Genomic DNA, 72,089 nt, shown 5'->3' on the forward strand with positions numbered 1-72,089 from the left:
CCTAGAATCTTTCCCTTCATAATTATAACTTAAACCATCTATTTATCATTTTATCATGTTCTATCTTGTGCTTACCTTCTCATGTAATAATATTGCTACCTTAGATGAATATGGTATTTACTATTTATAAAATATTTTCCAATGTTAATTTGTCTGATCCTAAAGTAATTATAAGGTCGTAGGCAAGGCAAGCACTGTTATGCTTCTAAGATTCTTCTAAGAAGAAGAAACCTTCTTCTAAGGTTTCTAAGATTAAGAAAACCAAAAACAAAACCTGAGGCTCAGAGAAGGAAAGTGACTTCTTAATTCCATATTTTTAGTAGCTGAAGAGGCTGAGAGTTCAGATCTTCAACCAGAGTGCTTGTCGTCTGTCTATTATATACACAGAGGAATCTGTCCATGATTAATTTTAAGGAGGTCAATTGCTAAAAGAAAAGTTTGGAAACCATGAGGGTAAACTGTATCTGAACTTCTTTGATGACTAGCACTCAGAGCTTCTGCTGCCAAGGCCAGTTTTGCTGAGGTCTTGAGTTTGGAGTTAAAAGCTATCCTATCCTGTCCTGCAATTCTATCCCTAAAATTAATAATATCTCCCAAGTACAATATCAGAGGCAATCAGGAAATTACATAACAATGTATCATTATTTTCTGATCCTCCAGGCATTTGTTTTATGTGCTGACACAGGAACATTTGATTACTCTCTTAGCTGTCTAATGGGGAATGGCTATAAATGCTAATATGCATCAGGGAATTACCTGGCCTTGCTATAACCGTGGAAAGAAGTTTCATGAAATCATGGCCTGTGAGCGTGCATTTTGTGTCACTGAAAGGCACCAGATCGATGATGGTCACACTGCCAGGTCTTAGTCTCAGGAAGAAACTGGGGTTAAAATTCATGAGTTGGTGTGTCCTCAGAATCACAGTTTACTCCCAAAAATGCATGATTAAATTTCCTGGCAGATGAAGACAACACTAAATATTTTTCTTACAAGAGGAAAAACATTCCAGAAAAAAAAATCTTAAAATTTAATGGTGGAGAGGCCAAGGGAAATCGTGCAGTGAACCCTCCTGTGATGATAAACTTGGGTCCCCTAAGCTTGTCATGGCAGAAGCAGAGTCATGCTGAGTAAGGTCTTTGCTTGGCAAAGCCTCCTGAGACTTGATTATTCAACAAGTGTTTACTGAGTACCTACTTGCCTTGTGACTGGCCCTGTGCTAGATATTTTGTACAAATGATCTGGAGATCTTCACAAGTACCCTATGATACAGTTACTCTGGGTGGCTCAGGTGGGTTCTTCTGATACAGGAAAAAGAATGTGGGGCACCGGAGGATGGCCTTGTCCCAGGTCCCAGGCGAGTCCCTGGGATGTGCCCCTCCAAGAGAGGGTCCTTGGCTTCGTACAGGGAAGAATTCAAGAGTGAGCCATAGCTGAGTAAAAGTGGATTTATTTAGAGGGTTGTACACAGGGAAGGGCGGGGGATGGTGGTTAAAGTAGAGGTAGATACACACTCCATAGACAGTCTCAGAAGGCAAGAGAGAGAGCGAGACTGGTAGGTGAGGTGTTGCTGGTTTTTATATGCTAACAAGTTGGAGGATTATCCCAACTACTTCGGGGAAAGGGTCGGGATTCCCAGGAATTGGGCCACCACCCTCTCCTTGACCTTTCATGTTAGGCTCTGGTCACTGACTGTGGTAATACATTACAATGTGTATAATGAAGCTCCAGGTCCACTGGAGGTCAAATCTCCTGTCGTCTTGGGCCTCAGGGTCTATTGCTAATTGCTGTGTCATTCCTTTAATGGCTGTGTCCTGCCCCCTTCCTTCCTGTCTCACTTTCACAACTGCTCTAAGACATCACATTTTCCCTTGTTTATTGATTTATTTATCAAATATTACTCTCTCTCCAAAATGCAAAACAAATTTGAAGTCAGCACAGCATCATGAGAAGAGTTCACGCCGAACACACTGTTGGCCCCTCTCTTGCCGTCTATTTCTGGTAGAAGAAGTCACCACTCACCAATGCTGAGACCACTGCCTATTATACTGCTAAGAGTTTCTCCTCAGGTGCTTCTGTCCTGTCCTGCAATAGTGAACTTAGCTTATGGTGTTTATTTTTTTCAATTTTGTTCCTACTACCTGCAGATTTTCAATGAAATGAGGTATTTGGGACTCTAAAGTCATCCATCTGAAAATGTTTTTGTGTGATCTGAGACCATTTCATCATTGATTTGCTTATTCAGCTATCTGTTGTCAGATAAGTAAATCTGAGCACCAACATCTGTGGAGTATGTGTTGGGCAACAGCGATAAGGCACTGAGAGAGGCACAGCCTAGACCTTAGAGACCTTACAGTTTACAAGGGGTGACAGGTAAACAAAGAGGCAATTAACACATAGTGCAGTAAGTGCTTTGATGGGGTAAGTGTGGGGTTCTTTGTGAGTGCCTTATCAGGACTTAGGGGGATGCCTCAGGGTGGTCATCCAACAGCAATTTTCCTAAACACTCTATACTGTACTTAATATATGCAGGGAAGTTTGTATCAGAAACACTTGGATTTTTTTTTTTAAATAGAGATTCTGGGGTTAGGACTGAGTAATCTATATTTTAACAAAGTACTCCAGGTGATTCTTACATCCAATGAAGTATGAGAACCACCCACTTAGATCAATTGACTGATTAAATGCTTGTTCCTTCTCCAACGTCGATGAAATAACCAGAAAGTCAATGTAACAGCGAGAGTGTTGTCATAATCTTGGCTCAAATGTAAATCATTGGCTCTTTGTAAAAGCATTGTCAGTCATGTGAACGAAAAATACTGCAAACCGTATCAGTAAACAAAGAATGCTGAAGCCATCAAGTCATCAGCTACTGCTGCCACTCCTACAGTGAAGCCCGGCCTCTGCAGCCACTCACAATGGTGCATTCTGAGGGGACTCAGAATAATAAAGGACAGGATACTGGCCCTAGATAGCTAGATGCTTGTCAAAGGAATGTATTCAATGAGCCCAAATGTTTGCTTCCTTCCACACATAGAAAAGCACTAAATTCTTTAACTTGAGATGCCAGGTTTTCTTTAGACAGCAAGTAACCTTTTATTGTTCCAACTACCTGGTCTTTGTTGTAAAGCTCCTATATATCCTAGCTCCTCCCCTACCTCTTCGGAGCAGTCCCTCAGAGCCAATCTGAGAGGCTGTCATCCTGGCTGAAGTCCTCCCGCCAAATGAAACATAACTCTATAAACTTTAAGGCTACACACTTATTTTAGTTGGCAGTCATAAATTACTTGCAACTCCCACCTATTAACTGATCATCAAATAGGAGGTTGTATATTCTAGTGGATGAAGTTCAGGCTCTGGGGCAGGGGCTCTGTTCCTTACCAGCTGTGTGGCTTTGAGCAAGTTATATGTACCTTAGTTTCTTCGTTTTAAAAACAGGCTGATGATAAGACTCCTATCATACAGGGTTGCTAGGAGAACTAAATAAATTCATATGCATAAAGTATTTAGAATACTGATATATACTCTCAACATCTAATCTGGACTCAGCCACTATTCTAGATCAGTTCCCATCAGTTCCCATCCCTTTCCTCGCAGATAGCTGCCTTCTTGTCTTTTCTGGGGCAGAGGCGGTGGTGGGAGGTGTGGAAACGTACTGAATCAAGAATTTTGTCCTAAAAAATTACATGAGATGGAGGAAATCATCTTTGTCCAAGGAAGTCCCCTGTGAGCAATTTATTTCCTGGAGTGTTGTCTCATCTTTGCTTTATATAGTGTAGTAGGCAGAATAATGGCCCTCAAAGATGTCCCTGCCCTGATCTTCAGAACCTATGAATGTTACCTTGTATGGCAAATGGGATTTCTCCAGATTAAGTTAAGGACCTAGAGATGGGGAGGGTATCCTGGAATATCCCAGAGAGCCCAGTGTAATCACATGAGTCCTTATAAGTGAACCTTTCCAAGCTGAGGTCAGAAGGAGATGTACCACTGTTAGGTTTGAAGATGGAGGGAGGGGCTGTAAACCAAGGAATGTGGGCAGCCGATAGCAGCTGGAAAAGGCAAGGAAATGGATGGGCTCATGGTAATTTGTTACAGTGGCAATAGAAAGCTGATGGATATAATCGTTAGACATCTACTTTTCCCTTAGAATAATATGTGTCTGACCTCTCATTTTTATCTTTTATACCCAGAAAATAATTCCTTCCCATGTTAGAGGCACACCTCCCAGTCCTTCAAAATGAAGTTGTTGGAAGTGAATAATTTCAGCAGATCATCCATCCGGCAGGGTACGTATAAATCAGAATTTCTTCTACTTCTCCACATCACACTCCCCAACTTCCTTATATTTAATTATATTTCTCTTCCCTTAACCTTTAGAAATTTGTATTTATGGAATTTTCATCAGGTGATTTCTTGAAGACTTTTATTCTTGTTAAACTCCCTGTTATTTCATAGATTCTTCTGATAATGTGCCTGGAAATAGGGCCTGGGTAATTGGCAATCACATCATATGCCCCACCACTCTAAAACTCCATAAAATTATAGTGCAACTAAATGAACCTAAAAGAAATAATGCAAGTGGACTATTTAAAGAACCTGACTAAGAGATTTTTGCATGTATTTAAAAAATATGCCCTTACTTTAAACTTTGGTTACTTAGTGAAGATAATTTTTAAAGCTACGATTAAAAATATATTTAAATTAAAATGTTAGTTAAGAGGTAGAACAGAACCACTTATAAAATCTCTTCTGTCTCGAAAACCCCAGTGGAAGTAAATGTCTTCTGCACACTTAGATATGGTTTATGACATCTCTATTGTGCAGGAGGAACAATAACAAAGTTTGCAGCTCAGCGAGAGCACCAAAATTGATTTAAGCTTCTTTTCATTGGAGCATACATTTATGACAGTCACCATCAGCAAGAAAGAGCTAATTTTCTAACTTAGTTAAGCATTCACAAAGCTGTTTGCCTTCTCCTCCAAAGAGACTTCCCAGTAGTTTGTACTGACCACAACATATTTTTCCTTGGGAAACTTTGAAGCAACTGGAAATTGTTTATCTGGGGATGGAAGGGCTGAGGATTATTTCAGGTGAAAGAAAATAAGTCCCTAATGAAATTTTCAGTGTGATGTGGTCATCAGAAATGTTGATGGGATCTTAAAAAGAATTAACTGCATTCTCTTGTTTTATTCTTTGGTGCTATTCTAATCACATCTGGAGTATTCATTTCAGGCCACCCTAGATGAAGGGCTGAGATGTGTCAAAGTGTACTCAGAGGACAGGACAGGGATATCTCTGTTCTATCCATGTAAGGAACAGTTGGAGACATTAAGGCTACTTCACCTCAGGAAGAAATACCTGGTGGAATAGGATGGCTGGATTCAAATACCTGAAGAAGAACATGCAGAGAAGGAATCTGACTTACTTCTTTCTCAAAAGGGTAGAAGTGGAGCCAGTGGATAGGAATTACATTGAGGTTGATCTAAATTCTTTATGAAGATGACATTTCCTGGGATCAGAACTCCCTGAAGATGAAGATGATGAGCTCTCCGTCCCTATAGTTGCTCAGAATCAGCCAAGAAACTTGTAACTGTGTCAGGATCCCTAATTTACTCTGCTCCCCACTGTACCCTCTCTGCCAGATGGAGTGAGATGGGGCATCTACTGCTGCTGAGAAGGAGTTCAGGTCTGTATCCTCAGAGCCTGATACCCTAAAGGTACATAGGACAATTAGGTGGCTCGAGGCCAGAAATGGCAACTCTATGCCATCATGCTCTCCTTCTGCCCATGGAAGATGTTCTAAATCTTCTGTTCCTTCTGTAGGACCCTCTTCTGCTGCATAACTATACCTCAAAATCCTTCTCAACACAATATGCTACCATTATGAGAACCAGTGCACAGATGAAATCTATTTGTCATCTCTGCTTTAGGACAAAGTTGGTGTGCCATTTTTTACTCCCTTGGTTCCAAACAGCTCTCCGTGTTCTTCTCTGTGATACTTGTGCTGGGATTCTGCAAGTTATGTTTCTATCTTGCCAGCTGGACACTGCAAGGCTGGAAGAAGGAGGGACTTTCTTTTCCTCTGTGTTTTCTGTGGCTTCCTGCCGCCTTTCTGCAGTAGCAGCTGAATCCAGTTTGCAGTTTTTTCCCAATACTCTCAGAAACAGCCTTCTGGTTTCCTCTTCAGGAGCAAGAGCATCTTCCAGTCCAGCGCACCTCCTTGGAGGTCTGAATTTCAACTGCTTGAGCCCCTCCTCCCGCTTCTAAGCATTAACTATTCCAACTCTTTTCCTCTTACTCCCCATACTAGGGGTGGTATCCCTTTCTACTGTGGCCACTTTTGTGATATTTGTCTCTGACTTTTTAGTTACCTTCAAATTTATATCTAACTAAAAATTCTTTAATTTCCCTGTTCAAATACCTGATACGATTTTTGTTCCTTGACTGGCCCCTTTTGCTACCTCCTATCAACCCTATTGTCCTGGCATTCTCCTCTTCCCTTCCCTCACTGGCAACCCTGAGACCCTGCTAAGTCCTGTCTCCATGATAGCTGATAAATGGGGTTTAGTACAGGCCACCACACGTGGTTGTGTATGGTGTGCACTGAAAAAGCTCTAGGGGGCGCCATTTACATTGTAATCAACACTGATCTATACATATTGAGAATTTTCTAGCAGTCCAGGAATAGAATGCATTTTAAAATTTACATTACACTAGTGATGTTTTAGCCTTTCATGGATTAAGGGGGTAACTGTGTTTAATTTTTTATTAGATTATAGACAACTCGAGCAGTAAAGGACTTTTACATCATCCAGACCAATTCCCTCTTTTTTTTTTTAAATTATAGTTGATTTACGGTATTATTAGTTTCAGGTATACAGTATAGTGATTCTAAAAAATAATACAAGTGAATGTACATGCAAAACAGAAACAGACTCACAGATCTAGAAAACAAACTTGTGGTTATCAAAGGGGAGAGAGAGGTGGGGAGGGACAAATTAGGGATTAACAGATACAAACTAATACATGCGTGTGTGTATACATATACAATAGATAAGCAACAATTATAGTAGTTCCTTTATTTTAAAGACAGGAAACTTAAGTCTCAGCAATAATGGAGGAGCTGACACTGGGCCTTCTAGTGACTTGGGAGTTCAAGTTAGAACTCAAGGCTTCAGACTCAGATAGCAAAGCCACAAGAGAGAAATAATAGAACAGAAATTCTCCCTTTAACATAAGAGGCCAGTCCTGAGGGAGTCCCAACAAAGTACTGTGGCTCTGTAATCTCTGTGTCCTCTCTTGCCTCCTTTGGCTAGAAAGGTTAATAATGAGTCCAGACTTGGTAGGAGACAGAGAGAGACAGACAGCTATCTTAGAAAGAAGGTTCCAGAAGACACTGTGGGTTTGCTGACAGAATGGGACTTAAGAACACCTAGGTCATTAAAATGCCCTTTTGAAGATACATGCACCCCAATATGCATAGCAGCGCTGTTTACAATAGCCAAGACATGGAAGCAACCTAAATGTCCATAGACAGATGACTGGTTAAAAAAGTTGTGGTATATTTATACAATGGAACACTACTCAGCCATAAAAAAGAATAAAGTAACATGATTTGCAGCAATATGGATCGACCTGGAGAATGTCACTCAAAGTGAAGTAAGCCAGAAAGAGAATGAAAATACCATATGATATCACTTACTTGTGGAATCTTAAAAAAAGACAAACTTATTTACAAAACAGAGACAGACTCACAGACATAGAAAACAAACCTATGGTTACTAAGGGGCAAAAAGGGTGGGGAGGGATAAATTGGGAGTTCAGGATTTGTAGATACTAACTACTATATGTAAGATAGATAAAAAACAAGGTCCTACTGTACAGCACAGGGAATTGTATTCAATAACTTGCAGTAACTTATAAAGAAAAAGAATATGAAAAGGAATATATATGTATAACTGAATCACTATGCTGTACACCAGAAATTAACACAATGTTGTTAATTGACTATACTTTAATAAAAAAAATTGGAGAGACACTAAAAATGCCCTTTTGAGAGTGTTAGAAAGATAAGAAAAATAATAGAGAGAGTTAGGCTCCTACAGGCCAGATATAGAACATGTATGTTCATGACTTGAGTTTAATGGTGAATAAAGTTGTTAATGGCTGAATGTGCTATCAATGTCCTATTACAGTATAATACAGTAAAATGCAGTGTGAAAGTTAATGCAGAAATTATAAAGTGACTATCATTAAATTTCAGCAAGAAACTTTATGGACGAAAAAATTCTGAAGAAAATGAGATGCAAAATTCAGCAATGGAAATGTTGAGGAATAACCAAAAGCATCACAAATCAAGACATTTGTGAAAATGAGGTAGAGAATGAGTCTCTAGCTCACCGCCAGGAGCAAGTGACTCTGTCCCTGATGTAGAAAAGACCTAATGGAAGACAAGAAAACAGAGGGTTAAAATCACACCGGATGGGATCCCAGTATTTATCCAATTGGGATTATCTGAATTCTGAGCTTCATGTGGGTAAAATTTAATTATTTATTTTAAATAATGGCTATCACTTCTTGGACCAGATATTTTACTAGGCACTTTGTATCCATTATCCATTTCTTACTTAACCCTCTTAACAATTCATTTTTCTCATTATAGAGATTAGAAGGCTGAGGCTCCCAGAGGTTGAGTAATCATCCAAGGTTTCAGCAGGCCGTGATCTGAAACCTTGCCACTTTGATGTCAAAGCCTGTGATCTTCCCACCACCTCCTGCAGCCTTGCCTGCTTCTCTTATTCAGTCCTCATTTTTAGGAGGTGTATTTAGTAGACAGCCTATGGATTTAAATTAAGCTATTGATTCCAGTGAAGACCCACAGACAGGGCCTTCAACTACCTCCCTCTCTGTAGATGGAGCCCTGGGGGAGGAGGACAGGGTGCAGTGGGGCTGGGGCTGGAAGTGGGTGATGAAGCAGTCTGTGGGTGGGACAGGAACAGCTGACTCTGCCTGCACCTTGACTAACTGACCCTTCTCTCCTGTCATCTTGCATAAAAAGGGAACACACCTCTGTGGCTAATGGTCTTCTGTCCAGCTGTCAACCTCTGAGTTGGTTCCTTAAAAAAGAGCAGCTTCCTTCATCAGAGTAGCCATTGTGAGAAACCATTAGCCTTTTAAATGCACACAAAGGCCACTGACAGGACTTTTTATGGTTCTTGCTTTTGTTTTTCAATAAAAGAAAGCCTTTCAGGTTTGCATCTAGTGCACAAGGTAAGTCTAAAAACTCCGAAGGGTCACGCCAGTGAAAAGAGGTCCTGCCACTGCTGCGCTGTGGCTTTCTCAGCCCCAGAAGGTGGTCCTGAGATGGGAGAACCTGTGGGAGGGGCCACCCTGAATCGAGTCCTGCCCCCTCCAGCTTGTACACAGAAAGAGGAGTGGAAGGAAGAGGAGACCCAGGGTGGGAAGGGGCCTAGGAATGGAATATGAGAGCACCGAGGAGAGCAAGGAGGAAACTCCAGGCAAGTCAACATCTGGATTCAGACCTGACCTGGCCCCGCAGGGGAGGGCTTGGCTCGTCAGGACAGATGTCCTACTTGGTCAGTGTGGAGACAGAACTCCACATTCCACAGAACACGAGCGGTTAATGAGCAAGAGAGAAGCGCCCTCCTTGAGGGCTTCAGACCTTTGGGTCAACCACATCACAATAAATGTTCCTCTACTAGGGTCCATCTGTGAGTTAGAATAGCAGAAAGTTCATCGGAGAAGTGAATAAAGGTCATAAACATGCAAAGGACTAGTTGTATTGATTGTCACCGAACCGACTGAGAACCATTGGATACAGAATAGTAAGACCAACCAGATAGAAAGCAAAAGAGACAGTGACAACAGACTTCTGTCACCTCCCTTTGCATGGGAGATGACATAAGAAAGTATTAGCAGAGCCTCTGGCCACTGAATACCATTTTCTGTCTGAAGTGAACTTATTCAGTTTGTTTCTGAATACATTTCTATCTGGTCACAATAAATTTATCACAATATAGTAGTTTCCATGCATTGCTATTTGGAGTTTATTTTCTCAAAATTGTCAAAATTTACTGTCTCAAAATTGCACTCTGTAAAAGTAAACTTACACAATCCAGGATTTATCTTTAGAATTCACAGAATTTATCTTTAGAGTTCATTTCTCCTTCTTTATGGCTTCAGAGCACTTGGGCTGAATGATACTATTATTTTTCTTGTGTATGTGTGTGTGGTGTACACAGAAGCATACAGTAATTAGGCTCATGAGCATGGGATAAGGCAGCCCTGTGTTTGAATCTGGAGAGTGATATTCAGCAAATTACTGAATTTCTCTGGATCTCATCTTTCATAGAATGGGATTTAAAAAGCTACTTTATAGGATTATTATGAGGATTAAGAAGAATACACTTTGAGCACTTCTTACAAAATGGTCCCTCAGTAAATAGTAGGTCTCTTTACCTTCAATTAGAAATGTTCTTCAGACTCAGCTTTGATGCAGTTTTTAGCAGAAGATGGGGAGAGGGTGGAGGAGGGGTTCTTATGAACACAGCGCATCCATAGCGAATATATGTTGAATTGAATCCCTTGGCTCAATTTCTGTGTAAGGAACCCTTCAATATTCCCCAAATCAAGTAATTCCAGTTGGTTTTCAAATTACTGATAAATATAGAAAACATGCCCCCAACTCAAGACCACTTCTTTCCAGAACACACTCAAATCCAATGTCCCACACTGACATTTCATTTTTCATATCTTTTCCTGGGGAGAAGACATTCCAATTATTTGAACAGCACCGATCCAATTTCAGCATTTAGACTTCATTTTCACAATTAATGACAGAATTAGAGTATGACAAAAATGTTAACAATAAAACCAGCGTCTGCCTTAATTTTATGATTATACAAGGTTACATACATTCATTCTATGACTTCAAAACATTACCATTCTTAAAATTTAAAAAAAAGTATCCAATTTTGACTCAGTATAAGATTTGAAGCATATTAATCTGTCTTCATTAATTAAGATGGACACCTTCTGTAACATAGCTATTTGTTTTCCAGACCCGAGTCTAACACATCCTCATTGCATGTCTGAGGTGTGGAGCTGCTGGCAAGACACAGCCCAGCCACTGGGAGGGATGCTCAGGCACCTAGAAGAGAACAACTCACTTCCACATCCCACTGCTTTGCCTTTCACCCTGACCACGCAGTCAGAAAAGAAAATTGTCTTTTGCCTTGAAAAGCTATTAATCTAATAATCCCAACTGTGTGTCCCAAAAGGTGCCCCATGGCTTCTAGGGGATTCATAGAAAGATACCAGATGGATAATAGGGACAGGGGAGTGACACAAATGAGGAAATTTAAAAAAGACACACATTCTTCCACAAACTGAACATCTGCTCATAGTAATACATGATAAACTGGTCTGTCATTTTTAAAGACAGATTTCATACACAGCAACTGGTGTCATGGTGCCGTTTTTGAACTAAATTGAAGGAAGATAAGTTTTTCATTATAGCGTATTCTTGAAGATTTAAGCATATTGCAAAACTGTATTTAGATTCATGCCAAGAAGGAAAATAGCTACTATTTTCCAGCCAATCTTGGAGAATCACGAATACAATCTGCAAGGAATGATTTTTAAGCAGAAAGGTAAATAAACCAGAACTCAAAGCTATAATTTGAGTAAGTAACTAATATTGCTTTAATGTATTTTTTAGCTCTCTGTGCTTCGGCGGAGAGAGCCAAGAAGGAGAAGTAGTGCTTACCAGCGTGTCTATCTTACCTATGGGCCACCTTGACAGCTATCCACAGGAAAGGCACTGCCTGACTCAACGTGGGGCTGCAGCGTCACTGACCTTGGTCCTGATAGCATTTATTTTAAAATGAGGAAGGAGAACTGGGCTAGAATTACCCAATACCTATTAACTCCCAGGCTTGTGCTTTTTCCAACAATTATGTCTAAAACAGTACAGGGGAGTAGTTAACATCTTGAGCTTTGAGGACAGGAGGACTTAGGTGATACCGACAGCTCTGCCCTTCACTGGCAGTGTAACCTTGAACAAGGAACTTAATTTTTCTGAGCCTCAGTCTCTTCATCTATCAAATGTGAATAAAAACAGAACCTGCCTTGCAGGGCAGTTGTAAAACAAAATCTACAGGGCACAGAATTTGGTAAATGTCACAAATATTTGGAGCAAAAGGTAGGTGCTCACAAATATTTGTCATTACTAGTGCCAGGACCCCCATTTCAAGGACACATGGGTGGCTTTTTGGGGCCAGCAAGACAAATAGAACCTCATAAGGCTTTACTGAGATCAAGATGCCCTGTATAAATGCATGGAGTCAGGCTGCCTAGGTTCATCCTCCTTTACCACTTACTAGCTGTGTGACTTTAGCCAAGTCACTCGCCCTTTCTGTGCTTTGGTTTCTGTAACTTTAAAATGTGGACTATAACCCTGTTCTTTTTATAGGACTGCACTCAGGATTAAATGAGTTTATATTTGTAAAATGCTTAGAATAATATCTAGCATGTATTAAGTCTTAGATGACTGTAGTTGTTACTATTTGCATTTGTTATGGAAACCAGGTTGCTATCTTCAGTCTAGTTCCAGAATAGACTTTCTGAATATGGTAAGAAAGAGGAAATGAAAGAGATCTGCACTTCTATACAATCACTCTTTTTAATCCTCTCTAGTCTTTACAAGTATTCACATTATGTATTAAGAGAGAATTAACTCAGCGACATCTTTCCTGAAAGGCTTCCTTCTCAGTTCTTCCTGGAGCTCTTAGTACTTTGTGACCCATAAGACCATAGGATTTGGGCCCTATCAGGCACATTGGTATTTAGGTCTTTCCTTCATGTCCATCAGTCTTTGACTGGAAGATTAACCCATTCTGACATATCCATACCTCCACTAGACCAATGCAAAACATTTGAAGAAAAAGAATGCAGGCAAATGGCTCATTTTAAGGGATGAGGAAATAACAAGAAAGTTTTGTGATAGGAGAAACTAGGGACTTTAAACCCTGTAAATTAAGTGGGGAACCTAGAATATATCCCCAGTCTTGAGTTAAGCCACACTGCCATAGTTCCTGCCCTTCCTCTCTTTCCCCTTCAGTTTGGCTGAATATTCACCATGACCAAATTTCTCTCTATACTGGTCAGTGGGACACTAGCTAGTGTGTTTTCTCCAAGCCCTTCTCTTCCTAAAGGTCAGTCTGGCTGAGAGCAAGCAATCTCCTATGACCAAAGTCAGGCTTAGAAGCCACAGAGAGAGCATATCATCCAGGGTGGAGCAGGTAAGTTTCCTTCTGACACTACCAACATTTTCTATCCAGCTGTAAGATTTTCTATATTCAGGTCAATTTCAAGTAACAGTCAAGTTTCTCTAGATTTTCAGTATTTTAAATGTATAATTAGCTAGATAATATATTCTTCTTAGACTTTAGTAAGATTTAAAATATATATAAAAAATTATGTTCTTTGATTCAGAATGTCTAGTTCTAAGAACATATAAAAGGAAATAATTGGACAAGTGTAAAGAGAAATATACATTCAGAGATGTTTATTGCAGTGTTGTTCACAATATCAAGAAGGAAAGGAAAATAACTTTCACAATATTTAGAAGAAGTAAAGTACATCTATTTAGATGGACCAGAAAGTTATCCATGATAATCTTAGCAAAAGCTAACTTCTGTTGACTGCATACTGCTGCCAGGTACTGTGCGAAGCTCTTTATAGGTCAACACACTTAATCCTCACAACTGTTCTATCAAGTAGGCATTATCATTTTATTGTTATCAATTTACAGAAGAATATACTGAGGTTCAGAAAGATGATCTGTTCAAAACAAAAATGGTTCAAAGTGGGGAGGCCAAGATTTGAACCCTGATCACCCTACCCCCAGAGACAGAGCTGCCAACTTCCCCACAACAGCTTTTGAAAAAGTCCCTTGCCACTTCAAAATAGTCTCCACTGCCCCAGAAACAACTGCCTCCAGTGCAGAAGCACTGGTGAACCTTATTTTAAAAGAATCAAAGAGCAACCAAGTGTGGGGAAGAAATACATGGGCCTGACATAGCCATTCCTCTGATGGATGCTGAGATCACTGATCAGAAAACGAACACTGGGAGCATATTGTTGGCAAAGGAAGCAGTAATTAAGAATGGAAACATATGAGAGAAGGGCACAGTGTTTCTAAGCTTGAAACAAAGTAGAATGCCCTTCACACAAAATGGAACTTGAGCACTTATGATTGCAGAGACTGGTCCCTCTCTTTCAGACACTGTGCTCTACAGAGATGGTGCAGTCATCCCAGAAGTTCCAAAACAGGGCCCACTGTCATACATCCAGAGAAAACTCTAATTGAAAAGATATATGCAACCCAATGTTCACAGAAATACTACTTACAATAGCCAAGACATGGAAGTAACATAAATGTCCATTGACAGATGACTGGATAAAGAAGTTATGGTATATTTATACAACGGAATACCACACAGCCATAAAAAAGAATGAAATAATGCCATTTGCAACAACATGGATGGACCTAGAGATTATCATACTAAATGAAGTAAGTCAGATAAAGACAAATATCATATGATATCACTTATATGTGGAATTGACAAAAATGACACATAAACTTATTTACAAAACAGAAACAGACTCACAGATAGAGGAAACAAACTTATGGTTACCAAAGGGGAAAGGGCAGGGAGGGATAAATTAGGAGTTTGGGATTAGCAGGTACAAAATACTACATATCAAATAGTTAAACAACAAGGACCCACTGTATAGCACAGGGAACTATATTCAGTATCTTGTAATAATGAAATGAAATATGAAAAGGAAATGAAATAGGAATATGAAATAGCATATAATGAAAAGGAATATGAAATAGCATATGTGTGTGTGTATATATATACACACACATATATATACATATATATACACACACATATATATATATGCATGCTGTACACCAGAAACTAACACAACATTGTGAATCAACTACACTTCAACAAAAAAGAAGTGGGGTCTCTGGTCTCTGGGTAACATCTATTTAGCTACTGAATTGAACCAACCCCTAACTTAATAAACTGCTAGAAGTCCAAAAAAAAAAAAAAGGGCCCATTGTGTGAGTGTACACTTTTCAATTAAAATGGTTCAATAAAAAGCATATTGTGAAGAAACATCATTACTAAGAACTCTACCTATTTTTGTTTTTAGTAGTTGGTAAGCCTTTATACATAGATACACTAACAATTAGAAGAATATTCTCTGTCTTAGCTCAGGCTGCTATAACAAAATACCATAGGCTGAGGGACATATACTTTAGATGACAGACATATATTTCTCACAGTTCTGGAGGCTGGGCAGTCCAAGGTCAAGGTGCCAGCCAATTCAGTTCCTGATGAGAGCTTTCTCTCTGGCTTGCAGACAGCTACATTCTATGTTCTTAAATGGCACAGAGAGAGAAAGAGAGCTGGCAAGCTCTCTGGTCTCTTCTTAGGAGAGCACTAGTTCTATCATGAAGACGCCATCCTCATGATTTTATCTAAACCTAATTATCTCCTGAAGGCCCCATCTGCTAATATAACCACACTGGGGTTTAGGACTTCAACATATGAATTCTGAGGGACAAACATATTCAGTCCATAACATCTTCCATCTTTAGTTGGAAGATAAAGCTTTGTAACTTCGTGACTTGGGTTTGTCAACTTTCTTATTTAAAGAGTTTAGGATTTTCTAAATCACTGAACATCTGCCATTAAAATTCACTCAGCTTTTCAAACACATTACCTGATAGAAACTCTGACTTCCTAATCATAATCATAATCATAGACATAAACATAATCATCATAGTAATACTTAGACTTTATTTGGAAATGTTTGCTTGGCTCTATGATAGTCACTTTCTATATATTGTCAAGCAGTGCTCAGATAACCTTAGGAATTGGCCAATTTATTTCTCCTTTCTGGAACAGAAAACTTGCTTAGAGAAGTTAAACTGCACAATGAAATGAGCTATTGAAAATTTGAGCAGAGACTCAAACCCTGGTCTGTCTGACCCTGGAGCCCCTGCTCTAATCACTCCCCTGTGCTTCCTTCTCATGCTGCTCAAAGGACAAGGAGACATTCGTAAATATATTATGGTAATATTAACTAAGAACAAGTGCCAAAGGAAAGCTGGAGGATGTTCCATTATTTCTTCTAGGGTTTGGGTCTCTTATTTTGAACGAGGAATTACAGATATTGTCAAGTTATGATCTGTCGTCTAGGAAGCAGTACAGAGCATGAGGTTTAGGTCTAGCCTCTGAAAAAAAACAGATAGATCCTGGAAGATGACAGTGGACCACAGCAAACCAAACCAGGCAGAAATGCCAGTTGCAGCTCTTGTGATATCTTTGCTACAGCAAACTAACAGAGCCTTAGTGACATGTTAGTACATGGCCATTAATTTAGAGAATGCATTTGTTTGCATAGATATTAGGTAGGAACATATTTCTCAGGACTTTAAGGAGAGTGTTAATCTCTGCCATTCCTTCCATGAAGAGATAGATTTTGATGTACTGTTTTGGCTCAAGCAGGAGTGGAGTTTTAGAGGTTTCTACTTAGTCTTTCTCACTATCTGGAGCCCTGCTACTATTATAATTAAGTCCCATGCCTGATCTTTTGTTCTTTCTGCCCTCTGGCTGTCAGAGATGAGAGTTTCTTGATGTGTTGCCAAGAAGACCCTTTGGCTTTTACACTTTCCCATCTTGTTTTTATAGTTGTTTTCCTCTCGAATTTATTTATGGTCCCCATCAATAGCTCTACAGATCCAAAGTTCTTATAATTACTATTTCCTAGGAAACTTTAAAATGTGTGAGACATTCTCGTCAAGTGTGCTTAACAATTACTGCACCTGCATGCCAGGGGCTTTCATTGCTCTGCCCGCCACCAGTGAGGGTGTCCTCATTGCTATCCTGCTGTTTGGTTTGTAAATCAGCAGCAACATTCCATTTTAGAATCTGCCCACTTGGATCATTTCTGGTTTCAATTGCTGCAGGTTGGGTAATCCAGGATATAAATGTTAACATTCTCAGATTTGCATGCAATCACATTATTGAGGAATGCTTTCAGGAACAACACCTGGAAGAGAAGAGGGAAGCAAGACTGGACAGAGGGAGAAATTGTATTGCACAATGCAATCATAGAGAGTACTGATTCCATAAGGATCTCTAAAACTGGGTTGTCCTTTCAGAGCTGCATGTCTTTGAAGCAAGGGGGCTGGCTTTTGTACCCCAATATTAAATAGTCGTTGGATAAGGGTTGTCTCTGGGGAGGGAACATCACCTTGGTGAGGCAGCGCACTTTGGCCAAGATCAATTACTGGGGAGTCATCAGCTGCCAACCCCCGGTCCTGGCCACTGGGGAATCAGGGTCGTGGACCACAGTATCCAGCATGAAATTAAATGAAATGATTCATGCAAAATGCTCGGATGACAGTAAATGCTGAAAATTATGATGATCACTATCCTTTTGCTTGACAATCTGCCCAGTCCTGACATGAAATTTGCCAGGTAATTGGGTGAGTATGGCCTGGGTAGTGAGCAGTATAGATTCTGGGTATGAAGAAAGGTCAGGGAGCACTGAGTTCCTGCAGGAACAGGGCTGAAATAATTGCAACTATGTCTGACCTGCCTTAGTTGCTTTTGCAATTACAGACGAGAATTCCACGGGAGGCTTGACTCTCCTGATCTCTCCTCCATAGCATGGAGTGCCCTCCTCTTTCCTCCAAGAGTTCAACACTCCGAGGGCTTGAAGTGGCTTCTACCTAACTACAGGAGAATGCTGTGCCCGATCAGTAAAATATTCAGTGAAATGGCAAAAGTGAATTTATTAAATGTATCTTTGCTTTGTTTGGAATTAAATGAACAACCCATGGCTTTCTGCTCTTGTGGACAGGTTGCTGATACAGAATTTGGGCTAAAATCAGTCATCTTCATAGTTAATCATGGTAATTATGGTCTTGACTTATTCTCAGGGAGGGATGTCATTAATGTCTCAGGTCAGAACAAATTCAAGTGCAAGCAGATGGCACATCTGTCCCCCCAAAAACAAAATGTTTCCAATGCAGAGCCAATAAATTCTACTTAGAAACGAGATTTTAAAGCTATTTCAATAGACAGTTTGGCAAAACCTTTCATTCCCAGGTGGACCAGGGCAATTATGGTACTCTAAAGATTTATAAAATATAATGGCTTCTTTGCAAAGAACTCCTGGAGCAAAGTTCTCAAGATTCTGATGTTAGGATTTTTATTTGGTCTTTTCTAAAGGGAGGCCTGCTGGGCTTTTTAATGAATTAGTGCATGTAAACTCCTTGCTGATTTTCTAGTCTCTACCCTGTAAAAGTAAGTTTGAATCAACTTAGGGACATATTTACATGGAGCCTGAAAAGTTGAATATTGCAAAAGCCAACTTCCACAAACCCCATAGGCTTTTCTTTCCCTATGAACAATATTGAAGTGAAGGAGAGCATTTGGAGCAAAACAGATTAAACGCTCTTTCATGTTGGAAGCCCAGGAAGGTTTATAAGCATATGTCTGAGCTTCTCTGTGGACACATTATGATTTAATGTTTCATATTTTGCTTTTCTGATAGACTTCTTTGAATTTTTCATTGGGATGGGTGAACACAGCACATTTACTGATGGGATTTTAAGGGGATTAAAATTGGCCTCAAGGAGGCCAAGGAGATGTGGCTTTGGAACTGTACAGCATCATGCAGACGCTAGTTTGTTAGCTTTTTTTTTTTTAAGGCAATGTCTGATGCCTTTATGAAGGTTATAATTAAGAAGACAGAACAAACATATCCCAATAGGAGAAATATATACACACATAACATTAGGCAATTTAGGATGTATCTGAAAAAAGGTACCATGATGTATTCTCTAAGAAATAAGACAGCCACAATTTCTGCGAAGTGAGGTATTTAGGGGACTCTGTGGAACAAGTGTACCTTGAAGAACAAGTAGGATTCAAATTGACAGAGAGGAGGCTGCCTGTGTTTTGCTGTGAAGTTCCTGGGTACCGCATTTACAGCACACCTGGTCTACAGTCTCAAATGGTGTCCTGCCCAGTTTATATGCAGTGATGAGGGTAAAGGACTGCTGGAAGTGAAAAATATGAACAGGACTCCTTTCAGAAAATGCCAGTTATCTGTATCATTAAGGAAGCTAAAATGCAGTTGAGACCTTTTGGGTGAGGATGTGGAGATGAGGGAGCTGGAGAAATGGAGCCCTGAAATGGAACCAAGATTGTCCTCCGGGCACCAACCCCTGCACTTTGACTCTAAAGAGTTCTCCTCCCCACCTACACTTTCACTTAAAGACTGACTCTTGACTATGTGGACTCAACAGGGTGCGTCTGCAGTACAGTGACTCTGCTCTCCCTGTCTCTCTCAAGAGTGCTCCGACTCATTCCTAACAGTAATGGATTTGCCGACCAATGTAGCTAGGTGTTTGCATGCACATAGCAAGTCAAAGCTGCCTCAACAGAGCCGTTAGTGTTAAAGTGAGTTTCTCTACTACCAAACATAATAAAAACAAATTAGGGGCTGGAATCAGGCTCCATGACCAAGAACTGAACGTGATTTTTGTTAGGTGGTTTTACAGAAAACGCGGAGTTCCTCTTAGTCTGCAGCAAATGACTGAATCACATGAAGATTGCATCCAAATTCCTCCAGTTCACCATCCTTCAATTACAGACACAAAGGTATTGCTAGTTTATTGGCATGACATTGCAATCTTTCATTTAGAAAACTCACATTCTGTATACCTAACAAGCATATCCAAAACACCTTGGATTGTTTTCCACTGTCAGTAATGTTCTTCCCTGCAGAGGCCTTCGCCTTGCAATCACCTGCCCAGAGACCTGAATAAATGAATAAAAATTTAAAGAGAATCAATGTCTCAAAGAAAAACTGCAAACTAAATCACTACTTGGAAATAGTTAGGATCATATGTCACAAATTTGTGCCTTTCTCTTCTTGACTGAATTCAATAAAATAGGCATAAAATTCACCAAAAAGTTAGTTTTAAACTCAAGGAAAACGGACTTCTCAGGGACTGAGAGCCCAGAACTTGCTCAGGTGGTACTTCTGAGAATCTTACAAGTAAGCAGCCATTCTCTGTGCACATTGATTGGCAAGAAACAAAGGTGTTATCTGTGCATGACATAATCAGAGATGGAGACTGAAGTGACTAATTTTCCTGGGTGCCCCTTGTATGCAAACCAACTCTTTTCCCAGAATTCCTCATCTGTGTCTAGAAAACCCATACTTATAACCAAATTATATATCCCAAGCACCTAACTGAAGGTGTGTGAGAAAAATAATGTGAACAAAATGTTAGAAAGAGCCTTTTGACTATTGATATCTAGGTAGGTGGCTTTGAAAACATGCCCTCCCTTAGAAAACACATAATGATAATAAGACAAGCCACAGATTGAGAGAAAATATTTGCAAAAGACATCTGATGAAGGACTGTTATTCAAAATATATAACTGTTAAGTCTAGAAAGTTACAATAAGAAAACAAATGACTGATTAAAAAATGGGCCAAAGACCTTAACAGACAACTCCTCAAAGAAGACATACAGATGGCAAATAAGCATATGAAAAGATGCTCCACATCATATGTCATCAAATGTCATCAAGGGAATGCAAATTAAAGTGAGATACCTCTACACACTTACTAGACTGGCCAAAGACAGAAATACTGACAACACCAAGGGCTGGTGAGGAAGTGGAGCAACAGGAATTCTCCTCATTCATTACTGATGGGAATGCAAAATAGTGTTGGAATACAGTCTGGTGATTTCTTACAAAACTAAACATACTCTTACCATATGATCCAGGAATCATGCTCCTTGGTATTTACTCCCAAAGGCTGAAAACTTAGATCCACACAAAAATCTGCACATGGATGTTTACAGCAGCTTTATTCACAATTGCCAAAACTTGGAAGCAACCAAGATACCCTTTGCTAGGTGAGTGGGTAAATAAACTGTGGTACATCAAGACAACAGAGTATTATTCAGGGCTAAAAAATGAGCTATCAAACTATGAAAAGACATGGAAACAACTTAATGCATATTACTAAGTTAAAAAGCCAGTCTGAAAAAAGGTTATACACTGTATTATCTCAATTATATGATACTCTGGAAAAAGTAAAACTATGGTGACACTAAAATGGTCAGCTGTTGTCAAGGGTTAGAGCACAGGGGATTTCTAGGGCTATGAAAATACTCTGTGTAATATCATACTGTTGGGTATGTGTCATTATACATTTGTCCAAACCCACTGAATGTACAACACCAGGAGTGAACTGTAATGTAAACTACAGACATTGTGTGATTATGACATGTCACTGCACATCATCAATTGTAACAAATGTACCACTCTGGTGGGGGATATTGATAATGGGGGATGCTGCGTACACGTGGGGGCAGAGGGCATTTGGGAGATCTCTGTATCTTCCCCTCAATTTTTCTATGATTCTAAAACTGCTTTAAAATATAAAGTTTTAATAAAAACCAATTAATTAATAAAGAAAAAGCGCATGTAAAATTCCATGGCTTGCAGGAGTCCAAAGCCTGTCTCGCCATTCCTGAGATTACCTAGGGGACTGATACTCTTGTGGCCTCTTCTACCTCTTTGGCTCCAGATTTGTCATTTGAGATTCCTGTTCTTCACACTGACTCAGACTTAAAATTCAGTCCCTTCATTGATTTCTCATCAACCTCCCACCCACACTCACAACTCACATCAAACATGCATGACTTCACAGAGTGGGTGTCACATCCACGTCCACATCACAGTCCATATCACAGAGTAAGCAAAGTGGCTTATTTCTCCTCTCCAAAGAACTTTTTGGCAACCTCATCACACAGGACCCAGCCCCAAATCCATTCCCCCCTCTAATTTCTTCTCTTCATCCTTTTTCTGCCAGTGTCTAAGCAGAGGCACAGGGGCCTTTTCTTTGAAATTCTTGGTGCCACCTGATTCCCAGGTCCTTGAGTCCCACTTTGCACCAAACACTTGATTTTCCATGTATTTATTTCCCTCCCTAAATGGAATCCGGGTGCCTGGTGTTAAGATAAAACATGCTCCCCATATTTTTACACAGCACTGCTGCAGAGAGGAGATTAGGAGCCACCTCACAGCCCCTGTGATAATTCCAAACTGGATTTGCCACGCTGCTTCAGCCCCGACTGAGGGAAGGACTTGCCACAGCAGAGACAAAGCAAGTCCCTGGCTGTGCTATCATCTTGTCACATGCCAGCAGGGACCTGATCTTAGTCCAGGATGAATCACAACTTCAGAGTATCAGAAATCAATGGCAGTGCCTCCTTTCCATTCAAAGAGCCACCAGTACTACTTGTGGTAGATGGTCACACACTGCATTAGCTGATTTTCTTCCAATACAGAGAGACAACAGGGATGTGAGAAAACAGCCCACACACAGATGAGTAGTGCACACATTCCTGGTGCAGACACAAATGAGCAGAAAGGCATATTAGATCTGTTTGAATCCAGGGTTTTGAGCACTCAAATATCTTAACAAGGTCTGAGGTCTAGGTCCAATTGGTTACTGACTTGCTAGGTGACTTCAGGTAAATGGCGGAACTACCTTTGCTTAATTGTGCAATAAGGCCAACGTCACCTACGTGGAACGAATGTTTCATGTATACTGAAAGGTACTTAACACTGTGCTTAGCATAGTAGGTGCTCCCAAAATGGTGGCTTTCACAAAGAGAATTCACATGGAGAAGCCAGCGCAAAGCTGAGCCCCTGATTTTGCTACAGTACCAGAAGTGGATGTTCCTTTTGTACAGCCTTTCCCTTCATGCACAACAACCCATCCTTAATCTCATTTTACAGCAAAGAGAGTTTTAGTCCAGTACCTCAAAACCTATCATTCTGTTATACTCACTCTCTTTCTTGAATTCTTCTTTGAAGCATATTGAAAGCAAAATAAAATAGGCTCAGATTTTCTATTCCTGATTTGGTATCTGCAGCCAGTGCTGTTTCTTTCCTTTATATTTTGCTTACAGACAGTATCCTCTTCTTTCTGGACTCTTCACAAGATGGCCAACCTGAAGCCTGCTGAAAAGGGAACATGGCGACCACAACATCAACACGTCCCAACCGGAAATCTGGGATTGGGAGTGTTGGTACAGGAAGCTCCCTGCCTACAGCAGACTGCCAATTGTCCTAAAAAATCACAGAACAGTTCCCAAGTTTCAATATGCTGGTGTCCAAATCATAGCCCATAGATTGCCTCTTATTCCTAGAAATAACTCCAAAATCCTTTTCACATCATGGGTCCTTATGCCTGGTGTGGAGAACACTGCCACTAAATTTACCCATCACTTAGTCCTACCAACACCATCTCATAGAAGCCTGGGCCCCCATAAAACAATAATTTATATCTGTGTAGCCCTCTCACCACACTACTGAGGAAATCAAGGGCACTGAACTCATGCCTTATTGGAGAAATGTGCACCACAGACATGCCAGTCCTTTTCCCACACACAAATCATGAGTACAAATGGCCTGCTCTAAGGAAACCTTTTGTCTCAAACCACCAAGACTATGGCCCTCAGAAAACAGTGTATTCAGATGATACAACATTTCTTCTCTCTACAAAAGAATTTGATGCTTTTCCCTCAAAATAAAATTTCCTTGTCTTTATTAAAGATCATAACAATATGCATTAGAACTATTTGTGTCTATAGCCACGTATCGTTGATACGATATACAGATAACATATTTAGACATTTTATATGCTAAACTTCTTGGTAAGTGCTTTGCAGGGAGTGTTTCATTTACTATCCCAAACCCATGAGATAGGGACTCATTATCAGCCTTATATTTCAGATGTATTCCTGGCATAGTTTAGATAAATTGTTCAAAACCAGACAGGTAAAGATCTGGCATTTGAACTTAGATCTGTCTGAGGCCAGAATCCAAGCCTTAAGCAGTGCATACAATTCCACTTACTTTGGATTTGTCAAGGGCAGAGCTTTTGAATAAAGGAAGCCACTGGACAGATAGTGAAGGATACAGTAGCCACAGACATATGGAGGGTGTGGAGTGGACACCTGAGATATAGAGATGCTGTTTAGAAAGCAAGTAGCACTGTCCTCTTTATGAATACTTGTTAGCATGTCATACTTAAAGCTAGGGCAAATTTCTAAGATTTAGCTGAGAAAATAGTTGGCAATAATAAACGTATGCTATTTGATGAGTTGATTCAGTGTGTTCCCCACCTCCCTTCACCCCTTGCCACTTCAGCAGGGGGAACCTATTAGGATATATGATAGTCCAGCTATTTTCTTGAGAATAAAGACCTCTCTTATAAGTCAGTGGATGAAGATATTCAAAATTTAAACACACTCGAGGAAAAAAAAATTTAAACACACTCACCTACACACATGAGCACAAAAACACTGGGGAAATTGGAAAAAGATTAGTCAATAAATAATTGAATAGAATGGATGTTAATATGCTGGTTGTGATATTATGCTACAGTTTTGCACATCACCACTGGAGATGCTAGGCAAAGTATCCAAGAATCTCTGTACTATTTTAAGATGGTTACATGTGCATCTACAATTATTTCAATAAAAGTTTCAGTTAAAAAATTTCTAATGACAGCACTGAAGGTTGGCTCATCTCTCTCCCTCAGCTCTATGGCACTGCAAGATTGCACAGAGAATCTAAAATAGGTGTAGTTATGCTGTGCACCAGAAACTGACACATTGTAACTCACTATACTTCAATAAAAAAAAAAGTAAAATGGGTGTAGTAAACTTTATTATACATCAGCATCCTGGATGATAGTTTGTCATACATATTTGTTGCTGGGAAACACCCAGATTACTAAGCCTGACTTTTATCTATCTGAAAAAGAAAACTTCCCAACCATAAATCGCCCCTATCTAAAGGCAACTGACCACCCTCTGCTGTGCCCACCTCCTGGCACCTACAGCCTCCACCCACATAGGCCTACCCTGGTTGGGCCAACATTCTTCCCTCCTGGGGTTCAATTCAGGGTATATATGTTGTGGGTGGACTGTTTTTAATTTTGTTTTGGTTGTTATAAAGTGCTGTCCTAGTGAAATAATGCATTATTTATTATAAGAAACACAGCTGGACAGATGGATGGCTTGCAGATTTTTGTACCCAATGTGTCACCTGCAATTGAAAAATAATTAGATGATCCATCTGCTTCCTGCCACACACACCTCAATTTTTTTGCTATCCATGATATTTAAGAATAATCGGCATTTTTGGTACAAATTACTCACTAAGAGAAACACTGTAGAGAAACTGATTGGCCTTGCAGTATAATTTTGCCAACACTTAACATAATGTCTTCTTTTTAATATATTTAAGTCTGACTGTGATGAACTTTCTTCTTATTAATGATTTTCATCTTTTCATGCCAATACAATGAAGATTTCTCTTTATTATATAGACACTGCTGAAAATAATTTATCATATAACAGGTGGAACAATAATCTATTATCCCTACAGTAATCCTTGCTAAGAAGACAAAAAGTTCACAGAGGTTACATCTGTCTGCTAATTCTACTCAGAGGTAAAGGTTGAAATAGACAATAACCTTTGGAACAAATTAAATATAATTGTACCAATTTCTCTCCATGACTTGTAATTATCCCACCATGAGATAACACATCTCATTGCAGAGAAAAGCTTATATTTTTATTTTTCAAAAATTTTAATTTTTAATTCTTTCCTGCTCAGAAACATTTGACTTTTCTTCAGTCACTCGATCCAGGACAATATTTGCAGCACTTTGGGAGGGGCACAGAATCTAGAGACAGAGAAGAGCAAAAGAAAACCCTGAATTCAGAGCTCTACTTTACTAACAGGAGGTAAAAGACAAGTTAGTATTATGGAAGTTAAATAATAGTTTAGTTCCATCTACCTTCTCTCTTTATTTATTTATTTATTTATTTATTTATTTATTTACTTACTTACTTACTTACTTACTTACTTACTTATTTATTTATTTATTGTGAGAAGTAGGTAGTTAGGTTTACTTATTTATTTTTAGAAGAGGCACTGGGGCTTGAACCCAGGACCTTATGTATGCTAAACATGTGCTCTACCACTGGAGCTATAACCTCCCCACTGCCTTCTCTATTAAAGGTCAAGATAGATGCCACAGTGGAGCTTCATATATAACACAGGAAAAATAAAACATAACAAATGAGAAGACAAGACCTCAAATAGAAGATTCCACAGATGCCTGAGCCAGAGGGATGCCAACTCAATGAGATGTTTATGAAATACGTAATAGCTGAAAGGAATTCAAACTCTCACAAAGAAGTGTATTTGTCATCCAAACACATGACTCTCCCAAGTTCCTTCTCTGCTTCCAGATTTGAGAATCTGTTCAGGGCACACATACAGAAAAAAAAAAAAAATCACCACGTTAAGAGGGTAATTTGGAAGGCATTCCAGGGAACAGCTTCAGCTGTATAATTGAAGAGCTGCCTCTCATACAGCCACATGGGGCCTATGAACTTCTTAGTGCAAGTCACTGCCAATTTCTGAGATGAGCCTGGTAATATTTCAAAGCAAAAGCTAGGATGCATTTTTCACCATAGAAGTGAAGTGGGGTTATATTTTCCTCTCACTCCTGCATTTTCCCTTCTTTCTACTTTTCTGCTCCCTGGAAGCACATTACTCAGTCAGGCAATGCACATATGTTGCATGAGGACCTACTGTGCACACAATGCTGCTATTGTGTGAGTATCAGTCTGCTATTATGTGAGTATCAGTCTAGCAGGTCACACCTCAGGTCTCTGGGGAGACATTTCCTTGAGGGCATTAATGATGTTCTGAATCTTACTCTATCGCTGCAAAGTCTTCACAGAAAACTGTGCAAACTTTAAAACCAGTCAAGGGCTGACCAGGTGATCGATGTGCTCCCTTAGCTTAGGTCAGACTAAAACTCTGTGCTGCACTTTGTTCCAGGAAAAGGTTTTTTCCCTCAGTGTCTATGATCTCTTAGAAGGGCTTGGAATTAGGGCTGCTTTGGGCTGCAAAAAATTGCCTAGCTTTAACAATAAGCATATTTATACGTTACATAATGTGAATGAAAAATGTTGTCTGCTATATCAGTAAACAAAGGATGCTGTGGCCATCAAGTCATCAGCCAGTCATCAGCTACTACTGCCACCCCCGACAGTGAGCGGAGGGAAATCAGAATGGAGACAGGTAGGCAGCCTGGCCTCTGCTGCCACCCCCAGTGGTGCCCCTTGAGGGAACTCAGGATATGAAAAACAGGATACTGGCCCTAGACAGCTAAGATGCATATCAAAGGAATGATTTCAATGAGCCCAGACTTTTGCATCTTCCAATACATAGAAAAGCGCTAAATTCCTTAACTTGAGATATCTGGCTTTTAAAAATTAATGGTAATCTTTTAATGTTCTGAATACTTGGCCTTTGTTGCAAAAACTCCTATATATCCTGGCTCCTCCCTTGCCTTTTTGGAGCATTCCCCTTAGGGCCATCTGTGAGGTCACCTCCCAGGCTCAAGTCCTCAGAAAGTCCACCGAATAAAACATAACTCTTAACTTTTAGGTTGCGCACTTTATTTCAGTCGACAATAGCAAGAAGTGCAGAGGTGGCTGGATCTAGGGTCCCTAATCACAGCTGCATCCCACCATCCCAACTGGATACTTCCATGCTCTCTACTGCTGGACACATTGATCCTGTCCATAAGGCTAATCTTATTATTACACACCGATATGACAGCATCTTTCCAAAGAAGTCAGATTGTCATGTATTTCTTTTTAATAGCAGACACTTTTCTCAGGAGACTGCCCTCATGCCTCTTCGATCCTTTGATGCATACTAAACCAGTCTCTGGAAAGGATTCTGGCTATGGTGTTTGGCTGAAGCTAACCAGTATGAGCTCCCCAAATCACGTGTGGAGGGAATGAGCACTCAGGACTTGGGTTGGCAGACAAGCATGTTGATGACTCTTTGGGGGCTCAGTTTTCTTACTTTTTCAAATGAGGCATAATACCTTTTCTCTAAATATGGGGTGGTTGGGAAATTTAATTCAACAATTTACTATGCCTTCTGGTTATTTAGCACTGTGCTAGATGCCATTAGGTGTTAAGAGATGACTAAGACACTCTCTTAGTCCTTAGGTTACTTACAATCTCATGGGAAGAACAAAATAATTCATAGTATATAGGACAAGGCATATTATAATAAAAGCCATGTGAAAGTTTAAACTACTCTAGGCACTAGACTGACTCAAGATTTAAATGTGCTCTTCCTGGACTGGCCCTTTAAGTAGATCCCTGCTTCTCAGGGCAAATTTAAATCTGGGCCATAACTGAGGGCCTGGAACTGGGATTAAGATAAAGGGCTTAGCTGACAATTGGTCTGGCCATGGGCTTTCACCAGTGCATTATTATAGGGCAACTGTGTGCTGAAGATGCAGCAAGCAGAGCTCCAAGGAGGGATGTGAACCAGAATTTACTGAGACCCAGTTATAGGCCAGATTTTTTTCATATGCTTTACTGCATGTAATAAAATTCAAGAGCATCCAACAAGCCTTGAGGTAGTTATTATTTTCATCATTGCAAATTAGGTAGTTGACATTCAGAAAAGTTAAGTAGCTCCCTGAATTGACATGAAACCATATGAAACTAGCTGTAGCCAAGATCAGAATCTCTCTTTTGGGGACCTTGAGTTTTCTAGCTATTACAGACAGAGGGTAATCCAGGCCCTTACCAGGGTCATAGAAGTCTACAGGCAAGAAGCATATTGGTGATTAGAAGGAATGTCCTAAAATAATTAGTCAGAGTGCTAGAAAGAACAGAGTGCATATGCTGATGACTGAGGATTCGAATCATTCTGTCTTAGGACAACTCCTGGACCCCAAGAAATAGATGTGGGGTTGGAGAAAGGGGTTCTAGTGTGCTCCTATTTCTCTGCAGAGTTTATTCTCTAGTTTTTACATTAAACTACTACAATCTTTACACATTTTAGTGCTCCATTCCCTCAAAGAACTTACATTCTAGCTGTGATTTCAGGGCAAATAATAAAAAGAAAGTGTAATAAGAGGGTAAGGCTATGTTGAGGCATATACACATCCTGGAGGAGACAGTGGGAGCATCTGACCTAATTTAGGAGGTGGCCAAGGAGGTTTCTTAGAAGGGAAAAAGCACATTCCTCACATCCTTCCCTGGAGAGGCCAAGGAAAGAGCCAAGGAAACAAAGGTGAAAAGGGAAGGAGGGAGCCCTTGGAGAACATCATCACTAAAGAATCCCCTTTATCTGTCTCCGCTTTCCTTGCCTGTGGAGGCTGGATGCCAAACCTGAGAATCTGAAAGACTGCAGAATCCAGGACAGAGATGTTCACACTCAGGGGGCAGGAAGGCAGAGTGGTATTGCAGACACAAAAGAGAAGCCTAGTTAGCCCTTGGAAAAACAACTTCTGAATCAACCACTCCGTTCCCTATTCATTCCCCATCTATTCTGGATTATGGACTTTTGTTGTCTGTAAATTGTGCTTTTCACTTTAACATTTATTGTAAGCACAGAGTCATTACTGAAAATAGGATCATGAAAAAAAGAGAAAGAAAATAAAATGAAAACAAGGAGTGATATCCAAGTTAGAAGTACTGGAAAAAACTACAAAGACTTGGTTTTGTAAAATTTTAAATCTTATTCCATTTAATTTGAAGGCAGACTGGGAAAACTATTTCCAGTAAGTATGTCAAAAGATTATCATACTTTTATTACAAGAGCTCATCCAAACAAATAATAACTAAGATATTGATAAATAATATGATTAAAAAATTAAAAAGAGGATATTATATTATAATATAACCATGTGAAAGAATGTTCAATTCTTTAGAAATATTAGTTAAAGCAATCAGGAGATACCACTTTCAGCTGTCAAATTGGCCAAGATTTTTAAAAAGATGAAAATGGCCAGTGCTGGCAAGGATGAAGTTGGCACTCACACATTTCTGTGGGTGTACCCCTCTTCAAGGATGCTCTTAGACAACTTGAATCCAAGTGTTAAACGTGTCCACAGCCTTTAACTTGATAGTATGCTAATTAAGACATCTGTTCTAAAAAAAGCCCTGAGTGTAGGATAGTCTTTAAGCCTAAAGATATTTTTGGCCCAAATTTTTAAATATAGAAATTAAAGTAGAGGATACATAACAAATAATTTAAAAGATGTTCTTATGGTGCATGTGTTCTTTTTATAATGTCAAAACAATAACTAAGTGCAAGTGGCATACAAATATAAGCTGTCATGCCAAGACACTGCCTTGTCTTTAAGGAGCTTGCCAACCAACTAACTGGGACAAACACATGGGAACATAACATTGAGAATAACAGAAAAGCAAAAGATCACTGGGGGTGGTGTGACAGAGTGAAAACACATCACCTATGGGGATACAGAAGGGAGGGGAATTGGAATAACTGGGATTAATCATGACTCTTCTTTTTCTCTTTTATTTATATTTTTAATTTAGAAAACAAATGCAAGTTTGTTGCAGAAAAATTGGAAAATACAGAGAAAGTAAAAATTACTTGTAATTCTACAGATGACAATTAACCTTTAAGCAAGTTTCCTTCTTTTTTTCCTTCAGCAAAGATGTCTAGGATTGGGAAGAATGAGATCTGAGAAAGAACTGCTGGATATTCATGGATTCATGGGAGTAAAAGCAAGCAGGTCTTTTAAAAGCATGACACACTTTTAGACATTGTACTAGTGAAATCCAAGGCCCAGTTTTCTCATCAGTGAAAGCAGATGATAATAATGCCTGTCCTCACCACACGGTCATTGTGGGGATTAAACGACACAGTAACTCAGGTTAATTTGCTAGGACATAATAAAATGCCAGACTGCGTGGCTTGAACAATAGAAATTTATTTTTTCACAGTTATGGAAGCAAGAAGTCCAAGACTAAGGTGTTGACAGGCTTGGTTTCTTCGAGGCCTCTCTCCTTGACTTGTAAATGTTTACCATCTTGCTCTGTCCTCACATGGTCATCCCTTGCCTGTGTTGTCTGTGACTTAATCTCCTCTCTTTAGAAGGACATCAGTCATATTGGATTAGGATCCACTTCATTTTATCTTAATTACCTCTTTAAAGGCTTTTTCTCCAAATACAGTCACATTCTGAAGTACTGGGGCTGAGGACTTCAACATATGAGTTTTGCAGTAACATGATTAAGTTTGTAACAGTTGTATATGCATTTAGCTCACTGCCTGGCTTACAATAGGGATTTTAATTGGCTATAATTTTTATTAGACAGAACTGTGTTTTTCAACCATATGGCATTTTATACAACATGTAGAGGTATATTTTCCTTTTCATAAGCATCAAAATTCCTGCTGCATGAACATCCTTTACCTTTGGGAGACTTCAGATTGAACATACTCATTTAATGCTGGAAACTACTTTTCAATTAACATCTATTAATTAATGTCTAAAGAATTTATATATGGCAGAAAACTCTCAAGAAGTGCTGACCTGTACTAGTAATACAGATTGCAAACTTTAGATTGAAAAAAATACATCTGTATTTAGTTATGATAAATGTTTAATTTCAACTTGGTTGTTACTAGAGAAATTACACTCTAATAGAAAGAGGGAAAACATTTGCCTGCCCTGTTCCACTCTACTACCACAGTTCATCCACTTCCTCCCTCCCCTTCCGCTGTAAGGAGCTGACCATCTATAAAATAGATGTTAAATGCACTCCCTAAAGAAGAGTTAGCATCTCTCTCTAAATCTATATATACATATACACATACATATATACATACCTTTCTCGCAGTAGTCAAGCATAATACCCTTCATTTTAATACCCTTCCTCGATAGTCCCCACTGATTGAAAGATTCTATTTCAGGGATGTGGGAGAGGAGATTACTTATCAGATTATCTGAAAATAACAATAACATTTAGAAATCCAGCTCATCTAATAGACAAACAATAGGAATTACTGAATCTATCCCTTCACCTAATGCCCTCAGTATCTGTTTATTTAGATAAAGAAAGTGGAAACTTGATATTGTTTCTCTTTCAATATACAAGTAGTATCAGGGACCTAAATTAATCATAGGCTGGGTTTATTTAATCATTATAAATTGTTCTAAGCTCAGTATTTTGTTGGTTTGAGGTTAAGTCTATTCTTTTTCTTTTTTTCCCCTATTGTTTTGGGCCATGTTAATTAGTTTGTGTTTGTCTTGGCATTAGCTATCTAAAATTGGTTCGAGTCAGGTAGGAATATAACAGGCACAAACTCTGTGACTTTGCAGGACCCTCGGATGCCAGTGTGGTGTGCACGCTGGTCTACATGGGGTGGTATCCATTCTGACGACACCGGATCTCATGGCAGAGTAACTTGTGTTTACAGGGTTTGAGTGGCTGCCTGTTGCTTCAGTGAACGTGTTGACATTCGTTCACTCTCTGTAATGACTGATAAAAGAAATATAACCACTGCTCTTGTCCCTAGCACTCCCCACCTTAAAGAGCAGTTCAGTACTTGAAGCAGACATGACCTTACTCTTGTTTATAAACACAGCTACTTTAAATCACAACTGAAGAGTGGTGTCTCTCGTACCACCATTATCTCTCATCCTAGGTAAAGGCTTTCTGCTTACTTCAGTAAAGACAAGCATCTCTTAACGTTACAGCTGGCAGCCACCCTACATTAAAAACCAGTTGTAATGAGTTCCTTGTGGCTGATAAACTAGTGGGGTAAGTCATTTTAGATGCTGAAATATTACACTGAAATTTATAAAAAGAGAGAGAGACTGCCTGCCTGATGTCATTTGGGTTCCATGTGTAGCACAGTCCGAGGGAAGATATAAGCCACCCCCACCAGACATGGCTGCTGGACTGAGTTGGGCAGAGGCTGTGCCTAGAGTTGGTGGGATCTGTGGGCCACGGGAGGACAGAGCACTTGCAACATCAAAGCAATTTCATGCCCCAAACATTTGACGCTATGAATTACTGACCCTCACTTCATTCATTCAGTGAATATAATTCAGTATCTACATTGTGGTGGTGTTGGGATGGAGCAGGGAGTCAGCCAGACAAGAATGCTGCTGCTATAAAGCTGAGGTTCCAGGAGGGGCCAGAAAGAGGGGCGGGGGGAGGGGGGAGAGAGAGAGAGAGAGAGAGAGTGCGAGCAAGAGGGAGAGAGTGCAAATAGACACAAGGTAGACTAAACCTGAGGATCTCAAATCAAAGGAGGCTGAAGTATTTCAGGGGGATGGGGATCCCCAGAAATGAGCCACAAAATTTTACTAGCTTGGGCAATGCTACACCTTCCCCATACCTTGGAGAGGAAGTCTTTCCCAGAATTCTTAATTGTCTCCATAACCCCAAAGAGCTTACAAAAAAATCAATGCACTAGCTTTTAGTCACTGAGTTATGATATTGAGCAAGTTGCTCGATTATTTAGCACCTCAGTTTTTCCATCTGTCAAATCAGAACAATTTAGTTCCTGTCTGGTATACCTTCGGAAGGATGAGGATTAGATGAGATTAAGTCTGGGGACTCCCTCCCCCTCTTTTTCTCCCTTCCGAGACAGCTTGTGCAATTTAACCTGCAGGTTCATGGACCAGCTCCATTCCCCTGTGTCATCAGCTCTTCTCTTCTGCTGCCTTATATGTTTCCTCCTTCTCAAATACTTAGTATTCTACACTCCCTGCTTCCTGCAAATTGTTATTTCTGTTTGCTCCCCCAAACCAATAAAATTTTAAATTAAGAATAAATGAAAACAGTAAATATTGCATTTCTGCCAAACAACATAAGGATGGGAGATGAGGGGAGCAAGTGAACACCCGAAATGATACACAATCACTTCCAGGTAGATTAGGAAACTGCTGAGTTTAAATCAGTCGCTTTCAGAGAGACAGACAATCCAGGGTGGCTGATCTGAGCATGCCTTCCAACATGAAAATATTTCTACTTCTTAGAAATTCCAAATGTATGATTCTGTCCCTCAAAGAGAAAGAGCTGGGAACCCAGGAGGCACTGAGGTACCTGTTATCTTTCTTGCTTTATCCTGATTCTGCTGATTCATTCGAAGAGCATCACATACACACATTATGGGAACATCTCGAGGTCAGACAGTGCTCAGGAGTAGCATACAAGGAGTGTTCAGTAACGTGACTACTGACTGTGGCGCAATTTCCCTGGTGGGTTTCCTGAAGAAGCCTCACAATTAGTATCATGTAGGAAGAACATTTACCTCCCAGAGAGTGAGGGTTCTCTCACTGGCCTCAGTAATCTGCACCTTCTGAAATCCAGGTAGCAGGGGAAAGTTTAGTCGAGAAGGCGGCAATCCAATGATGGGAATAAAGGAGAGGGCCACAAGGTTTCCCTGAAACATGACAAGGACTTAGGAAAAAGCGGGCAGCTCCCTATCCTCACCATGAGCCATGGAATTACATCTTTTGTCCTTGAGGAATGTTCTGTGGATGGGGAGAAAGATTTCCCTAAAAACTGTTAAAAGGCACAGTTACACAGAGGAAAAACAGCTATTTTAAGTGAATTGAATCTCAGAAGCTCAGAATTAAATCAGGCACTATTTAGCCCAACCCCCTCCCTCATACTCAGATTTCTGCTTGAATCCCACACGTGTCAGCAGTGCTGGAACATCTCTGGTGCCAGGGAGCTCACTGCTTCCATGACTGGACAGGTCTAACCATTATGTAGTTACGCTCCTACTCAAACATTTACTAAAACATGTTTTATTAGGCAGTGGGAACACAGCAGTGGGTAAAAAAAAAAAATGTGATCCCAACTTTGCAGACCTTAGAAATGAGTGGAAGATGAACCAAAGCCAGCAACTACAATATTGTATCCTTCCGTATTGAACTCTCATTCCTGCAGAGACTGTTTAAGCACGCGTGAGAAGTCTACTCCATCTCCTATAGGACGAATCCAGCCAGTATTGGAAGACTATGATCATATTTCCTTTTAAGAACTAAAAGTACTCATCGTCCTTCCACCCCTCCTAAGGTGAATTAAGTAAACCTCATAAACCAGGATGAATACCAAACTATACCCTTCAATGTATGCTTGGTCAGGATACTATAGATTATATAATAAAGGCAAGCCAGCCAATAGTTGGTTACCCCTTTTGCCTTCTGAAAGTAAAACAAAACTTAATCTATGAAGAAAAGAGGCTGAAGTTACTTTTGTTTAAAGGTTTCTCACCCCACCCAGTCTTACTGGAGCATCTGGCTCCCTCTTCCACATCTCCCCTCAATCATTCATTATACTTTTCATATCCTCAAACTTTTCAATAAAAAACATAAAACTTAACAAAGAAACCTAAACAAATTAAATGGGACCTATTTTTTTCCATATGCAAAATGGATTTCAGTTTTGCCTTTCGAAAGTCTTATGCTTCATTATTATGAAAAATGTCATGAATATTTTGCCTGCTGGGAGCGCAGATTTTCTTCCAATTTTTCAATCTTCCTCAAAATCCCTCATCGCATATTTTATGAGTTATGGCAGCTCTAAGTTGTTGCTTTTGTAAAATTACAAACTCCAAAGCTTATGCTGGCATTCTGCTAACAGTCTTTGCACATGCAGTGTTTTTGAGTGTTTACAGAGAGAGAGGCAATAAGAGAATCATTTGGGGGATGAACATATACTTGTGTGACTTTTATAGACGGAAATAGGGCTATGTTGAGAGAGCAAGATGAGTTTCTCCACCTATTAATTTCAATGAGAACTTCTTCCAACTTGGGTGGCTTAGATCATAGGCTAATCTACCATCTTCTCACTTCTGGGAAATCTATAATTAGGGCCATGTACAGAGCTGAAAGCTGGGTTAGGTGCCTCGAGGTCTCCTGTTTCCTCTTTGCCTTATCTGCTAGGGAACTGTGAGCTTCTTGAACTCAGATGGTGTATCCGCAGTGTGAACTGTTCCCGTTGCAGTTGGGAAGAATTAAGGGTGTTCATGGAAAATGGAGCAAAATAGTTGTGAGAAGTAGTTGAGTTGGGGAGCATTGAGATCTCAGGAGTGAATTTTCAAAGGTTTTTTTTGGTTTTTTTTTGTTTTCTTTCCAAAAGGCATTTCCAGAAAGACTAGAGGGAGATTATGACAATTAAAGGGTAGAAGGCATAGAAAGTGCTTAGCACAGGACCTGGCACCTGAGAAGTGCTCAATAAATGTTTATTATTATTAATTACTATGTTGCAGGCACATTAATCTTGCATATGACTTACTGTAAAATCCTCAAAGAGCTTTGGGAAACTTTTTAAAGGGGGCTTTAATTGCATCAGGAAACGTGCAGAAAAGAATATCTTATATGACCTGCATCTAGGATCTAGGACCAATAACAAAGTCCAAGAATAATAGTGGCCCAAGGTTAGCTGGTGATGCTGTAGGCAGTAAAAGGGATGTGCATTCCATGAGGATTTGACCACTCCCTGTCCTCTGTATCTTGAGACAGTCCTGCTCAAAAGTAAACTCTGGAGGCCAATAAGCCCCATGACCTCTCCAAATCAATTTTAGTTTTGGCCTCCCCTACACAGATCACCATAGGGAAACTGATGTATCTCTCTGGGAGTCAGAGTAGTGGGCCTTCAGGGTCAAGAGGGAGAGCCACAACTTAGTTCAACAATGTCTGTATCTTCTTTTTTCCTTACCCTTCAGGACCACATCCTGATGCCATGATCACCTTGGGCCACTATTATTCTTGGACTTAGTTATTGGTCCCAAATCCTTTCTGAGGAAAGGGGTTCACTCTCTTACCATCCTCACGCCCACCCACACACACACAGCAAATGTTGCATTAACATAGTGCTGCATCATGTGTATCCTGGCTCGTTCTAGCACAGCTGGACTGGAGCTAGTATTTCTTTTACTTCCATCCTTCACTCCTTCCATTGCCCTCGTCATTTCCCCTGTTGCTACTTTTTGAGACCTTAACCCTTTTTTTTTTCACTTTGGCCTGGACACCCTACTAGGGAGAGCCACTTGGGAAACCCAACTCAACTTTTGCCTATTTTATTTCTTTCAGGAAAATCCCTCAGCCAAGACGCTGTTGCCTCAAATTCTGGAATTGAAGGTGATTTTTTTAATACAAATATATTAATAACAATAACTGTAAAAGCAAATATTCAGTGAGCACTTATTGTATACTGAACATGGTTCTAGATGTTTTTTATATGTTCATCTCATTTAATTCTCAAACAAACCCTACTATTTATTTAATATAAATATATTTAATAAATACAAATATTACTATTTAATACAATAATTATGTAACATTCCACCTCATTGCAGGAAGGACTGACACAAAGCTACTCCTACTAAGGAGAGGTGGAATACAATTTTTAGCTTTCTTCCAGCTAGTGCAAAGAGATCCTGAGCCAAGTGCCCATCAACAGATGATTGGAAGGTATAATAGAATATTACTCAGCCATTTAAAAGAACAAAATATCGCCATTTGCAGCAACATGAATAGATCTAGAGAGTCTTATGCTTAGTGAAATAAATCAGACAGGAAAAGACAAATACCGTATGATATCACTTATATGTGGAGTCTAAAAAATAATACAAATAAATCTACATACAGAACAGAAACAAACTCACAGACACAGAAAACAAACTTACGGTTACCAAAGGGTGGGGAGGGACAAATGAGGTGTATGGGATTAAAAGATAGAAACTACTATACATAAAATAGATAAATAGGCAACAAGGATTTAATGTATGGCACAGGGAACTATACTCAATATCTTGTATGAACCTATAATGGAATATAATCTGCAAAAAACCTGAATCACTATGTTGGATACCTAAAACTAACACAATATTGTACATCAACAATATTGTACTTCAATAAAAAAAAGAGGTACTAAACTACTTCCTAGTCTAGGATACTGAACTATTGTGATGTTTGCTCTCTCTAATTTTTTTTTTTTCTGAAATGCCTATAGTCCATCAGAATGGATTGTGGTTACTTGACTCACTGCATTTCTATCTAAACAGATGAGGTGAGCAGCAGGCAAAAGAGAAGCAACACCTTAAAGACATCCTTTTGCCTATAATATGAGACCAAGCTGGAGACAAGTGGTAAATCAGAGCAATAATCAGGCCAATACAATGTGAAAGTAAGAGGTATGGGGCAGCTGAGTCTGCACATGTGTTTTGGGCCCACCGGGAGTCTAAATGTCAAAGCTGGTTACAACAAAGCCTCTTTAGCAGCAGCTCTGGCCACAGAGAATGATATGAAAAGATCAGGTGAACACCCACCAGACATCACAGCTACATCTGCTCACACAGATGGTAACGCCCTCAGTAGCATCAGCCTCAAACAGGAAGGCCAGAGACAGTGCATCACAAATGAGTATCAGAAGAAGAGACCAATGGCTCTTTTATAAATCCAGAGCACAGAGAAATGAGCAAATTCACTAGTCACACTTCTGTTGGTCAAAATCAATCCCTTTTAATCAATCTACGATTAAATTAATTAAAGCTGCAAGTGTCTGTTATTGAATTAAAATGTGTGCGTGTTCCCACATTTGTGTATTAACCTTATACACTGTCATTTCACAGAAGGAGCTCACTTAGGTTATATTTCTATAATTAACCCAAACACAAGATGAATGAATCACCCTTCACAGCAGAAGTCAAAGCAGACCTCTTATTCATAAATTTACTTAATGTTTTCTCTTCCTCGGTTTATCAGTTTACTGAATGTTCTACCCTTAGATATTAATCACTGTTTCATCTTTAGCTACAACATTTTTGGCAGCCCCAGAACAACATTGAACAGGATAATCTATCTTTTTCTTTTGTGCAAACAATAAAAGTTTCTTTGAGAACACACACACAAAAAAAGGATAATCTACCTTTGAATCAAACTGTTGAAAGTAATTCAAATTGTCCAGTCCTAGAGTATAAAAACAAAGTGAATCTGAAGGAGACGCTTAGGTCTATCCTATGTCCTTACTAAGTAGCATTTAAAGTGCTTCTGGGGAGGGTATAGCTCAGTGGTAGAGAGTATGCTTAGCATGCACAAGGTCCTGGGTTCAAGACCCAGTACCTCCATTAAAAAAAACTAACTAAATAAATAAACCTAATTACACCCCCTCCCCACCAAATAAAGTGCTTCCGGCATGTTCACACCCAAGCCCACGGGTGCTTCTCTTTGTATGGTATTTTCAAAAGCTGAGGCTCCTGTTGTATTGCTGGCTGGAACTCCTCTGAAGCACAAACAGTGCATTCACCATCTCCTGCATAGCTGCTGTGGTCTCTGCTCTTCGTGGAGATATATTTCTTTTCAGAGGCAAAGACAAGTGCATCTTCTTATTGAGTATTAGCAGTAATCCAAGTGCAGAGGGTCACAGAGATCTTGACAATCACAGAGTTTGTTCCTGAGGACCCTGTAGACTGGGCCCTTACCAGCCTTTTCCTACTGGCATTGTTTTCATGTCTTCTGTGAGTGAAGCTTCTCATCTGCCTTCATTCCCATCAGCCAAATATCATCCAGGTGCAGTGCTGATGACTGAGTTCTGGCTTATACGGAAACACAAGGGGTCAACGTCATTGGAGAGCGAGGCTGTGTTGAGGTTAACTTCCACCATCATTCTCAATATCTCTCTCCTTCCTCCCTCACTGAGTTTACCACAAGCAGGAATCCAATTGCTTTTCGTGTAAATATATAACACTATTTCTGTGAGACAGAAATCTCAGAAAGATATGATGTAATTTCTGCCTGTCTATAAACTTTTCCACTGAATGGCATAAAAATGTGCAAAATTCTATTTCTATTTCCTCACCTTTCCATTTTAGGGGTGAAATTTATATTCAACGTTGGAGAGACAAGAAAAACTTCCAGAACAAAAAAATGCCTTTTTTCTTCTTTTTCCTTTGTGTATCTTCATGGTATGTATGAAAATGAAGCCCTAGGTTATAATACAGCTTCCTGGCTTTCACGGTCCTTTTAATTTTTTCAGAATTTACACTTCTTAATATTCGAAGATACTAGTACTATCCTCTGATGGATACCAACCTAGCATATGAAACCACTGAGATGTTTGTTCTCCCTTTAATTTTCTAAAATGCCTATAGTTCATTTTCATGGCCATAATCTTATAATGTGCTCTTTGTTCAAATAGCTATCTTCCAAGATCACATTTTCAAGGTAACAGCATTACTCACAAGAGTTATTTGATTAGGGTACAGGCAGTATCTCAACTTCTGAAGCTCTTTCTGTGAAGTTTCCTCATGTTTTGCTTCCAACTAGGGAGATACATTCTGAAAGTTCACCATGAGCTGAGCAAGAATTGAGCCAAGGTGGGCCAGAATGTGGAACTTATCTGTGTTAGAAAACTTGCCATGTTGTGCAACCAACATCACAAACTAGTTTTAGAACATCTTCATCACCCCAGTAAGATTGCTAATTTGCATCTACTATTAATCCCCACTCCCACACGCCCTCCCTGGGCAGCCACTCATCTATGTTCTGTTTCTCATAGCTTTGCCTTTTCTGGATAATTCATATAAATGGAATTGTACAACCTGTATTCTGTTGTGTCTTACTTCTTCACTGAGCATAATGTTTCTGAGGTTCATTCATGCACAACGTATTTGTAGTTCTTTTAATTGCTGAGTAGTATTCCATTGGATGGACATACGACATTTTGTCTGTCTATTTACTAACTGATGGACATTTTGGTTGTTTCCAACATTTGGTGATTATGAATAATGCTAAGAACATTTGTTTACAAGTCTTGTGTGGATGTAGGTTTCCATTTTTCTTGGGTAGATTGTACCAGTTTAAAAAAAAGAGCTTTACTGCATTATAACTGACATACAATAAACTGAATACGATTATACAATTTAATCTGTTTTGACATATGTAAACACCTGGAAAATCAACACCACAGTTAAGGGTAATGAACATATCCATATCCCAGAACAATGCCTCATGTTGATTTGTAATCCTCCTGTTTCTCCTTCCCCACCAACCCCAGTCCTCCAACAACCACTGACTTGCTTTCTGTCACTTCAGATTAGTTTCCATTTTCTAGGTTTTACATGAGTGGAATTATAAAACATGTACTATTTTTTTTTGTCTTGCTTCATTCACTCAGCGTAATTATTTTACAATTTATCCATGTTGCAGTGTATATATCAATAGCTCATTCCTTTTTCTAAATTGCTGAGTAATAGTTTATCTGCATATACCTCAGTTTATCACTCATCTGTTGATGGGTATCTGGATTGTTTCCATTTTTTGTCTATTACAAACAAAGCTGCTTTAAACATTTACATTAGTATGAACATATATTTTCTTCTCTTTTGGGTAAATTCTCAGGAATAGAATAGACTGCATTATATTGTAGACATCTATTTAACTTTGTAGGAAGTTGCCAAATCATTTTCCAAAGTGGTTGTCTCATTTTACATTCCCACTAGGAGTACATTGAGAATTTCTGTTCCTCCGGATTCTTGCCACCTTGATATGGTCAGTTTTCTTAATTTTAGTTATTCTAATGTGTGAAGTGAGACTGCATTGTGGTTTTAATTTGCATTTCCCTAATGACTAATGAGGCTGAATATCTTTTCATGTGCATATTTGCCATCTGTGTGTCTTCTGTGGTGAAGTATCTGTTCAAAACTTCTTCTCATTTAAAAAAATTAGGTTGTTTGCTTTCTGAATATTGAATTTTGAGAGCTCTTTATAAATTCTAGATACAAGTCCTTTATCAAACATGTGCTTTGAAAATATCTTCTTCCAGTTTGTGGCTTGTCACTCCATGAATCAAAAGAAAGTTGGAGCATCTACATTAATATCAGACAAAACAGATTTCATAGCAAAGAATATTACCAGGGATAAAGAAGTTCATTTCATAATGGTAATAGGGTCAATTTATCAAGAGGACATAGCAATTCTAAACATTTATCCAGCTAATAACAGAGATTCCAAATACATAAAGCAAAAACTATTAGAATGGCAAGGAGAAATAGGCACAGTGATATTTGGAGATTTTAATACCACTTTCTCAGTAATTCATAGAAAAAACTGGCAGAAAATCATGAAGGATATATAGACAACTGACAGTATTAACCTACTTCACCTGATTGATATTTATAGACACTTCACTAAACAATGTGTAGCATAGTACACATCTTTTTTTTCCAGGGTGCATGGAACATTTGCCAAGATGGACCATATTCTGTCCCATAAAAATGTCAATAGATTTCAAAGAATTTGAATTATACAATATATTTTTCTTTGCCCTCACAATGCTGTACACCCATATAGCATGACAGAGACTAATTACCAACTCTCAGAGCTTGCACCCTTTGTGAACCTGGTTTACATAGTCTCCTATGTGCCCAGCTCACAGGTGAATCATAGGGATGTAGCCTCATATTCCCAGAGCACCCAGATGACATCCAGCTTAAACTACTCTCCACAAATAATCACACTCAGAACTTTCATGGCCCTAAGAGGTTCTGGGATTCCAGTTAATAGAATGATGCTTCTCAGAAGTTGAGAGAAGCCTGGTTTACATCTTTTTTCCCTGTGTGTACCAGTATATGAAAAAATAAGGAGACATTATCAAGAGGAGTTAGAAAGTTATGGCATATTTTAAGCATTTATATTTCAAAAGTTAATGCTTTTAACATAGATGGTTAATAAAAATAATATTTAATAGTGTACTATGTGCCATGTGGTTGATAAGTGTAAAAGTATTTACCAAACACCTTCTTTCATTTGATTTCAAGGCATCTTTATAACAATTTGCATCATCTCATTATGATTTTGCATTAAAAATGAATTTGAACTCTTCAGAAGCTCTCTCCCTGGATCATTCTTTCTGATTTTTTGATGAAACTTCTGTTAATATTATGAACAATTGTTGCCCCAGCACATTTTCATATCCCCAACTAATTCTGTCTTAACTCTTTATTGATGTGATTGATATATAAATGTCAACATTCTCTGCTCTACTACTGAGCCAATATGCTCATTACAAACCACTCATACCATTTTCAAAAAGCAGGTCTGATCAATGTGCAAAACAGTAGTGTTTTGCATGGAAAAACTGGACCATCTCACTGCTCCCATGATGAAATTCTGGCATATAGATTCTGTGTTGCACCAGAAAAGCCTGAATTCTCATTATGACCAAAAAGATCATTATTAGAAAGCAATCCTTTTTTCTCCAAACTAAGGTATATTAGTGATGGAGGAAACATGGTATGGAATAAAGGATGTGGGCTCTAAGGTGACTTGATCAAGTATGAGCTCTGACAATTTTTAGGAAAAGGCCTTGAGCCAGTCATTAAGCCTCTCAGCACCTGAGCTTTCTCATTTTGAAATAAAAATTAGTAACCCCTGAATCATGGTTTTGCTCTAAGACTTGTGCAGTATAGCATAAAGAGCCAGCACAGAACACAGTATGCACTCAGTAATTTATTCTTCCCACCACCTTCCCTCCCCCAGTAACCATAAGTTTGTTTTCTATGTCTGTGAGTATGTTTCTGTTTTATAAGTAAGTTCATCTCTCTCTCTCTCTCTTTTTAGATTCCACATATCAGTGATATCATATGGTATTTTTCTTTCTCTTTCTGGCTTCCTTCACTTAGAATGACGATCTCTAGGTCCATCCATGTTGCTGCAAATGGCATTATTTTATTCTTTTTTATGGCTGTGTAGTATTCATAGTATCCCATTGTATAAGTATACCACAACTTCTTTATTCAGTCATCCGTCGATGGACATTCAGGTTGCTTTCATGTTTTGGCTACTGTAAATAGTGCTTCTGTGAACATTGGGCTGCGTGTATTTTTGAATTAGAGTTCCCTCTGGATATATGCCCAGGAGTGAGATTGTTGGATGCCCAGGAGTGGGATTGTTGGATCATATGGTAAGTCTAGTTTTAGGCTTTTGAGGAATCTCCATACTGCTTCCTATAATGGCTGCATCATTTTTGGTAAAACATTTAAGGTAAGTTCTTAATTTACAGATTAATAGGTATCACTCATTTGAAAATTTGATCACTTAGCCCCCTGAATCGACTGCTTACATTAGCACATGCAGGCTGTTTTGCTCTTGGGAGAGAGTGTGTTAATAGAAATCATATAGTCTAATACTTAAACTGGGAGACACAGAAACTAAAGTTTTAGACATTGGATACTGATGACAGTGTGATGTCGTTTGAGAAGAGGAAGGAAACGACTGAGGGAGTGGGGGAGGGGAGGTACTCACTGACAAAACCAGGTGGTCCCATGGCTGGCTCTGCTGGTTACTCAGTAAAGCCAGGGTCCTCTCCTTCCTGGGCTCACAGCTAGACTTCATTTCTAGCCTCCTGGGTGGTTAGGCGTGGTTATGTGACTGAGGTTTTGACCATGGAATCTGAGCAGAACATATGTGTCTCAACAGTAGCTTGGCCTCCGAAAGTCCTCCAGCATGTGCTTTCCATTTTCTTTTCCTCTTAAATGTTGGGTCACAATGAGACTCTGGTGGGTGGTAGAACCACAGGGTGGAAGGGGCTTGAGCCCTGAGTCATCCCAGAGAGGAGAGTCACCCACGAACCCAGAATATAGTCCCCGGGTTGTTACTTAAGCAAGAAATACTCAGTTCCTGTGTTTGACCATTTAGACGTTGGGGTTTAATTATTTCAGCAGGTGTACTGAACTACTACAGCCTAGTATTGTCTTTGGTTACTTGGTCTGCCTAGTAGGTCATGTGCAATGCTAAGACAAGTTGTTCTGTAACAGATAAATGTTATTTTTCTAAATGTCAGTCACAATCATAACTAGACACATTCGCTTTAAATCCATTCTGTAATATATTTTCACAGTTTTGTTCTAGTTATATTTTGTGTTTATCCATGACCTCCTATCCAGGCTCATCCCCCATTAATTGAGAATTATCTGATTTAGAATTTTTGAGGAATTCTTATATAGATGGCTGCACTGCTATCACTTAAAGGATCCACGGCTCTTCCCAAATCCATCCATCCTTCAAGGACCAGCTCAATTCTACCCTTCCTCTAGGAAGCCTTCCCGATGCTGATACCTAAAGGTCTCTCCATTCTATGAACCTCTACAACACTGAAAAAGCCTGGACTATCTTTTAAGCTCTAAGGCCATTTTTTATAGTTATCTTTTAAATGTGTGTGACTTATCTGCTTCTTTTTTATCATTCATTCAACACATATTCAGACACTTATGTTGTTTTTGGGATTGTGTAGGGCACCACATTTACAGAGATGAACACAGTGTGGGACCCTGAATTCATGCAGATTGGTGTTTCTGTAGAAACAGACAGGTGGCCAAGTAATACTCTAACACTCAATAAATATTACAATAATGGCATGTAAAAAGAGCTTTGGGAGCCCAGAGAAAAGATCAGGGTTACAAATGCAGTTACGCTCATTGTGGTCCTTACAGACCCATTGCTAAGTCACTGTGCTCATCTTATAAGATGCTGTGGGGGCACTGTCTTAGGCTGTTCAGGCTGCTGTAACAAAGTACCACAGACTGGGTGGTTTATAAACAACAGAAATTTATTTTCCGTAGTTCTGGAGGCTAGGCAGTCCAAGATCAGATATGGCGTCTGGTGAGGGCCTGCTTGCTGGTTCGTAGGTGGTATTTTTTTGCTGTGTCTTTACATGGCTGAAGGGGTGGGGAGTCTCTGGAGCACCCCCCGACCTCGTTTTTAACATAAGAACCATAATCCCATTTATGAGGGTTCTACACTCACAACCTAATCATCTCCAAAGCCCCATCTCCCAATCTCATCATCCTGGGGGTTAGGTTTCAATGTATGTATTTTGGGAGAACACATTCAGACCATAGCAGGCATTAAGCTCATTTTACAGGTGAGGAAACTAAGGCACAGAAAAATAGCTTAGTTTTCCTACAATCACCTAGTGGATGAGCATCGGGGCTAAGATGAAAACTCTGGCCACTAATTTCTCAAGACTTCTAAACACTAGACTCTTACGGCCTCCTTTAAACAATCAGCAGCTGATAATCGAGTGCAGAGAAGATGAGTTACAGAGGGAACAGCATGGGCGGGGCTCAGAGGAATGAAAATATGTGATAAGTTGAGGAAACAAAGTTCTGAGGGCCTGATGAGATGGCCGAAGGTGAGGGGGAGGAGGAGGCTGAAGCCTGATTTTGAAATGTTTTGGCATCACAGTCAGGAATTCAGACTGAACGTGTGAAGCACTGGGAGGCCACTGGAATGGGTCAGCCTGAGGAATGACTTCATAACAATGTTCAGTAATTACTGAGTGTGCACCAGGTGCCAGGCACTGTTCTACCTGCCTATTTACCTGCCTATACTACCTGCCTCTACTACCCTGACCCTAGGAGAGGACTTGTGCTTCTATTTTCCAAGCAAGCCCACTCCTCCCCTCCCCGTGACTCCAAATGCCTCTTGCAGACCTACATAAATAAAATACATCCCTCCATGCCTGGGCTGACCTCTGAATTATATTTATCTTCTGGAAAGGCTTATAAAGGTTTATAAAGATGAGCAATTATTTATGCTGAGGTTCCTCTCCACCATCACTCTTCCTGGGTTGACATTTTCTGGTCATCTGCAGTGAGTTACAATTATCCTGTTTTGTGCCTCCAGAAGCCTACGCCTGGCCTTGGGGAGGCATCATCTATTTGTAGAAACCTTGAAGCACCACCAGACCTGCCCAAGCATAACTTTCACTGCTGTTGGATTTTGACTGCATTATGACTTCCTCAGTGTTCACGATATCATGTGTAAATACCAATTTGTAGCATCCCTGGGAACATTATTTGGTGTCCAAGCATAGTGTGATTAAAAAATGTATTCATAATTCAGTCCCCAACTTATCTTTTTCTGCTTCGATGATTCCAAAGTTGCAGACTAGAGATAAACAGGCACCTTGCTATTCTTTGCACATACTATTTCACTTCTACAAAGATCACCGCATCCAGTATTACCCCACTCCACAAACGTTCTCTTCTTTGTGGGTTATTATAGGGGTCACAAGAGACAGCTTTTCTTGGTGAGCACCCAGGATGCTCTGGCAGTGACAAAGACACAGCAATATTATGATGTTTGGGAAACAGAAGGAAAGTGTTAAAAGTAGGGCTCATGCCTTGGATGGAGAATCCAGGGTGTCTGTAGGATTCTCACGGTACACCTGTGCATATTTACTGTAAAATGCACTTACTAGGGGTTCAAATCCAGCCTTTTTCCTTTTATCAGTACCTGAGACCATGTGGCTGTATCAGGCTAGAATAGGAGAATTTCCTGACTTGCAAAAAGGCACCCATAGGTTAACCAAGGTCTTAGAAACCTGAGCCTAAGGGACAGAATGGACTGAAATCATGTGTCTTTTCTAGATTTATATATTGAAGCCCTAAACTCCAATATGGTGATATTTGAAGGGGGGGAACTTTGGGAGGCAATTAGGTTTACATGAGGTCATGAGAATAGGGCCTCCCCCCATAATGGGGTCAATTTTGTTATAAAAAAAGGAAGAGAAATTAGTGCTCCCTCTCTCTCTTTGCCATGTGAGGACACAGTGAGAAGGCAGCTGTCTTGTCAGCAAGCCAGGAAGAGGGTTCTCACCACAAACTGAATTCAGGCACCTTGATCTTGGTCTCCCCAGATTCCAGAATGGTGAGAAATAGAAGTCTGTAATATTTTGTTATAGTATATTAAGCTATAACAATAGCAGACTAAGACAGTCTAATTCACAATTCAGTTGTGAATCTGCTAAAGTATAACAATGACTCTTTTGGTTACAAGTGGGCATAAAAAGCCTTGAATTATCTTAAGCAGAAAGGGAAATTTATTTAAAGAAAACACTAGGTATACAGATAGGGACTTAAGTTGTACAGATGTATGCATTTGCCGAAACTCACTGAATGCTACACTTAAAATCTGTGCATCTGACTGTGTAAATTTTACCTCAGTAAGCAACTAATAATTGAACTCTGCTTAATGACAGGTGTTCTAAAATATTTAGGGTTTTAGTGAAGTGATATTTGCAACGTAAGCTAAAATGCATGAAAAATAAGATGATTTTATGGATAAGGGATGAATAGATAGATTTGTGACAAGGCAAATCAAATAGACCAAAATGTTAATTGTTGAATCTAGGTGGTGAATATGAGCGTTCACTGTAAAATTATTTCAACATTTATATTTGTTAACATTGGCATCAAAAAACTTTGGATCAAGAACCCAAGAACTAGTCTACGGGTGGACCTCCATAATAATAGGGCCATCGGGATGTTCTCCCTCTTTCTTGTTTATTTCCCTCGATGTGTCATGTCAGCCTCCTTTCTCTCTACTGCAAAGTAGCTTTCTCTATGTAGCCAAAAACATGACTACCAAGATCTCCACAGGTTTACATCTTACAGATTCAATACCAGAGAGAGACTGGCCAAATATTCCTTTTGCTTCCAAATCCAAATATCCAGGAGGAAAGACTCATTGACCCAGCTTGGGTCAGGCACCCACTTTTGGATCAAACAATTGTGGCCAGGAGGACAGGGCGATATGAAAAAAAGGCATCTGTTTAGAAAACATGAGATAAATAACTAAGTTGAAGGGGTGTGGAGAGAGAAGGGCTTCAAGAAGAATAGGAAAGCTTTTCCTGGAATAAGATGCTCTGGAATCAGACCAAACAGTAAGTGCCAATTACAAGAACATAAAAGTGAGAAGGACCCACATCATTCACATAATTGAATACACTTCCAAGTAAAAAAAAAAAATGAAAAAGAGTAGAAAACTACATCGACTCAGCCAGTCGTCAACAAAATTGGTTCCTGTAGTTACCTCCTCCAAGCCCAACTTGAGCAGTGTTCTTTCTATGTTTTACTCTATTTAAATCCTAGTCCCCTCATGGGGCTTACCGCATGTCTCCCCTTTCCCAAGTGTCATGTTCTTCACTGATCTATTTCTTCCTCCCACAGCGTTTCCTGATTATACATTGTCTTACTTTCATTAATGGTTTTGTACGTAGATCTCATCTCTCCTAGATTCTAAGCTTCAAAAATACCTTTACAATAATTGTTATTATTCGCATGAATAATTGACAATTACCTTTCTTCTGTCCCCTGCAATGTGTAGCCCAATCTCACATACAATCAGAGTAACTACACATTGGGGAAGAGATTTTGGAAGAAGAGGTTTCATATTATACAAGGTACGCTGGATGTTTATATAGCAGGAAGAGCAGATGAATGATAGAGTTGCTGATTTTTTCCTGACACATAAATAAGGCTCCAAGTATTAAGTAATATGTTAATGAAAGAACTGAAGATAAAAACTCAAACCCAAAATGTAGAATATGTGACAGTACTTTTGCTATAAAAAGCACTGAACCAATAATGAGTAAGGACACAGTTACTGCAAACTTCTCTACTTAGGAAAGTCTGAAAAAAAAAAAAAGAAGTTCAGAAGATGTATGTAGATGCATTCTTTCTAGAAGGCAATGGAAATACCTGTTTAATATAAATTTCCAACTCTGTGGCTTGCCAGATAAGACTTATTAATTAACACTAACTAATCGAATGATGATTAATCTGAATTTGTGAAAAGTAAGAATTACTTGGTCTGCAAATTATGTTACATAATTAAAAGGCAAAACACTGATTTACGAAGTATTATCAGAAAATGTCCCTTAGAGAGAATCTTCTTTGGGGAACGAATCCTGAAAACTTTTCATTTTAGGATATATGTGTTTTCTATATGTCTATGTTCTTGTCAAAATGAATCCCCACACAAGTTGCCGATATCTTAGCAGTACTTTACAGTCTAAAAGTTCATTCTCATTTAACTGTGTCTTGACCTCATGAAGCAGGCAGGTTTTGAGGCTCGCCAGAGGTTGGGAGCCACTGAGTGGTAGGAGGAACTAAGCATCAATATACACCAACATACGCCAATCCAACACACCAGGCAACTAGGAACCACTGATTTGAATGGTTCTAAATTACTAAATTTTATGGGGTTTTTGTTTGTTTGTCTGTTTGTTTTTTAGAGAGAGAGGTATGCCCATAGGGCAAAAATTACAAGAGAAAAAAACCGTAGAATATTTAGGCTCTTAGGGACAATGTTTATGACGGGTTGGGGGCAGGAAACACAGTGAGTTCAATCTGCTGATTTTGGCTTAGTTAAACGCCACTGTAAAATTGACAATTTATATATTTTTGACTGTTTCAATTGGAAAACTGTCTATGTATGTATGTTTGTATGTATGTATATATCTTATAAATATACACACACACATACATTTAAATAAATTATTTTCTGCTTTATTTATCTAGCAAGAGCAGATAATTGAAACCAAATTGATTTAAAGTTTCACTCAGAATTCTCCCTCCTTCCCCTCTATTTGTGCTACTTTTGTAAGAGGAAAGCTTCCAGAGGAAATTAGATTCTCTGTATGTGCTTAAACCAATGTATTTAGCTGGTGAATATGCAGGTCCAATTAACTCCTCTAACAATTTGGGCGAAAAGAGATTATTATATTATGTTTCTAGCCAATTAGGGCTGTTTCAGTTGAATACTTTCTCTTGTAAACTTATTTAAAGTTAACAAGACATGGTACTGAAACATATTTCATGGGAGCATAAGTCTGGATGGGGAAATAGAAGGAAAATGTGGGCACAAAGTGTTTTGAGGGTATTTTATTATTACCTTTGCCAATCTTATTATTATTACATACATGAAGTATCTGTAATGAGTCACAATATGGGAAAGTTGAAGCACTGGGAACGAGTATTGGGAACACAGCACTGGGAACTAGCAGTCCCAAGTCCTAATGTCCGTTCTGTGGCTTCTGAATCACAAACTCTTGAACTTACTTTTCCCTAATCTGGAAGGTGGAAATAATACTCTTATTGCTCTGAGGACCCAATGATGTAGTGAATACAATGTGCTTTGAAAAGCATGAGTCATAAATTAGAGATTATAAAATAGAGTTAAAATACTAAGTGGTCTTTTTGAAAGTATGTAAAAATAGACAAGGAGACTTACTTTTCTCAACACATATGTTCCCAGGGAAACATTTATAAGCAGAAATTTTATAAATAAAACCTGAGTTTAATTGAGCTAAAGATATATAATCAGACTTCTCCCTCCCTTGGTCTAATTATACTATAAACTAAAATGGGGTTTATGAAAGGCAAAGACAAAGCAAAATCATTTCTGCAAAAGCAAATAGTTTCTCATAGAGGTTGGGATGGATCTTCAGGACAAGCAGAGGAGGCTCTTTAGGAAAACTGTAGCCAAATGAGACAGGTCTGCTTTGAGCCACTATCTGTAGAAGGTCCAGTGAGCCAGTAACTTTGAGCACCAGGACCAATCAAGAAGCTCCAGATCTTGGCCAACAGTCCAAGGGACAACAATGTTGATGGACAGTCCTCCCAAAAATACCTCAAAGTAGATGCTCTTATCCACACCTCACAGGTAAGGAGTACATGCCAAGGATACACTGCTGGTAAGTGAAGGAAAATAAATTTGATCCAGGTTCTACTTGGGGAACCCATAGTCCATGTTCTTTTGAACCCAAAGGGGAGTGTTCTTCCTTCAGAGGAGAGTTAGTCTTCCTCTGGCGAGCTTTTTCCCCCTTTCCTACCCAGCCCTAACCCAAAGGCTGCTTCCTTGCCCAGCCTCTTGTTTTTGCAAAAGTATCCACAAATTCTTGATCACAAGCTGAGAAGATGAAAATGTTCCAGAAAGACCCACAAAAACCTAACAAAATAATGGAAGTCAAAATGTAAAGAATTATATAATTTACTATTATTATTTACTGAATTGTTATTTTTTCCCCCCAAAGTTTATGGAAGAAATGTTTATGGAAGAAATTCTTATGGTGTAATTTGGTTCAAAGAAAATCTAAAGAGTGTAATCAGTATACCGAGTGCTTAATGACTCCTCAAGTGATCAAAGAACACTACCTTAAATAATTCCCCGATCACAGTTGTCAAGAATGCGCAAAACCTGCTTGATGGTCTTCTTCCAAGTGCTCTCTGCATCTGCAAGCCCATGGAGCTCTGGCACTCTGCCTAGGATGGGAGGATGTGGATTTCAGCAAAGAACTACAACATCTGATAGTTTCACCTGGATTTTTTCTCCTGGGACCTAAGATGTCATTGCCTTGTGGTGTGGCACCATGCTTTGGTTGAACCAAGTAGGAAAGAGGTTCATCAGATTTCGTCACTGTGATCCTCCTTATTCAGGTGAGATCAGTAATACCCTCCCTAATGAAAGGCCTCAGAAACAAAAATCATTTTAACATATTTCGTGTGAAATTAGGGTGGTGGATGATGAGGATGCTGTTTGATCTTATAATTATGACTGAGTTACTGATTGGAGGAAAGAAGACAGGTCCTCCCTTGGAAGAGCTCAGCCAGGTAGTATATCTGCAGGGACAGGCTTTCTGAGCAATTTCATGATCAGATTCGGCTTGCTGATCCAGGCTCTGATCTAACACTCAGAGTCCCCTGGGCTCGGCCTGACTCATTGGGAAGAACAGCTCCCTAAAGGGCAGGCCTTGACCCTGGGGAAATCTTGGCTGGATTTTGGTGGCTCTACTTAAATTAAATTCAGCATCCTGGGAAAAAACAAACAGGGCAAGCAAGGGTCATGATGGGAGTTACCCAGGTGTGCTGGACAGACCATTTTAGATAAACATTACATAATAATAATAAATTAGTAATAGTGTTACTATTTTAGCCATAGTTGGGGATTACATCGTGTGTGCCAGACATTATAATAAGTATGCTGTATCTTATTTAATCCTCACAAGAACTTTGTTAGGTAGATATTATTACTATCCTCATTTTCCTTTCTTTCTTGTTTTTTGTTCTTTTCGTTTTGTTTATTTGTTTGTTCTGGATCAGGAAGATGAGGCTTACAACTGGTAAGTGATTTGACCAAAGCCATATGCATATGGACAAAGTACGAAGATTTAAGCCCTAGTTTGTCTTACTCTAAGCAGAGTTAGAAAATGCTCATGTGTGCACATGCACACACACCTCTTACATTTATTTATGACTATGTCTGTCTGTCTCTCTATTAAATATCATGAGTCCATACAGATACCAACAATTCCAATCCTACAGCACAGGGTACATCCTAAGCCTCCCTCTCTCCACATTCATCACTCTACTTTGTGCAGCATTTGTGCAGATTAAATATGTATATGTAGATTAAATATAAATATTAAATATATTATATGTGTATAAACCACCAGCGGTGCCTCATGTGAATTGGAGAAAGATACCCCTTCCTCATGGGGAACAACCCAGCAAGTGGAATGTGGCTGGATTTTAGCTCCCACTCATCACTCACTCACCCTTCAGCTGGGCATCTCTGTCTCATTACACAACTAGAATAAGATGGCATGGAGACCCTGCAGAGTCAGCACGCAGTAAGTGGTAAATTATTTGCACTTAAGGTCAAATCTTTCAGGAAAATAATGCAGATACATCTAAAGAATTTATGACTAATAAAATTTCCCCTTAGAGGATTTTTGCATAACTAACAGGGTAGTGGAATGAAAAAGAAAAGTTTCCCAAGGTTTTCTGCTTGAATAGGAAAACCAATGCAACTCAGTATGTTGTCAATATTACCAATTTTATCCTGTTGAGCATAATGGAAAGTGGGTTGACTGACCTATAACAGATTATTTTTTTAACCTGATGCCTGACTATATGTCACCCTAAACTCTGAATCAGAAACAGGTTGATACAGAAATAAAACCTATCCCTGTCTTCCAAATGCCTGGCTAGCAGCCTAGAAGAAGCAGATCTCTCCATAATGCAGACTACATAATTCAAAATGACATTGGAGGTAAGGGAAAAAAAGCCTTGCTTAATTTCCTGCAAGTGGTTAGTAAAGTTCGCTGACAGATTTATGAGCTTCAACCTGCTAAACACTCCTCTGTTGAATTTTTTCCACTAACTTGTCTTTGAAGAGAGGCAAGTGAGCTCATCTTCGGGCTCTTTGGATGATCTTTCCCCAGAACGGGATGGACTTTAAATCTGTCACAGAGAAACTGATTAAGTTTGACTCGATGCTACAAATGTCTGATGCTTACAAAAGTCTGAGGCCCTGAGAGGGAGGCCTTGAAAGTGACACAGACCTCCCCAACTGGTGTTTTCCACAGAGGACAGCAAAGTGATTGTGGTCCTCTCATCTGCATTGGGGATGGGGTGGAGACAACGTGGGCAGCCCCTCTTCTCTTTAAGGGTCCACACGAAACACAATGTCACAGTGACACAAAATTCCCTGGCCCCTGCGGCATCTGCTCAGCCACAGTGTTCTTTTTACCCTTTCAATGGGACTAGAAGTGAAAGAACTCAGAACCCTATGGCCTCTCACCTCTGAAGCCAGGTGACAGCAACACTTAAAGTGTGTCTCAGGGGATGTTGGGAATGAAAGAATGACATACAAGAGACAAAATGAAGCAACATTGCTGCTCCCAGGGTTGGCAACTCCCAAATGAGTGCTTTCAAGAGTTTCAAATTTTTCAGGCTGAAACAGATGACACATTATAGATAGAGATAGATTTATTTTTAAGGAATTGGCTCATGTCATTGAGGAAGCTGAAATCCGTAGGGCAGGCTGAAAACTCAGGCAGTTGATACTGCAGTTTTGATGCAGAATTTCATCTCCAAGAAATCTCAGATTTTGTTTGTTTGTTTGTTTTTAATGTTTTCATCTGATTGGATGAGGCCCACCCACATAATTAAGGGTAATTTCCTTTACTTGAAATCAACCGACTGTAAATGTTAACTACATCTAGAAAATAGCTTCAGTGCAACACCTGATAGTGTCTGATTTAATAATAGTATTACTACTTAGCCAAGTTGGCACATTAAAAATTAACCATCACACAGGCTTTGAGCTAATGCCTTATCTTATATAGCAAAAACTATGCAAAAGCCAAGCCAAGTAAGTTCTCTGTGATTTATTTTCCAGTTATCTGATTCCCCATAACAAAGTTTAGTCAACAGATCTCTCTGAAGAAAGAGGAATGAGCTCTCCATGAGATAAGTCTGAAAGAGCCTAGCACAGAGTGTGCATCCAGTAGGTGCTCAATAAATGGGTCCTCACTCCTTCCTTGTATAGGATCCCCTCCTCTCCTACCTAGGATGGAGGAAGGAAAGAGGTTAGTTCTGTTCAAAGGAGAGGTGGGTCTGAGGATTCCCTGGGTTGATTCTTATGCCATAGGTGAGGTTCAGGCATCACCCTCATTGTCACCCTCTACCACCTGGTAAATTCCCACCACAGATGGGAGGGAAACATCATCACCATGGGTGTGAGAGGGGATCCCAGCTAATCCTTTGCCAGGGTCATTCTGTGTGCAGATAGGGTGGGTGGCGCCTCTATCTGACCGTCATAGGGAATGGTTTCCTGCTCATACCAGTGTCCTTCATCCAGGTGGACCAGAGAGGTTGGGTGTGGTTTTAGAATGAAACAGGCCAGCATTTGAACTCATTTCCCCCACTTTCCAGCTGTGACATATGAGCCAAACTATTTGCCATTTCTCCATTAGTAAGACAGGATCAGGTATCTCGTGTAAGGTTGACATAAGAAATGAAATGGGAGGGACTTGATGGAGTGCCCAGAACTAAGTAAGAACATGATACTTGGTAACTGTTATTATTTCAACTTTAAATTATACCACTTGAGAAATATTCCTTTAAGTCCCCTCCTCCACAGTCATATATTTTAGTACCACCTGACAGAGGTACCACGTTATGTTACCAACACTCAGTGTGGATCAATATCCCAGGTCACTTTCCTACATGAGAAGAGTGATATGGGGACACTGGGGAGGCCAGAGGTGAGAGTCCAGAAGAAGTGTAAGTAAACTTTGTTATTTTTGCAGAATTTCCCTGGCCTCAGAGATTCATATTTCTTAAGAAGAAAAATTGTGTCTTCTGGCCAGATGCTAATTTATTTTCACCAGCGTGTGGACTAAGGGCAATGCGTAGGCCCCCTACAGTGCTGTTAGGATATACAGTAGATGGAGTCAGATTATAAAATGAAGAAAATTCAGTTCTATTCTAAAAAAGAGGACCATAAAGCTGAGACTCAGGCCATGATTCTAGAAGGGAAAAATAAAGAAGAGAGGGAAGACAGAGGAGCATGAAGGGCTGAGACTAATTCTTTTGACTTTTAGCTTTCAATATGAAGGCAACGGAGTACACAGAGGTTTCGTAAACAAACCATCGGTGAAACCAAGATAGATGGAGAACAGTTGAAGAAGCCCTGCACATTCCCTCAGCTTGCAAGACTCCAGAGATCTGGAGCAAATGAGGGATGGACAAGGGTTACAGTGGTCACAGAGCATGCGGTGGAGTCAGGTGACCTGGATGTGAACATCACACTCACTGGCTGGCTGTGTGAACTGGGCCCCATCTCCTACCTCTGTAAAATGAGAATGATATTAATTTTAATAATAATAATACCTCATATGATTCCTGTAAGGAGTAAATGTGAATGCTTAAGTGAAGTACTTAGCTAAGTGCTTGACATCTGAGACTCAATGAATTCTTTTTGATTATCTTCATCATCACCACCATCACCATCTAACTCATAAAATAGGAAAAGCAGTTATCAGATGTGGACTTACAAGGAAGATCGTGGATAAATATTATCTACAGCAAATCCCAGTTTGCTCTGCATTATCCCACTTAAGCCTGCAGTCAGGATTTGGTTAATTAAAGTTAATTAAAGCTTAGGGATCTTAAGATCAAATCTATTTAAAGACACTGAACTATGGAAATAGAGCCAAGAAAAGATTTTGAAGCTAGAAGCAGAGATGTCTCAAGTAGAAGATCTGTCAATGAGTCAGTCTCCACTAACAGAAGACAACTGGTTCTAAGGCTCATGGCCCTAATCAGCCTGCAGAAGCCTTTGATGGTCAAGGAGACTTGGGTATAGAGTCCTCGACTGGGAAGGCAAGTGTTCTATGATTAGATGAAACACCAAACCACACAGGGCTTTCATAAGCATTAATTTAACTTAGCATCACAAATGTTTAAATGCCTCAGATACATACAAGCATGACAAATGGGAGCACACAAACTGATCATTAGGATTATAAGGTGTGTGAGGAAGTCATCATTCACTCCCTGCAAATAAAGGGCCATGTAAATACTAAATAATTTCACCCCTTATTACTATTAATAATGTGTCATCTGGCTGAAGTAGTTCCTTAAATACTTCATGGTTTCTGCTGGGGGAGCCCTGAGTCCAAATTAGGTTCCTGAGAAGCTGTATTCAAATTACAGGCAAGGGAAGGTCCTTTATCCTTTTTTGGTTCCCTCTGCAGATATACTGTTGCTTTTTTACCCCTGAACTCGACTGAATACTGAATAATATCCTGCAAAGATGTGGCTATTATAGCTTATGATGGTTTTGAGCTGAGGATGACCCATGCTTTGTGAAGACCTCAGAATAACCCTGGTCCATTAATAAGCCTCCTCTGTAGCATTCATTTTCCATTCGGCCCAAGCAATCAGGTTTCTCTGTGTGCCATTAAAACAGAACAGGGAGGGAGAATGCCTAATGATGTGCCCCTCTCAAATGCTGCAAGGCAATTAGCCCAGGACCTTCTTTCAAAATGAGGGGCAGTAGAGTAAGGTGGCTGAGGGTGGGCTCTAGAGTCAGACTGATCTGCTTCCTATCCCAGCTCACCACTATCTGAATCATCATTTGTTGAGTTGTATAATGTCTTTCAGACCAAGTTGTCTCATCTTAAAAACAAAAAAAAAAGATTAAGCCTTTAAAATGATATAGTAGTAGTAAATTCTTTAGGTTTATTAGGAAGTTTATTTATTTGTATTAGACAAGGAAGGAAGGCAGGAAGACAGGAGGGAAGAAAGGAAGGGAGAAAGAGAAGAAGGAAGGTAAAAAGGGAGGGAGGGAGGAAGGGAGTAAGGTAAGCAAAGAGAATGGACTCCCTGAAGAGTCACAGCTTCACTCAAGAGACCTTAGAAAGGACAGGCTGGAGGGACCCTCCCCAGAGCTCAGGGTCTCTTCGCACAGAGTCCATCCTCGTTCTCTGGTCACTGAAAGTTTCAGGAGCAGAAAAGCTGTGAACCTGAATGGAGCAGCTGACTCCTTCAAGGAGCTGGGCCAGGGGCCCGCCAGCAGCAGAGAGTTTTTGCTTTCTGATGGGGGTGGTGGGGTATGTCATGTGGGCATATTTATAGAAAACAAAGAGAGGGACGTGCGGAGTCTGTCTTGTGGCCAGGCTCCCTGTAGAGGATGCCTTGGCTAAATCAATTTGTCCTTGCTCTGCAGTTACAAGCCTAATTAGAGGAGGAGGTTACAGCAAGGAAGCCTAATGCAGCTTTAATGACTATCAGCCACTCTGGCTATGTATATAAACAAATATATAGTTTGAATTGGGAACATGTTCAGAACTACGTGAAGGAGAAATCATCCCTTGGTTTCAGGTAGATCATTTCAGGAAAATGAAAGAAGTTTCCATGGAATTCTTGGAGGAGATTCCATGTTTCTTTACTGTAACAGATCTAAGCAAGCTGATAAAGGTTTTCAATATATTTTCTATCAAATGCTTCCAGATTATTCTACATCAGAGGTTTCACAACCAGAAGAAGGTCCTTATACATCAACAACAACACATTTATTAAGTCTTTGCTAAATGCCATGTACAGGGATGATGCTTTGAATGTATTTTCTCTTCTACTTTATGAAACAATTTCATTTTTAGGTGAGGAAACTGGGCTGGATATATCAATCAACCTTTTCAAGGCCATGCTGATAAATGTCTAACTCAGATTTGAATCCATATTTATGCAACTTTAAGTCTTGTATTTTATTTTTTGATTTTCAATTGAAGTATAGTTGCTATATAATATTACGTTACCAGCGTACAATATAGTGCTTCACAATTTTTAAAGGTTATACTCCTTTATAATTATCATAAAATATTGGCTATATTCCCCATGTTGTACAATATATCCTTGTAGCTTATTTTATACCAAATAGTTTGTACCTCTTACTCCTCTCCCCCTGTAAACTCTTCCCCCTCACTCTTCCCACAGGTAACCACTAGTTTGTTCGCTGTATATGCAAGTCTGCTTCTTTTTTGTCATATTCACTAGTTTGTTGTATTTTTCTTCTTCTACATATAAGTGATATCATACAGCGTTTGTCTTTCTCTGTCTGACTTATTTCACTTAGCATAATGCCCTCCAAGTCCATCCATGTTGCTGCAAATGGCAAAATTTCATTCTTCTTTATGGCTGAGTAGTATTCCATTATATATGCATGTATATGTATATACAAAAATATATATACACACACACACATACCACATCTTTATTCAGTCATCTGTTGATGGACACTTACGTTGCTTCCATATCCTGGCAAATGCAAATAATGCTGCTATGAACATTGGGGTGCATGTATCTTTCTGAATTACTGTTTTTTGTGTTTTTTAGGATATATACCCACAAATGTAATTTCTGGGTCATATGGTAGTTCTTTTTTTAGTGTTTTGAGAAATCTCCATACTGTTTTCAGTGGTAGCTGCACCAATTTACACAGCCACCAACAGTGTATAAGGGTTCCTTTTTCTCCACATCCTCGCCAACACTTGTTATTTGTGGGTTTTTTTTTTTTTATAACAGCCATTCTGACAGGTGTGAGGTGATATCTCACGGTGGTTTTGATTTCCATTTCCCTGATGATTAGTGAGGTTGAGCACCTTTTCTTGAGAGGAAAAGAAGACAGAGGTCTTGGTGATGTCTGTAAGGGGTGAAGGAGACAACTCCTGAATTGCTGATGGTGACACTAATGACAATTGTTATCCTCTGGTTAGATAGAATTTGATACAAAGTGGATATCTGTTAGAAAGTGGGAGCACTGTGCTCTGAAGGCAGGTGCCCACTGAGCTTGGGGAATTGAGCAGGACTGCATTATCTGCTCCAGGAGGGCTGGGCACAGGGGACAGGCCGTCACAGAGATGGTATCTTAGTGACTGGAGCACATCCCAAAGCCTTCCTTGAGGCACAAATTCTGCTGCAGGAGAACAAGCAGTTTTGCCTAACAGCAAAGAGCAGGAAGTAGATTCTTCTGAGAGGATGTGAATGAATAAATGCTGGGAAGCCACCCTGCTCTATATGGAAGCTCCTGATTCACAGTCTCTTCCCTCAGGAGCCTCTGTGTTGAGCCGTGAATCAAAGCCCAGCCTCATGAACAACAGAAGCTCCTGCTGAATGTGTTCTGCTCAGCATTTAATAAAACACTTAATATGTTGACTACTTAATGCCCTCACGTATTTAAAATACAACTAAGGATTAGAATGAAAAGATTCATTTTCACTCCTGTCTCTCCTCCCTCAAGTTTACACCCTTCTCCCTTGGATAACTACTTTACAGTAGATTTTTTTTATTGTATTCCTCTGGGGTTTAAAAAATGCAAATAAAATATGAAAAGATACAGTTCTTTTTTTCATTTTTTATACAGAAAGTAACAGACTCTTCTGCACTATTTTTTCCCCCAAATTAGCAGCCTATCTTTTTTTTTTAAGAATATGGTAAGATTTCTCATTCTTCTTACAGGTGCATAATGTCTCATTGCATAGAGATACAATAATTGATTCCATCAATTACCCATTGGACACTTGGGTTGTTTCCAATCTTTTGTTATTTAAAAGGATGCTGCAGGGAACAACGTGTATACATGTCATTTTACACATGTACTTTCCAAGGTAAAATTTCCAGAGGTTGGTTGCTCTGTCAAGGGTATGCGCATTTGTCATTTCGAAAACTATTGGCATTCAATGGGTATTCTGAGAATCTGAGTTGAAACTTTGAAACTCATCCTTGAGAGGTGACCTGGAGTACACTAGGTCACCTACATTTTCCTCATTTTTTAGGGGAGGATCTCTTCATTTGAAGATCCCTTCTAAGCTGTGGGTGTAGAGCTATACCACTTCTTAGAAACATAACTCCTCCTAGAATCTGGCTCTGTCCATTACACTTCCTTGCTTAGACACCTTCAAGCGGGTTCCCAGTGGCCACAGTCTGGAAACCCAGGCCTTTCACTCTCAGATTCAATGAACATCTCCACTGCTCCTCTGTGCAGCTCTGTGCTCCCTGCCTGTCCACCAACAGGCATGAGTCCTCTCGCCTGCCCCTCCCCTCTGGAACAGCATTTCATTTGTCCTCCTCATTGGTGCTCACTCATGCTGCACCGTGTTCAGGGAACACACGTTTTCTCTCCTTCTGGACTATAAGATCTTCTGGTGCAGGATTTGGTCTACCTTCTCCAGGTAGCCCATTCACATCAATAATTTGTTAATGGTTTTGCACACAGTCAGTCCTTAGGAAATATCCGGGGTGATGCTCACAGCAACTGCTCTCTGAAGCTCTTAGCTGTCACTTTTGTTCTTTAGGCTGAGTGCCTACAGCAGCAGCTTCCCTCAGTGGTAACTTTCTGTGATTGTTTCTGTGGAGTCCTGAGTGTTTCTCACTTTCTCATGAAACTTTGGACAGCCATTCAGCCTCTCTGAGGCTGAGCAGCTCCATCTTACTTCCCCCTGAAAAGCAGCTCACAATCAGCCCTAGCGAGGCCCCACTGGTAGTGGATGTTGTGCTGCAATTAGTCTTTGAAGGCTCTGAGTCAAAGCCCCTTGCATCTGCCCTCTAAGCTCCTTTCTCTTTATCTTTAGCCTTAACAAGGACAAAGGGCCTGGTCCCTACAGGGTAGGCTCTTCTACCAACAAAAGACCTTTCTCTTCCTCTCAAGGTTGCAGAGAGCTTTATATCTTTTCAGTGTCCAAACAAGATGAAAGACTTAGTGACAGTCCCAAATTCAGTTTCACAACTTCTATTTGCGCAGAGGAATCTGGAAATGAAGTCTCTCTCGGAAGCCACTCTGCTAAGACTGGAGTTTGCTTTATCAGGGATGCACCAAATTCTAACAATAGATCTGCAGTTATGCAGGGAGGAAGTGAGTAAATCTGTTGGCTCCTTCATCCACGTCCTCAAAGGGTGGACCAAGCTCCACCATATCAGGATCATCTGGGTGATTTAGATGCAGATCAAATTTTGAGAAACTCTGATCTGATTATTGAAGGTGATTGATAGAAAACCCAAGAAAGCGAGAGGGACTAGGATTCATAATCTACAAATCCTTCCCCACCTCCTACACAGTGGGCCAGATTATTCTGTGGAAACTACATTAGTCATTTGCACAATTTCCTTAATCAAGTGTGTGGCTGTATTAAACATGTCTATAAAACTCTCAGTTGTTTTGTATAATTGGGGTACCAGTCACGACTCTCCCTGTTGAAAGTATCAGAAATCCCAACTAAATCTAGTTTAAGCAAAAACTTTTTTTTTTCCACTCCATAAGTGGAAGTTTCATGATCCAGGCAGAGCCACATCTAGAGGCTCAGGTGGCATTGCTTCCCTGGGTATGGGCTTCACCCTCAGGCAGGCTCAGAGCCCCAGTCTCAGAGTCTCCCTACTTCATGCCCAGCAGAGGAGAGGGTTTCCCCTTCACAGCAGCTTTAGATGGGCCAGCTGGGCTGGAGTGTTCACTCCCGAATCAAATACTCCGGCCAGAGTTTATGCTCTCTTTAAATACACACACACACACACACACACACACACACACACACACGGATTGAGAACAGAAGAAAAACAGATCTTGAAAGGGAAATTCTTCTTGCTGTTACTCAAAATAGAAATGAATACTGTGCAGGGAAAACAGTAGATTTCACCACAGTCCGTGCATTAAATAACAACAACAACAACAACAACAACAACAACAACAACAACAACAACAACAAATGAACCAAGAAACTGACTGATAACCAATATAAGGCAGTGGTGCTTCAGCACTTTAAAGGTAGTTGTGATTTCATAAGAATCCTAAATTTAAAGTCAAAGGCACAAATTCTTGCTCCTACATTTGTCTAAGAGCCTCTGGGGGGCATTCCATTTTCTGGCCCAGAAAGCAGAGTTCCCTGAAGAGCTCCCTTTTCATGTGTAATTACTCATTTCATGTCTGGCTTCCATTAGATGGTAAAATCCACGAGGGCTGAGCCCATGGCTGTCTTTACAGTGGCCCCCAGAACTTGACATACAGTAGATGCTTAATAAATATTTGAAATAGAAGTTAAATCAATATATGGTGCAAACAGAATTGGAGGAAAAGTTCATATACCAGAATGTTATTGGTCCTGATCTGTGAGTTCATAATAATGGAAAGTCAGATCTATACAGAAAAGACTGTAAGGGAACTCAAATTCTAACCCCAGCTCTGCTGTTAATTAGGGCTATGACCTTAGATGATCACCAAATCTCTCTGAGCCTCAAATTTTCCCTTTGTTAAATATAGGAGCTGAATATATGGGAAGCTAAAATTCCTTCACTGCAACTAAGTTCTGTAGTTAAGATATCTGGTGAACCGGAGTATAAGCCCCCAAATATAATAAATTTATCTTTCAAAATCTTAATCCAAAATGATTGCTCTAGACTAGACTCATAAGCCATGGGTATGAATCCTAACCATAGAGACAACCAACATCATCCTCCCTTTCTTTTCTTTCTATTTGTTCACGCATTCAAATAATTATTAAACACTTGCTCTGTGTATTCTGGCTCCATTGATGATTAAAATTAATCTCATCAATCTACATTCTTGCCTTGATTACACGGTCCCCTCACCCCCACTCCTTGGACCCTGTAGGTTCTGTCTTTGATGACGATCAAAGTCCAACCATCAAAGATTTACCATGTGTAATTCCATAAAGTGATTAACAGACATTCTTTCTGAGCTTGATATACTGTGGAAATGACAGGCGCCCAGAATCCCCCCTGAAGTATAATCTTCTGAGGACAGAACTTTGGTCTCAAAAAGAAAACCAAGTCCACACTGTAGAGAAGCTTTTTTACACTACCCTCCACTACTTCGTGAGTTCTTTTATCCAAGATAGATTAATTGGGTGGCATTTAGTTTCCCAATAGATTCCCTTGTCCTCAACCACAAATCAATGTCATTCTTGTCAAATTGACTTCCCTGATGATGCTTTAGGAAAGAACATTGCAAATCTTCAGACGACAGTCTTTATATCTCCCTTTTATTTTAGCTCTACAGGTACAGTAGTTTTCACATGCTTGTTTATTAGTTCAATCCATTAAGAGAACAATGATCAACTATAAATACCCCAGGCAGAAATATAACAAGGGCAAGGAAACAGATGACTGCTGGCACGCATCTGTAACATAATAAATAGTATTACAGCATGCTGTAAGTTTTTGACCTTAAGCAAGAGAAAGTTGATGACTTTAATAGAGTTTTCTTCATAAACCTTTTTCTTTCTGCTTCAAAACTGCTGACATTTTTTTTTTTTTAAATCCCTAGCTCTCTTATAATTGCTTTACAGCACACATCTTTAAGTTTCCAGACCAGGGTCTGCTTGGAGGATGCTCGGTTCACTGTATGGGCTCTCACTGCTGACAGCAAGCAGAAGCTCTCAAAGACACGATGAAGCACAGAATTAGAACATGGTTCCCTGCTTCCCACAGAAGGTTTCACTCTGATATGCAAGAGGCACTGACTGGCTCCAACTACCTAAGAATTTAGCTTAATAAAAATACTTTCTTAAATGTATAGCAAATAATTAAAAGATTTCTAGCCATGCAGAAACCACTCCATAGGCATGAAATTTGAGGCACTGAACTTCTCTAAGTTTCAGTTTCTTCACCTGCAGGATGTAAGTGACAATAGTATCCATCTCATAGGGTGGTGGTTAATATTAAGTAACACTGGGCTTGTATAAGGCTTATTAGCAGGGGCTTGGCACGTACAGATGCTCTGTAAATGGTGCTTACATGCATGTGGATGTCTGTGTTCCTGTTCTCTTCCTCACCCCTGCCTCCTGTTACTGTGTAAGCAAAGAAATGCCATTAGCTTTAGAGGCAAACTCAACCAAAGCAGGGGATTTCTGCAGATTAACATGTGATAGGATCTGTGCCCATTTCCAGCCCTTCCCTGATCAGTCTGCCCCATAACTAGCTTCTTTATACTACTGGTGTCTTCTTGTCACACCTCCTTTCAGAGGACTCCTGACTTTGCTTGTTAACTAAACATCTCCATTTCTTTTATTCTGTGATCTCCCCTGGCTCCTTTCCTCTGTGCTCAGGGTTCATTCAAAATTAACCTGTTTCCCGCCACTTCTGATGTTCTATCAATGCTCAGAAAACAGAAGTCTTTAAAAATCCCTTACCTCACAGAAACTATAAAGGCATACATAAGAAAATTTGAACTTACAGAATTAGAACTATTGATCTCTTTGCTAAGATGGAAAGAAAAAAAAAACCACACACTCTTCAAATGGTCAATGGACCAAATATGTTGCTTTGACAGAAAGATGTAAGAACTTGTTTTCATGATGAAGAGGTGAGAAGGGGTTGGGAAAATAAAAATCACACTAGACATAGATCATCAGTGTTATAAAAGTACAAATATTTGACTAACTGTATGCTAGTGTGCCTATGGGATCTGTAAAACCAGTGCGCTTACAGAAAATCTCTGACTTTGTTGGGAGAGGGCTGTTATCTGTCATTTGTAATACTGAGTGCCACAGCAGATTTAATGAATAAGGGGGTATAATAATAATGCTTAATTTCAAAAATCATCATAAAGTAGTACCTTGAGAGTTCAGTTAGTCCATCTCACCATCTTTACACGTACAGCCCCAAATGGTTCCAATAAAAACCTCAGTGGCCAGGAAAGAAAAATCAGTACCTTTGAAGGCAATGCAAACGCAGTTTACCGTGGACTTCAATCACCTGCTTCCAGGGGCTCAGCAATGACCAGTTTCTGTGCTTCTGTGATTTGATTCTGATATCAAGTCTTCTTCATCTACTGATTACCATGCAATGTACTACAGATACCATGCCTTTCTTGCGCATAAGAATTTACCTGGCGTTACTCATACCTTCCTCTTATTTTCTAGGCAGATCCTTTTCTCCACCTAAAGCCACTTCTCATTCTTTTTTAATCTTCTTGACCCAAACCCACTCATGTTGGTATTATACCAAAATGGCTATGCAATTGTAGGATCTGTGGACAATGAGAGGTAAAAGTGTGAAAACACAAACATATTCATTCTCCCCTCTTTCTAAGTCCATCAATTTCAGTGCTAATGAAAGCTTCAAAGTCATTTCTCTTTTAGTCACCTGCTTTTTCTATAAATCTTTCTTATTCCTAAAGTTATAGCCTTCACTTTCTTTTATATATCTTAATTTGTATATTATTATCTCTAAGATGATGTTCTAGTAGGCAATATGGTGAAAAGGGAATTGTAGTTTTTTCTTGCACTGCTTAGGTTAGAAGTGGGAGCCCCAGCTACACTGTTCTTAAAGCAGCCTAGATGCAACTGGTTACTCAAAGGGCTTTGCTATTTCACGTCTCCATCTTCCTAGGAGGGCCAACCCAGCTATAGTAATGGGAAAGAAATGCATTCAGATGCCTATGTGCTAAATTAAAATGTCATCTGTGAACTTTGGACGTTAGAGCACCCAAAGGGACATGATCAATATTCTCTGCAGCTGTCATGGGTAAAGGAGGCATGCTTATAAATCAGAACTTGCAGGAAGGAGGAAGGAAGGAAGGCTTGTGAGCACTGGGTAGAGTACTACTGGTCTACTTGTATCCTTGTTCTAGGCTGCAAGTGCCTTGACAGAGTGGGAATTCTGTCTCAAATGTATTTATATGCCTTGTTGTGTCACAGGCAGAGTGCCTTACACAAACACACACACCACACAGAGACAGAAGTATATTTTAAAATACCAATAAAAAGCTGTATTTCAGTCTGGATAGAATTATATATGAATATTCAACATAAGTTTCTGTGGCCATTGAAATCAAATAATGGATGAAAATCAAACTGACATGCCCAGGATATTTTACGCAAAAATTCAGAAGCAAAGCTTCAGAAAGACTCTAAATTCACCTCTCTAGAAACTCTATCCACTTGGATCTAAGTACGACACATTCTGGGGCAAAACATTCTACCAGAACTGGAAACACTCGTAATATTTTAGTCAAGATTAATCAAGTATAGAAAAGATTTTTTCAAAAAGTGAATTAGGTTGGAACTACTAGGTTTCTATCTGGAAGAAAATAAAATTGGGTTCACGCCTCATGCCAGAATATATTCTAAATGGGTCAAAGATTTAAATGTTAAAAATGAAAGTACTAAAGCCATGAATCCATGAAATTACTAAAAGACACCATGGGAGACCCTCTCCCTCTCTCTCTCTCTCTCTCTCTCTCTCTCTCTATGTATCTCACACACAAAATCTTGATGTGAAAGAGCCCTTCTAAGTATCAATTTATTTTGCATATAATCAAAATCAAAAGACAAATGACAAACTAAAAACTAAATTGTAACATATCAGAAATAGCTAATTTTCCTAATATGTAAAGAACCTTATAAATCAATAACATACTAACAGTCTAGTATAAATTTGGGAAAAGATAGTTTACAGAAAACAAATAATATATCAAGATGCTCAGTCTCACTTATAAGAAAAATGCAATTTAAAACCATATAGGGTGCTATTTTTCATATATCAGATTGGCAAAATAAGAGTCATATGTACAGTCTGACAATGGGCTAATGAAATAAACACTCATGAATCATAGGTAAAGTTTTTAAAGGAGAAAAAGTTGTATTATTTGTCAAAATTTTAAGTGCACTTGCCTTTTGACTTAGTAATTTCACTTTAGCCTACAGATTCTTTCTCATATGTGTGAAATGAGATTAAGTACACAACTTTATCTTGTACCACCATTTATAACAGCAAATTGTTAGACACAAATGTCTACCAGCAGAGCACTGGGTAAATCCAGGAAGGAGAGAGGAGGGTTCATTCTTGGGAACTTGCAGAGTTCACTTCTAGGAACTTCACTGTAGCTTAGAGGCCTAAAGCCAGCCGGGACAGAATGCCTTCCCAGAAAGTGTCCCCAGGGAGCTCACCTCTAATAACTGTCTTGGGTTTCCCAGTTCCTTCCAACCTGTGCTCTTGCCTCAGCCAGAGCTGGTCAGTGTTTGGCTTCATCACCAGGTGAGCTGCTTTTCTGTCTCTATTATGACTAGATAGAGTGACTGGTGAGACTGAGGTCTTGGAAAGGATGAAGACCCAGCACTTTTGCTTTTTGGCTTGGTTTGGATTTGAAGAAATGCCCATTTTTGATTTTCTCTTCTCTTAGAGAAGCTTCCTTTATACTCCCAGCAGCCTAGATTCTGTTATTTTGACGGATCTGAAGTGAGCATGTGCAAGTTAGCAGGGCCCCAGGTAAACTGAGATCATCAGGAAGCTTAAAGAAAACTTTAAAAATCTGCATCAACCACCAGGGCCTCCACAGTACCCCACCCAACCCTTGCCTTTTAAAAATCCACAGCCCATTTCTAAAAAGAAGTAATTACAATAATAACAGTTAACATATAATTTTAGGGATACCTTCAAAAAAGAAGGAAGCCTTTCTTTTGGAATTTACTTGAATAAGCTTTAATTATGTGTTGGGAGCCACCAAATAACTAATCAGGAAGTATATTGGTATGTTTAGACACACACCCATCAATACACTTTGATAAGTTGTTTTGATTTAAGAAGATCACATTTTGACTTGAATTGCAGCCTTAATCTTTGTTAATATAGAGTGACTAGAAATGGAGGGATGTGGAGAAGAAAAAAAGGTGAAAGTAAATGTTTATGGCAAAGCCTTAAAAAATACAAATAAAACATCATCAGTCTTAATTGTGTCAGCAAACTGACAAGATTTGGATCTTTCTAAAAGTTGTCAGAACAGTCCCCACCTGCTCTCCTGCTGGGCGATGTTTCCAAACTCATTAACTTCCATTTACCAGGACAGAACTGCTTTCTCACAGGAATGAAAGCCCTAGAAGTTGTAAAGGACTTGGTATGGATGTGATATTGTGTTCATGACTGAATATGTGGCTTCAGAGTTTCTATTATAAATCCTTTTAACTGAATTTGAAGCAGAAAATTATTTCTACCCTAACATTTTCAGGGTGACTGCAGCTGTTTTGTCTCCTATACAATCACAGCCACCTCACTACGGACTCTGTAGACACCCTATAATATAGAGATAGTTTGGGTTTAAATCTGTACCTCCGAGCATTCTAGGTATTTAGAGGTGTGATTGACAGTGATCCAATGCAACAGCCAAAGCAGATAACAAAGCATGTAACAGTAGAAATAACTGCAGCCAACATTTATTAACTATTCAATATATGCCAAGTACTGTGCACTTGGATTTATACAAATATTTTGTTAAACCATTCCTACTGCACTAAGAAATAAATATTGTTTATCACTAACAAAATCTTTATTTTGACTAGAACTGAAACTCTCAAAACTATCCTCTTCAAAAGGGTCTTCATCAAAAATACTGGCAAATCCTTCCATGGGGCTACCCCCAGGGAATTGCCAGAAATAACTGACCCAAAGCATTTCCCCCTCAGGCTGAAAAAGTCAAAAAAGCATCAGTCTGCTCCACAGGGGACCCACACTTCATATGCGTGCCTGCCTGCCATCATAGAGCCTTAAGCCTGACATCAGTAACAGGGAGCGTATCTGATCAGAGAGCTCCTCATCAGTGGGAGGAGGGTGATTGATGAAGAAATTGTTTCCTGGATTCTTAGGACCAGGTGGCTATTGTCCTCTATATCCCTGGTCCTTTACAAATGGCTGGCCCATCCATTAATTGCACACAATGACCGGTAAGAGACAGATCCAGATTATAAAGTATATTTCCAGGTAGGGACCCAGCAGTGCTTGCCAACATCACCTGCTACCCATCATCCTGCCACCGGGCTTCTCTAACTTGCAGCTTATAGTTGCTTCCTGCCTCTCTAGGAGGCTCTCCAAGATCAGCAAGTGGGTCTGACCCAGGCTCCTTTCAAATTACTGCGTTTGCTCTGAGACTTATAGAGTGTGTGAGATTCTGCATGTGCCCTTTAAAAACAGAGTCTCTATTTCCTACAACCTGCCAGCTCTTCCACATGCAAGCCCTACTGGCCTTCAAAGCCAGACATTCGGAGTGCTGATCTTCATGGTGCAGGACTCCTGGGCGGGGGAGCCCAATGTGGTCTCATTCCTTGGGGAAAACCTCTGCAATTATGCTTATTCTTCTATTTGTGGGTCACTTATCCCAGAGTGTGGGTCTTGACTAAACCACATCTCTGCCCCTCCTACCAGTCTCATTGTGGTTCTTTCTTTATATCTTTAGTTGTGGAAAGTCTTTTCTGCTAGTCTTCAGGTCATTCTCATAGATAGCATCTCTGTAAATAGCTGTAATTTTGGTGTGTCTGTGGAAGAAGGTGAGCTCAGGGTCTTCCTATTCCACCATCTTGGCCTATTTGTATTTATTTGGAAATACACTAGCAACCACTACACTACTGAATTCAGCATAATAGGTATGTATGATATGTTGATGACCTATAATAATGTTTCTTCAATGTACAGTTCAAGATATATAAACATTTAAAATTTTAGTATGAGGTTTTATTTATTTCTTTTCAAAAAGCTCAGAGTTTGATAAATTATTTAGTAAAAGCTGTATAACCAACTCTGCACACCATGCACTTAAACTGAAATTGTTTCAAATAAATATATTTCTTTGATAAATAACTTCTATCTGCATGATTTATCAACTTGATGTGGAATGATTCTACAACACCAAGGTACTAGCCCTGTTTCACAATTTTTAAAGATTTTCCACCTAGGCTGAGAGGAAGGTTTAGGGAATGTATTTAATTTCTGAAAAGAGATTAAGAAAAAAATGGGTTTAAGTCAATAGTGTATGATTAAAAAAAATGAACTAAAAACATAAAAGGTAATAAAGACACAACAATTTTACTTAAACCTATGATTGTGGAAATTAACTCTGTCCAGTGAAGAACTGACAGGAAATCTTTGGAGTTAACTAAGCACACTAAACTATAAATCACAAGATTATAAACTCATTCCCAATGGCCACAGTCAGACTGGGATGTAAGGACATCTCCACAGATTAATCAATTTTGGTGGGCTTTGGAAAGTAGAAAATATTATAGCTGAAAACTATACTGAGTAACGTATCTGAAACCACAAGCAAGTAGTATTTAAATGGTAAAGTGTAAATCTCATGGTGGACTAGATAAGGGAGGTAAGGGAGAGATAAGGGTCAAGGTTGACATCTGGGTTTCTAGTTTGCCAACTGGAATGTGGTGCCAATCCTGAAGATATGGAAGAGGACTTGTTTGGGGGTAAATAACTTTGATTTTATTTCTTATTCTTAATGGATTTGATAAGCATTTTAAACATTTCAGTGGAAATACTTGGTATAGGGCTATGCCAATCTGAAACTTGGAAGGTTTGGGGCTGGGAATATAAATCTGGGAATCTCATGAAGATAAAAACTACCTGCAGAAAAATATAGATTGAAAAGGGAGCCTAGGCTGAGCCCTGAAAAACTCCAATCTTTAAAAGCCAGATAGGAAAGGAAGAGCTGGAAAAGACTTAGAAAGAGCAGCTGCTAAAGTAGAAGAAAAATGAAGGGAGAGTGAGAGAACAGAAGCCAAGGGAGGTGAGAGTTGCAGAAAGTAGGGAGCTCTCAATAGTGTCAAATGTTGTTGAGAAGTTAGATAAAATGAGGACTGAGAAGTGCTTGCTAGATGTAAAGGGATAATCACTGTTGATCCAAGAGCATTTTAATGAAGCAGAACATGTCAGAGCCATACTGGAATAAAGTGAGTAATGAATGGTGGGTGAAGAAGTAGAGAGGGTAGGGTATCTACTTTGCCCAACTGGATGGCAATGCCATTACCCAAGATGGAGAAGACGTCCAGGTTGGGTTCTCTTTTGAGATAATTGTCTTGAAGGAAAGAAGTCAGAGCAGTAGCTGGAGGAGAATATATG

This window comes from Camelus ferus, chromosome 11, assembly GCF_009834535.1.
Source record: "Camelus ferus isolate YT-003-E chromosome 11, BCGSAC_Cfer_1.0, whole genome shotgun sequence".
In the NCBI taxonomy this organism is placed as follows: Eukaryota; Metazoa; Chordata; class Mammalia; order Artiodactyla; family Camelidae; genus Camelus; species Camelus ferus.